The sequence below is a fragment of the Dasypus novemcinctus genome, chromosome 12 (assembly GCF_030445035.2).
Source record: "Dasypus novemcinctus isolate mDasNov1 chromosome 12, mDasNov1.1.hap2, whole genome shotgun sequence".
Taxonomy (NCBI): domain Eukaryota; kingdom Metazoa; phylum Chordata; class Mammalia; order Cingulata; family Dasypodidae; genus Dasypus; species Dasypus novemcinctus.
Genome location: NC_080684.1, coordinates 33,417,476 through 33,478,423, shown reverse-complemented (window position 1 = coordinate 33,478,423; position 60,948 = coordinate 33,417,476). Strand labels below are relative to the sequence as shown.

The 60,948-nt window shown below is 52.0% G+C and overlaps 2 protein-coding genes and 2 long non-coding RNA genes across 4 annotated transcripts; 2 read left to right on the top strand and 2 right to left on the bottom strand.

Moving 5' to 3' along the window:
• Positions 1 to 5,511: 5,511 nt before the first annotated feature.
• On the bottom strand, positions 5,512 to 12,419 carry LOC101446633 (keratin, type II cytoskeletal 8). Its single transcript, XM_004454709.5, has 9 exons — positions 11,988 to 12,419; positions 9,601 to 9,812; positions 8,911 to 8,971; positions 8,571 to 8,666; positions 7,905 to 8,069; positions 7,541 to 7,666; positions 6,916 to 7,136; positions 6,685 to 6,749; positions 5,512 to 5,814 (listed from the first exon to the last, which is right to left on the bottom strand). The coding sequence occupies exons 1-9, from the start codon at positions 12,327 to 12,329 to the stop codon at positions 5,645 to 5,647; spliced, it is 1,458 nt and encodes a 485-aa protein (XP_004454766.1). The 5' UTR covers positions 12,330 to 12,419; the 3' UTR covers positions 5,512 to 5,644.
• A 19,413-nt stretch (positions 12,420 to 31,832) lies between these two features.
• LOC139440119 (uncharacterized) lies at positions 31,833 to 33,509 on the bottom strand. The gene is made up of 2 exons (XR_011650174.1): positions 33,388 to 33,509; positions 31,833 to 32,974 (listed from the first exon to the last, which is right to left on the bottom strand). It is a non-coding gene; the product is annotated as an uncharacterized lncRNA (long non-coding RNA).
• Positions 33,510 to 37,011: 3,502 nt separating this feature from the next.
• Positions 37,012 to 39,823, top strand: LOC131280585 (uncharacterized). Its single transcript, XR_009188231.2, has 3 exons — positions 37,012 to 37,220; positions 37,738 to 37,877; positions 37,964 to 39,823. It is a non-coding gene; the product is annotated as an uncharacterized lncRNA (long non-coding RNA).
• Positions 39,824 to 56,428: 16,605 nt separating this feature from the next.
• KRT18 (keratin 18) lies at positions 56,429 to 60,376 on the top strand. The gene is given in 8 exon segments (XM_004454711.5): positions 56,429 to 56,860; positions 56,863 to 56,930; positions 57,654 to 57,736; positions 58,071 to 58,227; positions 58,958 to 59,122; positions 59,231 to 59,356; positions 59,638 to 59,861; positions 60,195 to 60,376. Coding segments are annotated over 8 exon segments (1,287 nt in total). The 5' UTR covers positions 56,429 to 56,517; the 3' UTR covers positions 60,316 to 60,376.
• Positions 60,377 to 60,948: the final 572 nt, after the last annotated feature.

The following is a 60,948-nucleotide window of genomic DNA, read 5'->3' as shown; positions in this document are numbered from 1 at the left end:
GAGTTCTAGGGTCCCAGATAGCTGGAAAATGGTCAACCCTGGAGTACAAGGGGACAAAGCCTCTGTCTGGGTGGACAAGCTCCCTTGGCCCCTTGGATTCCTCGCCCAGGATGGAAGGGCACAGCCAGAGCATAGTGGAGCAGAGTATGAAAACAAGGATGCTATGGCACAGCTCCCTGTCACCCAGGTCTAAGAGTGGCTTTTACTGCCCTTTTACAATGGAAGCAATTCTAGTTTGCCATAGTCCTCACCATTCCCTTTTACTGTCCCAAAAATGAAGCCAAGCATCAGGTGCCATTTATCATCATGCATATTTTATGCTTATATTATGAGAGATAAAAAAGAAAATTAAACCGTTCCTGCAGCCACATTTCAATCTATAGTGAAAGATCCTCATATTTCAAGAAAAAAAATAGAAGAAAACATATTCTTTGTGAACAAAAAGACTTACAATGTTTTTAACATGCAAACAAAACGTGTCTGTGTCTACCTTTCTTCCCCAAAACAAATTCACTCTTTCACCTAAGTGACTTCCACCCTGTGGCACTTGAATGTGAGATTCTCTGGTCCACAAGAGTTTCCAAAATGCCTTTCAGATCTACAGTCTCACTGTTCCGATGAGCCCCCAGTGTAGACCAGTAGCTGAAAGGAAATGTAGAGTCAGGAAAAACGTCTAGAAGCCTACGGGTTTGGCTGGCCACTCCCCACGGTGGCCACGAGGGGGCACCTGAAGTCTGGACAAAGTGGCCATGGGCACAAGGTGACAAATTGTACAGCTCCCCCAGCCACGTCGTGCCCACGAGCTCAGGCCTCTCCTTGGTCCTCTGCTCCAATCACCCAAATCTGCCCTTGGTTAGAAGGCACTGGGCAGGGAAGGCAATCTCGAAGGAGCTCCAAGCTCCGCCAACCAAGAGCTGGGCAACCCCAAGCAAGTACGGAGGGTCGCCTACAAAATGGTGATTAAACCTGCTTCACAGAGGATCAAACGCGGCCAGACCTCCTGTAAACAGTGAAACCCAATACAGACGTGAGGAAGAAAAAGGCCAAAAGGGGCAAGGAGGGGGACGGAGGGCAGGCAGGGCCTCCTAGGGCCCCCTCTGCCTTCTTTCCAGCCCCATCCTGCTTTCTGAGGCCCCCTGGCCCTCACGGGAGGAGGCAGGGGTGCACTGGGGTGGGCGAGAGACGCAGAGAGGAGTTACGCAGCACGGGCTCCGGAGGGGACGTCGCCATTTATACTGCACGACCTTCACCCACATTATTGCATTTAACCCCACACCACCCTACGGTGTCCGCTTGTCCCCACTTCACCGGCAGCAATCTGAAGTTCAGAGACAGGAAGCCAAGCCCGAAGTCACAGCTGCAGTGAGTGGCAGAGCCTGTGATGTCGGTACAAGTCTGAGGACCACTCACCCAGTGCTCTTTCCACAATGCTGCCTTCAGTCATGTGTCCCTATTGGAAAATGCCAGATTCATCTTCCTTGCCCCCTACCCTCAAAAAAAAAAAAAATCACATGGCATCTACAGCTGCCAAAATCAAGTACAAATTCCAAGCCCTGCCTCCATGACTCACCAAAACGTCCAGAGAATAAAGAAAGTGCCTGGGCCAGGCGATATCTTAGAAACCATGGAGTCCACAGCCCTTCTTTTTTCAAGCTGAGTGGCTGAGGCCAAGGAGGGGAAGAGTTCCCAAACACCTCAGAGCCAGTCAGGGGATGGGGGCTGGAAGCCAGTTTGCTTATCCACAGTCAGGGTTCCTCTGGTACAGCCACATCTCCGAGGCAGGCTAATATGCTCAGTGTATTAAGATTCAACTGGAAGTAATGGAGGAAAAAATTGCCAGTAGCTAATTCAGATAGAAGTTTATTTCTCTAGCAGTTTCCAGACATATGGAAATAATATGCCAAGGTTAATATGGCAGCACCATGGTAGTAGAGACTCAGGTCTCCTCTGTCTTGTTCCTCAGCCAAGGGTGCTTCCATTCCCCAAATCAGCTCACAGTCCAAAATGGCTGCTGAACTCTAACCATTACCAGCATATTCCTGACAACAGAAAGGAGAGATTCATGTTCACTGTCTTTAAGGACACTTCCCAGAAGCGGCACCCTCCACTTCCACTTACATCCCTTTGTCACATAGCCTCAGCTTGCAAAGAAGGCAGAAAAATGTGGTCTTTATTCCAGATAGCCATGTGCCCAACTATAAAGTGGGGGTTCTAATTACTGAGGACAAGGGAAGAATTGGTTTTTTGTTTGTTTTGTGGTATATTTGTTACAACTGATGAGCACATACTGAAACATTGCTACTAACCATGGACTGTAGTCCACATTATAGTTTACACTTTGCTCCCACAGTTTCATGTTTTGGCAAACTGTATAATGGCCTGTGTCCATCATTGCAATGTCATGCAGGACATTTCCAATGTCCCGATGCCCCCATATTACACCTATTCTTCCTTCTCCTTCCCCTCAGAACCTCCAGTGCCAGTGGCCACTGCCGTCACATTAATGATACAAGTTCTTCAATCGCTAGAATAATAATAGGGCTGTAATAGAATAATTGAATAATAATGAGTCTACTTTAGGGAACCAATGTGGTTGAAGTGACTGAGCACCTGCTTCCCACGTGGGAAGTCCTGGGTTCAATCCCTGGTGCTTCCTAAAAATACAAAAAAGCAGACAAACAAAAAAAACAACTAAGGGGAACCGATATGGCTCAGTGGCTGAGCGCCACCTTCCCACATATGAGGTGCCGGGTTCAATCACTGGTCCCGGTACCTAAAAAAAAAAAAGTCTCCTTTAGTCCATTGTTCATTCCCGATCTTGAGGACTTGGCTGGGGTCTTTGGGGTCTCTGTACTGACCTTCCCCACTCCCTCCCAGCCCCCTGCCAGTTGCTGGTTTGGGACTGGATGTGGTTCCGAATCTCTCTAAGGACGCTTGGCAGGGAGACCCTTTAAAAGATCAATACACCAGCTGTTTCTGAAACAGGTCTTCACAAAGGGCTATCGCCCCAAAAGGAGAGAAAGGATTAAACTGGCAGAAAAAAAAATAGGCAAAAAAACAGACGACCGTCAACATGGAAATGGTTCGTTCTTTCTTTTATTTAGTCATTTCATTGACCACCTACAGCGCCCAGCACTCTGCCAGGCGCTGCAGAAGCAGTGGAGGGCCAGGAGGACATGGTGTGGTCCTGCCCCACGCCCCTGCCGGTCTAGAGGCGAAGGCTGTCATTAATAAAACACCCTGCCGATGAATGAGGAACTGTGATCTGTGACCAACCAAGACAAGGTCTTAGAGAACTTACTCTGGAAATAGCCCGCCCAGCTGTGTCGTCTAGAAGCCTTTCCTGGAGAATTGCTCTTGGGCTGAGCACTCACGCGTGATCAGGGAACCCCCAGGCGCCTCTAGGAAAGGCAGAGGCAACTAACTGCATGTACAGTGACCCTACGCAAGAGGAAACATGATCGGATACATTTAACAAAACAAAATGTTAACAAAGAGGAAGCGTGATGTGGGCCAGGCAGGGAAACCCACCCTGAAGGGTCAGAGAGGGCTCTGGGATGAGGCCTGCTCACGCCCCCCACCCCGGGGCAGCACTTGTGGGCCCCGGGCAGGACCTGGGCCTCCCTCCTGGGTGTGGACACAAGGGTTTTAGTACAGGAGGTCACCAAATCAGAAGGTGGTTTTCAAAAGTGCCCTCTGGCAAGAGGCTCAAAGGAATCTGCGATGCAGGAAATGTTTTATGCAGGTAAAACTTCATCACGTTCTACATTTAACGTGGGCACTTGATGCACGTTATCGTGTGTCTGTCCTACTCCGAAAAGAGCAAGGGCGGCTCTGTGATTGTCCAAAGCTGCCTCGTGCCCACCCTCGCAGCCCCGACTGGTGCTGTGGCTGGCAGGCCCACCAGGATCGCGGGCCGGAACAGGAGAATAGTTCCTGAAAAGAAGTGGTGGGAGCGGTGGGGAGGTGTGTTCTCTGCCAGAATAAGAAGGCAGGCAGGCTGGGATGGACAGAGCAGCTGACGCCACCGCAGTACATGATGGGGCAGCCCAGCCGCTGATGCAGGAGCCCACCCACCCACGCTCACCCTCTTCCCTCCCTCCCCTTCCTCACACAGGAGATGTTACCTCCAGTCTTTCCCCATCTTTCCTCATCAGAATGAGAACTGGATTTTAGCCCTTAGTTTAAATACTGTTCCTACCTTCCCAAGAGCAAACATGCAGGGCGTGGCAACCACTGCAGACTGCAGTGGCCCCAGGCCTACCTCCTTGGGGCAGGGCCTGATAAGACAGGGAGCTGGCTTGAAGGAGAATAGGGATGGGAGAGGCACAATTGAAAATATTGACTCACAGTTCCAGGGGCAGTGGTGCGGGGGCCAGATGCCGCCCCCGCCCTGGGCTCTCGGCTCCCAGGACTAGGCCCCGCACACCGCACACCCGGGCGGGAGGGCAGAGGCAGGCACTGCTGTATGAGATGTTGATTGAGGGGTAAGATCAAAATGAACCCGCTGCTGTGAGCTGCCAGAACAGTTGGAAAGTCACTGCTCTAGGTAATCCGAGGGAAGTCCTTCATTATGAAGGCACCCAGAACCCTGGCCCTCTGCCCAGGCCTGGGTGGCAGCGGTGGGTGGGCAGGGAGGGAGCCAAAGGCCAGGAACAGGCGTCCCGCAGGGAGGTCCCACGCGGGGACTGTCCAGTTGGTCACGTTCAGGGACGGGAACCAGAGGGACTGCCGGGAGGTGTCAACCTGGAACTCACTTGGTGGTAGGAGCCGAGGACGCTCTGCTCCGCCCAGCAGTACCTAAAGCCCCCCTTCCGCCCTAAACCTTGGAGGAAGACGGGCAAACCCGTGTTCACCCCCTTCATGGGCTCCGTCCTCGCCCACCCCCCCAGCAGCACACACAGGAGTGCACAGGCCTTTCTACCCACGCAGGCCTGAACGGCGTGGGGAGGGGGCACCAACACACGCCCGGCCTGCCTGTGGGGATGGGGAGAAGCCAAATCCTCTACTAGACTGGCTTCTGGAGATCGTGGCTGTGCCTCACCAATTGCAGGGACTCCTTGGTCCCGTCCCGGGCTGGAAAAGTTACTTCTGGCCACAGGAAAAGGGCTGTGCCTAGCTGGGGACAGGCTTCGGGACTGAACCGGGCTTGAAGTCCAGCTCTGCCACTTCCTAGTGGGGCAAATTACTTGGTCCCCAAATGATCCCACTGTGACCTCCGCCGAGCAGACTGAAGTCTCTGCTGACAACAGTCTGTAACCGACTCTGCCTGCCTCACGGGTTTGTTGCACAGATCACGGACCCTGGGACGTATCATAAATGGACATCTCCGACGATGACCAAAATGTCACCAGATTCCAACAAAGCGATCTCCCTGGGAACAGCCTGCAGGAGACCGGCCTCCCCACCCCTGAGGCTCCCCCAGGCCTCCTCCCATTCCGCAGCCCCAGGAGAGGCCTCAGACCCCCTCCTTCTGCCATGCCACGGGTGAGAACTGCACACACAGCAAGGTGGGCTGGCGGAACCAAGGCAGCTTTATTTTGGAAGAGAGAAAAGTGGCTTCCAGTTGGGGACAAGAGCATCAAGGGGGTGGGCCAGGCATGGGGCGGGCAGGGCTGGAGCCAGGAGGGGCGGCGGTGGCAGTTCAGTTGCTCAGGACATCGGAGGACTCGGACACGAGCTTCCCGTCGCGGGTCTCGATCTTCTTCACCACCAGTGCCTTGTTGCGGATCACCAAGCCGGAGCCCCCAGGAGAGGCTAAGCCCTGGAAGGGGCTGGAGCCTAAGTTGAGGCCCACCACCGGGCTCAGTCCACCTGACGGAAGAGGCACGGGCACGTGAGCACAGGCCCCCCCACGGCCCCCGGGATGGGGAACCCCAGCCACAGGACTGTCAGGGCCAAGGGTTCAATATCAGCTATGTGACCCTGGGCAAGTCATTAATGGAGCCTCCCCGACCGGATAACAGGGGACTGCAGGGGCTGCATCAAAAGTAAATAAAACACGGAAGCACTGAGCACGGTGCCTGGCACCTGGCTACCGATTCTGGAGGTGCCGCTTTCTCTTAGGAAGTATGTTACTTGGGTCCTGGGTAGGTCACCCTTCACCCCAGAAGTGCCCCCAAGAGCAGGTGTCCTGGGAAGCAGATGTAGCTCAACGGACAGGGTGTCTGTCTACCATATGGGAGGGTCCAGGGTTCAAACCCAAGGCCTCCTGGCCCATGTGGTGAGCTGGCCCACGCGCAGTGCAGCTGCACGCCAAGGAGGGCAGTGCCACGAGGGGTGCCCCCTGCGAAGGGGTGCACTACGCACAAGGAGTGCGCCCCTCAAGGAAAACCGCCCCATGCGAAAAGCACAGGCTGCCCAGGAGTGGTGCCGCACACAGAGAGCGGACACAGCAAGATGATGCAACAAAAAAAGACAGATTCCCAAGTGCAGCCTAGAACGCAGTAGACACAGAAACACACACAAGACACAAGAGAGCAGACAATGGGGGAAGGGAGGATGGAAATAAATCTTAATCTTTTTTAAAAATGCCCCCGTTTCCTATTCCTTCCCTTTTGTACTCTCAGCTCAACTGCCAAGTGCTCGAGACAAGGTCACTCCACAAGCAAGTGGGCACCGTCCCCACCTGCGTCCACGGCCTCCCGCCGCCCTGCCCTGCCCGGCGGGGTCCAGGCCACGCACCTGAGTGGTAGCCGCTTGAGCTGGTCCTCGTGTGAATACTCATGTTCTGCATGCCAGCCTCCAGCCTGCACCAAGGGACATGGGGAACATGAGCACCAGCTTCTGGCCCTTCTTGTGCCAGGAGCACAGGACCCAAGTCCCAAGGGGACCACGGGCAGCACCGACTCCTCCCCAGCCCGGCCCCAGGGATCGGGGTACTGGGGTGCACATCAGAGACCCCCCCGCACGCACCTGCCCTCCTCGCCCTCCAGCAGCTTGCGGTAGGTGGCGATCTCGATGTCCAGGGCCAGCTTGACGTTCATCAGCTCCTGGTACTCGCGCAGCTGCCGCGCCATGTCCTGCTTGGCCTGCTGCAGCGCGGCCTCCAGCTGGGCCAGCTTGGCATTGGCGTCCTTGACCGCCAGCTCCCCACGCTGCTCGGCCTCAGTGATGGCCGCCTCCAGGGAGGCTCTCTGTGGGGGCAGGAGGCAGGTAAGCAGGTTGAGTCAGCCGGCCTCCTCCCTCGTGCCCACCTGCCTTTCCCCCTCCCCGACTCAGAAAGTGGGAATGCGGCGCCACAGCCCCCAGATGGCTTCCAGGCTCACAGAATTCTCACCTGTGACACTGGAAGTTGTTATCCCCCCACCCTAACTGGACCAGATCTCTGCTTTCTAAGCTTACAGCATCAGAACCCAATTTTACCCTGAAATATGAGACAGATAAAAAAAGCCCCGCAGCATCCTCCGCTGCCCAGGTCAGAAGCTGGGCCTTAGCTCTCACCTCCAGTCCCAGCCAGCAGGGGTCTAGGATTCCTGTGCTGAGCCCAGCCCCCTCGCTCCTTCCTAAGGCGCCTCCTCTCACCAGGGCCCGCCCCTACCTGGCCCTTCAGGCCCTCGATCTCAGCCTGGAGCCGGCTGATGCTCCGGTTCATCTCGGTGATCTCCGTCTTGGTGCGGCGGAGGTCATCGCCGTGCTTCCCGGCCAGCGTCTGCAGCTTCTCGTACTGCAGGGGCAAGAGGAGGAGCGAGTGAGGCACGAGAGGACCCCGGGGAAGCACCAGGTCATCCAACGAGCGCCCCCCACCACGGGCACACACACAGGGAAGCCCCCCTGCCGGGCCTCCAGGCAGGGCACGACAGGATGCCGTCCACTTGGGAGACCCGGTTCACAGCACAGTCCTGGTGGACTGGGGCACGGGCCCGGCCGGCGTGGGGGCGCTAGCCTGGGACCCCGCTCTTCACCTCGATCTGGTACATGCTCTCGGCCTCGGCCCGGCTGCGGTTGGCGATCTCCTCGTACTGGGCCTTGACCTCGGCGATGATGCCGTCCAGGTCCAGGGAGCGGCTGTTGTCCATGGACAGCACCACGGACGTGTCTGAGATCTGGGCCTGCAGCTCAGCCAGCTCCTGTGGGGGACGGGGCAGGTGGTCAGACTTTCCCTGACCACAGCAGCTCCCTTTTGCAGAAGGGACGTCCTTAGGGGCAGGAGGGGGACAACAGAGAGGAGCAGGTGGGGTGGGGGCACAAACGGCCTGAACATGGGACCCAAGGGGAGGCAGGGGAGAAAGGAAATCCGGCCTTGGCTTTCCTCCCACCCTCTCATCACCAAGGCTCAGCCCACAGAGGGCTCCGGCATGGTCCAAAGCTTAGGCCCTAAGGCCTTGGGGACAGAGTGAGCCTGGGTCACCACGTTCCCCATGACTTGGGCAGGTCCTTTCACGCCTGTGAAATAGGGTGATAAACCCTGCCTCGTGCAGGGGGACAGAAGAGGTAGGGTGTCCATAACGGGCCCGCCTTGGTAGCAGCCACTGTTCAGGCTTCGTTAGCCTGCTGGGGGCCAGGAGCCAGTGGCTGGGGACCAGGGAGGGGACACTCGCGCGACGGAGCCAGCGTTCCCAAGACCTTACCGCTTCATACAGGTGCCTGAGGAAGTTAATCTCCTCAGTCAGGCCTTCCAGGCGCGACTCCAGCTCTACCTTGTTCATGTAAGCTTCATCGACATCCTGGGGGGGGCGGCGGGGAGAGGGAGCCTGAGCCGAGGGTTGACACCCAAGCCCGATGGGCTCCCCAATGGCCCGGACTCCAGGACCTTCTAAGCCAAGTGCCAGCCCCACCCCCCACTCAAGTATCTACTCCCCCCGCCCAAGCTCCGCACCCCGCGACCTGCCTCCCCAGCCCACATGGCTCTACCTCCGATTCCTACAGCGCCCCCCTTTCCTGCCCCCGGGGAGAGGGGTCCTCCCTCACCTTCTTGATGAGGACAAATTCATTTTCCATGTCTGTTCGCTTGTTGATCTCCTCCTCATACCTGGTGAGGAAAAGGCTTAGAAATCAGAGGAGGAAGGCAGAGGCAGGGTTTTTCCCTTGGGTCCCTTGAGGGAGGCCTGGATATTCTAGAAAACTTAGCTAATGGAAGGTGCAGAATTGCACAGGATAGGGATTGGGGGGGTACTTCTAATCCGACCACGCCCACCCCATCCGCAGGGGGGGGATGGGAATGGGATGGGAAATGTCTCCAAATCCATGAGTACACAGGACAGTTAACTATTAGACCTCCAGCAAACCCCAGACCTCAGACTGGGCTTTCTGGGGTTTGCTGGAGGTCAGAGGTCAAGAATAAATAACAGCCAGGCAGGGAAATCTAACACTGAGTGAGGCCTCTCGGCTACCGGGGTCTTCCATCTCAAGATGTACCATGGTAAACATTACCATATAATTTATTATCCAAATCTCATAGTTCAGAGACTGACAGGGGGCACTATTAACAATTACGCTGGGACCAGAGGCATAAACCTAGTCTGCCCTGAGCAAATCTAGACCAAAAAGACTTATTATATAGGACTGCATTGCCCAGAAACAGGGAGCCATGGGGACTTTGGCCTCTGGTCCCAAGGGGCAGGCAAGATCATTTCAGGTGGGAGAAGGAGGGTGGCTCACTTATTCTTGAAATCCTCCACCAGCCCCTGCATGTTGCCAAGCTCTGCCTCCAGCTTCAGTTTCTCCTGGCCCAGCCCTTCCAGCTGCCTACGAAGGTTGCTGATGTAGCTCTCAAACAGGCTGTCCATGTCGCTCCGAGAAGTCTTCTGCTGCTGCTGCAGGAGGCGCCACTTAGTCTCCAGCATCTTGTTCTGCTGCTCTAGGAACCGTACCTGCAGGGGGGAGGAGGGAGCAAGGAGGCTCAGAGTCTGGGGGGGAAGCAAACACTTGGAAACCATCTGTTCTGACTCTTCCCCATTCCCCACCCCATGCAGGGAGAGCTCAGGAATCCAGGGACCTGCTCAGCTGCTTGGGGAGGATCCCCGTGGTCTGGGGAAGACAGCAGGGTAAGGGAGGTAGGAAGCTGTGCCCCTCCTCCAGCATGGGGCAAGCCCTGGTGGGGATGGCTGGAAGAGAGCAACCAGGGAACTTGAAGCTGTATTTGCAGAGCAAACAGACTTATTTATTTAGACTGTATATTACAGATCAATAAAAATAGGGATTATAGGGAAACTTTAGCCCTACCTCCGAAAGAGCACTGGACACAGGAGACTCAGGTTCTAGCCAAACTCTTCTAATAACCTGTGCTGCATAACCTTAAGTTGCTTCCCCTCTCTGAGGAGTCTCAACTCTGCCATGACCTAAAGGAACTCAGGCAGGCCCTGGGCCCCATTTCTGTGCAAAGTCACTTGTAGCCAGGGAAAAGGCAAGACACAAAAAAGGTCTGTCTGCAAACTGAAGACGACTCCAGCCTCCCCATGGCACTCCCGCTTTGAGAGTCTTCTGCATCTGTTAGAAATTGTCCAAAGAAAGAGGACCTCGGGTCTCCCCAACTCCCCACCCTCCTGCCCCAAACAGATCCTCAAATCCTTGGGCTCAAGGAAATCTGGGTCTTAGGACAAAGTAAGGGCATGACTGAGGGGAAGTTTTAAGAAGAACAGATGGTTCCAAAGAGAATGCAATTTTTTTTTTAATCAACCCAAAGTTGAAACTTTCTAAAAAGTGGGTTGACTTTTTTCCCCACACCCCGTCTCTGTAAATACTTCTCTTTCCCAAGTCACTCTGCCCCCAAATAATGAAAAGAACTATGATTCTAACAGTTAACCCTAAAGGGCTACTGAATGTGGGCCAAGAACGCTAAGCATTATGGATGAGCACATCAGACTGAACAAGGTTGCCCAGCCAGCAAGCAGCTGAGCCACTTGTGAACCAGGACTCCTCAGCCTGTGCACAGCTACTCAACGCCAGGACCCCACGGCCAACAAACGCATTGAAGAAGGCGCAGGTGCTTAGAGCCGGGGAGCCAACAAGCACCCCCACAGAGCAAGGCAATGTCGTTTCCTGCTGGGTTCCAAGTCCCAAAATCTAGAATCTGCCCCAGGATTTCCTTCCTCCCTTTCCCACAATGCTCCTTTGGACCCATTCAGCAGGGCGGGGCCCAATCCTCCTGCCCCTCAGGGCCTTGGCCTTGGGGCCCCTAAGGCTGCAAAACCCGGCCTGGCTCCTTCCCTGGGAAAGTGGAGCCGGCTGTTGGGGCGGAGGGAGAAAGTTAAAGGGACAAGGGCCGGGTGGGGAAAAGGGCGTTGGCAAACACTTATCTGAAGCCATAAAGCTGGGGGGGGAGGCTGTCCAACGTCCACCTCCTGAATCCTGGGAGGGGTTTTCCTGCAGCCAGCGGCAGGCACCTGCCCCAGCCCACCTCTGGCACACCCCCCCAGGGGCTGAGAACTCGCCAGGTAGGCGGAGTGTGGCCCGGGGGCCTCAGTCCCTCACCCCCCCTCACACCCCCTCCCCGTGGAGGGCGGGCCCTCGCCCCGCCCACACCTCAGGCTCCCAGTTATGACTCATCCTGGTGCCCCCCAACTCCCGGGGGGCCAAGGGCCACAATCAGTATTTGCTTATTTGAGTCAGGACACCCACTTCCTTCCTATCAAACCTCTATTCAAACTCCTATTTAAAGAGACAATTTTAAGCACCGGGGGCCTCAGGGCGGTGGCGGGGGTGGGGGGTGGGAGAGCAGTGCTGGAAGAGGTGAACCTGGAGGAAGGGGCTCCCTTCCGTGCCACAGCTCCACAGCTGGGACTAGTCCAGCATGCAAACCTCAGAGACAGGTCAGGGCTCAGGGTGGTGACAGTTGAAGAAGGAAGCCCCAGGCTTCAAGGTCCCAAGCCGTCCAGCCCCCCTCCCCATCTCTGCCCCAACCCCCCTTCCCCATCTCTGCCCCAGCTCAAACCAAAGTGCCCGCGAAAAGTCGGTGGATGGGGAGGAAGAGTTGCCAGGGAGGGTGGGGCCCAGCAGGAGACCTGTGGTGGTGCTGGAAGATGTGGCCACCGACGGGGGGACCTCACCTTGTCGATGAAGGAAGCAAACTTGTTGTTGAGGCTCTTGATCTGCTCCTTCTCCTGCATGCGCACGGCCTGGAGGTCGTTAGTGTCCATCAGCTTCACGGGGTTAAGCAGGCTCTGGTTCAAGGTGACGGCCGTGATGGTCCCTACACTGCCTGCCCCGCCGTAGCCCAGACCCAGACCCAAGCCGGCGCCCATGCTGCCTCGGAAGCCGCTGCTGCCCACCCGGGAGAGGGTGGAGAAGTTGATACGGGAGCTTGGCCCACTCGTGTACGAGCGGCTGCTGAAGGTCCGGGGGCCCGAGGTGGACACCTTGAAGGACTTCTGGGTCACCCTGGTGGACATGGTGGAGGCTGAGCTGGAGGGCGGGCGGGCCAAACTGAGAAGCGAACGCGAGCAGAGGTTGCTGCTGAGCTGAGGGTCAGCGCCCGGGGTGGCCTATTATAAAGGCGAGCCCAGCCCAAGGGGAGGGGGCATAGCCTCTCACCTGAGTGGCTAGGCCGGAAGGGGGCCGGGCCCAACCCGACTCCAGCCTCCAGACAGAACTCAGGTGGGGGCAGCAGAGAGCTGCTCCCACCCAGGGGCCCACTCCGAAACCTGGGGAAGAGCAATTCAGTGAATGTGAAACTGGAAGGAATCTTCCAGGCCTAGCAGGAGCTCCCTCAACAAAAAGGCACTTGCTCAGAGTCACCCAGCAGCTGGAACCCCGACTCTTGGCTCTCGGCCCTTCCCTCCTGTGGGAAATAAACTGGAGAATTGGGAAGCGTCGCAGAAAAGGGATCCCTGGCATCTGGGGTCGCCTCTGAGCAGCTGGCACCCCACAGACACCTCCTGGGTTCTTCTCCCCACTCGGGGGAATTATGGGGACCTGCCCAAGCTGGAAGACTGGGCACCTGGCCTCCAGAAACTTGAACCTGTCAACCATGTGCCTTCGTTCTCTGCTCAGCACCTGGTGCAGTGCCAGGTACCCCAGGGGGGCTGGGTAAATATTTCTGGAATGAATAAATGAACATGCACATACTCCCTGGCTGTCTTTCCTCTGTGTCTGTAGATGCAAGATAAAGTGAGAGCCAAGACAGCACTTTTCCTGGACACAACCCAGCGCAGTCCTCTCCTCCCAAGACCTCAGGATCCCTGAGGGGTGAGGCTGAACCCTGGAGGTCTTGCTGAAGGGAAGAGAGAATAATGAGCAGGGGCTAAAAGGACAGGGAGGGGTGGGGAAGGAGAGGGGAGCTGGGCCGGGGCCTCCATTGTTCTCACTCCTCCTTGGGGGAGTCACAGTCATTCCTCTTTCAGCGAGTGCATCACCCAAGTGAGAAAGGACAGTGTGGGGTAGGGTGGAGGAGGGTGGTGCCCCCTGGCCCCTCTTTCTCTTCCTAGGCCCCCCAAATGGCCAGAGGAATTGGAAGAAAGAGTCCCTGCACCTGTCTCCCTGAACCCATTATCGGCGTGAGTCAGGAGAGCAGGCTGGGGCACAGCACACACCTGTGGGAGGTCAGAGACTGGGGAACAAAACAAGGCACCCCAGGCTTGGGTGAGGCCGGGCGGGGCAGACCATCGGTGGAAGGCAGGCGGTTCAGGTCCCCAAGGCAGAGATTCCAGCTGCAGTCACCTGCTGGCTGGGGCTGAATTCTCTCAAAGATCCTGCAGGGCGTGAAGTGGGGGCTGGACGAATCTTAACTAGAGGCGTCAATAAATGATGGTATCCGGATCCCCTGGGGAGAAGGACAGGCAGCCCGTGCCCAGCCCAAGTAAGGGGGTATCCCCCTGCTAGGAGGGGAGCTGTTGATTCCTCCCCATCCTTCTCCAGGAGAGACACCCAGAGAACAGGCACACAGACCCCTACCCAGAGGGACAATCCATCTGCCACAGGGCCACAGAGCCCACAACCTCCCTCCCTAGGGGACAACCGTAAAGCCACAGAATGGCATACAGACAAGCTCTGCACACACGCACACAAAGGAACACACTCTGAAGTCCCTTCCAGAAAGATAAATCCAGAGACACCCACCCCCCAGGAAACCCGGGGGCCACATCCTCCCCCCCACTACCACCACCAGGCCCCCGCCTCCTGGCAGTGCTGAACCAGTTAGCGCCTGTTTACGCCAGCCCCTCTCACAGGCCCATGAAACAAAGCTTAATTTTCCGAAGAGTGATCTGAGCCCTGCCACCCCCTCTGCAAAACACCCACACCCGCCAGGACTGAGGCTTCTCCCAGCAACCACAGGGAGGTGAGGATGGGCCTTGTGCCAAGCCAGGGACTAGAAGGCGGAAGGAGGGAGGGAGGGGCTGGTCAGACAGGTATGGCAGCCCTGGAGAGGGGGACAGCCAGCTCCCCCTCTCCCTCCTCCACGCCTGGTGCGGGGGCCGTGTGGGTAGAGCTCAGAGGGGAGCGACCTCCTGAGCAGGCAGTCGGGGAGCCCAGGAGCCCCGAGGTGAGCCCCAGCCTGACATCCCCGCCCCTCTGCCCACCCACCCGGTTCCCTGGTTCCAGGAATGTTGTTGTTTTTTCCTAAGTTAAACATGAATTTTATTCCATCTTTAAAATATCACAGATAGGTCTGGCATCTTGTTTCCTCTGCTGCAAAACTCTTAGGAATGACTCTTGAGTCAGATGAGGCGGGGGGGGGGGGGGGGGGGGGGGGGGACGGGGGGGCTGCAGGCTGGAGGGCTGGCCCAGACCTCACCTGGGAAGAGCCCCTCTTTGCTGGCACACCCAGAACAACTCAGGGCCAGAAGTCTTTGGGCGGGTGTTTGCAGCTCATTGTCAGCCCCCTGGTGCCCAGGGACCCCAGCCAGCCCCAGCCCGCGATCCCCAAGCCCAGGCTCAGTGCAGGAGAGGAGGGCAGAGGTGCCCTCCCTGAGGCCTTCCACCTGGGACTCTGGGGGAAGGGGGAAGGGGAACTAGGGCCAAGTGGTAAGGGAAGAGAGACCCGGAGGACACTGCCCCAAACAGCCTTTCCTGGAGAGCGGCAGAGGGAAGGAGGAGACAGGCTGCCACCTCCTGTCGCTGAGCTGAGAGTGGACACCCACCCCAGGAGGTCCCGAAGCCCTGGGCAGCTGCGTCAAGGCGCTGGGGGGTGGGGGTGGGCAGCGTAGCTGCAATTACAGCGCGTGGTCATCCTGAGAAAGGTGGTCAGGACCCGTTCTCAGGGCTGGGGACCATGACACAGAGACACCACACTGTAGGGGCCTTGTTCAGAAGAGCCGAGAAGTGGAAGCATCTCGAAGGTCCACCAGTGGATGATGGAGGAACAAAATGTGGTAGATCCACGCCTGGGATAGTAGCCGCAGTTAAAAGGAATGACAGACTGATACCTGCTACAACAGAACCTTGGCAAACGCCAGGAATAAGGAAGCCAGCCACACAAGGCTGCATAGTTTATAGTTCAGGTCATGCGAGATGTCCAAACTAGGCATAACCCTAGAGACAGAAAGGAGATTAGTGGGAAGAGGACTTGGCTCAACTGATAGAGCGTCCCCTACACATGGGAGGTCCGCGGTTCAAACCCAGGGCCTCCTGACCCATGTGGAGCTGACCCATGTGCAGTGCTGATGCGCGCAAGGAGTGCCGTGCCACACAGGGGTGTCCCCCACATAGGGGAGCCCCACATGCAAGCAGTGCACCCTGTAAAGAGAGCCACCCAGTGTGAAAAAAGCGCAGCCCGCCCAGGAATGGCGCCACGCACACGGAAAGCTGACACAGCAAGATGATGCAACAAAACGAGACACAGATTCCTGGTGGCGCTGACAAGAATGCAAGCAGACACAGAAGAACACACAGCGAATGGACACAGAGAGCAGACAATGGGGGGTTAGGGGGGTGGGGAGATGGGGAAGGGGAGAGAAATAATAAATAAATAAATCTTTAAAAAAAAAGAAAGGAGATTAGTAATTGCCTAGGGCTGGGGAGAATACGGGTAATGGGGGTGATTGCTAAAGGGTATACAGGGATTTCTTTGGGGGATGATGAAAATGATCTAAAATTGATTGTGGTGATTGTTGTATAACTCTGCAAATATACTAAAAATCATGAATTGGACGCTCTACGTGGTTGAATTGTACAGTATGTGAATTATAGCTCAGTAAGAGTGCATTGGTTTTTTTTAAAGGACACCGCAAAAGCATAAATTAACATACATAAAGCAGGACTTTGTAGGCCAGCATAGGGGGTGAGGATAGGCAGGAAGAGTTTGTTAGATGCTGAAGGTAAGGGGTTCCCTGCCTCTAGGTTAGTGAGGGCCTTGCACCCAGAGCACTGAACTCACTTTAAAAAACGAGGCAACTTAAAATGCTATTGTCAGGAAGCGGGGCTGGCCCTATGGATAGGGGGTCCGTCTACCACAAGGGAGGTCCGCGGTTCAAACCCCGGGCCTCCTTGACCTGTGTGCAGCTGGCCCATGCGCGGCGCTGATGTGCACAGGGAGTGCCCTGCCACACAGGAGTGTCCCCCGAGTAGGGGAGCCCCATGCACAAGGAGTGTGCCCCGTAAGGAGAGCCACCCAGCACAAAAAAAAAAAAGTGCAGCCTGCCCAGGAATGGCACCACACACACAGAGAGCTGACACAAGATGATGCAACAAAAAGAGACACAGATTCCTGGTGCCACTGACTAGAATACAAGCAGACACAGAGGAACACACAGCAAATAGAGAGAGCAGACAACTACGGGGGGGAGGGGGCGGAAGGCTGGGAAGGGGAGAGAAATAAATAAAAAGTAAATCTTTAAAAAAAAGTGCTATTGTGGGGAAGCGGATGTGGCTCAAATGGTTGAGCACCTGCTTCCCCTGTACAAGGTCCTGGGTTCAGTCTCAGGTACCTCCTTTCAAAAAATGCTATTGTTGCAAGAACAATTCCTTTAAAAAGAAAGCCACAGATGGTGAGTACACCCAAGGTAAGCCCCATCATGAATAACAAAGTAAGTTTGAGTGCTGGTTTTGTGCCTCGAGGCCAAAATGGTTCCTAGTGAACAATTCAGTGAATGCTGGCGGTTTTCTCCATGATGAATGCCATCCCGGGTGGGAACACAGCAGGCTCCAGTTCCTGGACATTCCCACAACCAGGCTTACTTACCAGGCATCCACTGGTCCGCTGTAGAATCTCCACATTAAGTAGGAGTTTGGGGTACAACTTCCCTCCACTAAGGACCTTTTATCCATGCCCCCCCACCATAGAGTTTTACACTCAGGAGGTAAGACATTCATGAATGTTCTCTGAATTGAAATGTTGATAGGGGATGTGATGAGACGTTTTTAGACCAAGCGTGGAAGGGAAGAAGGACCAGGTAAGGCTTACTGTGGAGGAAAAGAGAAATAAACCCAAGAGCCTGGGAATAATGAGGTACCCTCATCTCCCCTGGGACCAAATCAGAAGGGCCGTCCCTTGGAGGCCAGTCAAGCCTAGAAGAGGGGGATCCAGCGGTGCTTCAGTCCCTGGGTCCTTCCCCTTGGCTCAGGCTCTCTCTCTGGGAGCATGAGACGCAACACTGCTCGTGGAGACTCAAAAGGCAGAGGCCCAGCTGCCTGCATTTTGAACAGTTTCCTCCGCTGCAGTTTAGCTCTGGTCAGCCACCAAGACTTTCCGGAACACGCCCTCTCACCTCCCGGGAGGAAATGGGCCAGTCCCCAGGTCCAGAGCACTGCAGGGTCCCTGCCCCTCCAGGAGCAAAGGAGAGAGTGGCTCAGTGCCCGGACCTGGACACGCCCTGCAGGACCCCGGGGACTGCGAGGACCCGAAGGGCCCCACTCGTGCAGGGAGGACGGCAGTGCCTGGGAACCTGGCAACGGGAGGAGGGAGGCAGAGGGTACTGGGGAAGGCTTCCTAGGAAACTTCAGAAGCTGGCCTCGAGATCGGGCCGCAGGGAGGACCGTGAAGGGGTCCCTGGAGGGGCCTCAGGAAGGGGTCCCACGGGCCCCCCACAGCTCCACTGCAGCCACTGCGGCAGGCAAAACTGCTTCCCTAAAGGGGTGTTCAGGTGACCAGACAGAGGGCAGGAGGAGGAAGGAACAGGGAGGAGCTGGGGCTCAGTTCCCGCTGTTCCCGCCCCGCCCCACCCCCAGCCCTGAGAAGCACCGTGGGCCTGGGCTGCTATTGTCCAGGGGACTATTGTTCAGAAGTTCCTGCTGGGCACCTGAGGACCAAGGTGGGGAGTGGTGGGCAGGGCGAGGCCCTTTATTCCTTCCTGCTTTATTCATCCACTCAGTCATTCACCCACTCATTTGCTTATCAGGCACTAACTGGAAAGATTTGGGGACCTGAGCTTTTCCATTGCCCTCTGGCCATTCAGGTACAGGGGGAAGCCGCCTTTGGCCAAGACAACGTATATCCTGAAAGTCCCTGTTGAAAAGTGACCATCAGGAGACCTGAGTCATTAATTCAGGCATATGCTGGCTCCGTAAGGGGTGCACGCTGGGAAGGCTTTAAAGGAATTGGGTCCCTGTATGTCGGAGGGAGACAGACATATATAATGCCACTGATTCTACTACTGTAATAACATTTCTATGGTATGCAAAAATGCTTTGCACACATTAGTTCATTTAATCTTCATAAGAACCCTATAAAGTATGTGCTGAAGTCCCCATTTTGGGGATTTGGCTCAATGGGTAGAGGGTCCATCTACCACATGGGAGGTCCAGGGTTCACATGGACACAGAGAACAGACAACTGGGGCGGGGAACGGGAGAGAAATAAATAAAATAAATCTTTAAAAAAAATATATATATATATATATATATACACACATACATAAGAGGTTCCTGTATACCCCCCACCCCTCACCCCACTCCTCCCCCACCAACAACCTCCCCCATCATTGTGGCACACTCATCACCTTGGTGAACACATTTTGGAGCACTGCTGCACCACGTGGATAATAGTTTACCCTGGAGTTCACACTCTCCCCCAGTACATTGAGTGGGTTATGGCAGGATATATAAAGTCCAGCATCTGACCCTGCAATATCATGTAGGACAACTCCGAGTCCCCAAAATGCCACCACATCCCATCTCTTCTTCCTTCTCCCTGCCCTCAGCAACTTCTGTGGCCACTTTCCCCAGCCTCAGTACTACCTGAGCTAGTTTTATCATTTGCTTTGCTTGTTGTTTGTTTTTGTTTTTTTCAGGAGGCACCGGTAACTGAATCTGGGACCTCCCACGTGGGAAATGGGCACTCAACTGCCTGAGCCACATCTGCTCCCCAATCCCATTTTTTTTTTATCCCTTCCCCCCTTGCGGCTTTTTGCGTGCTGTATGCTCTCTGTGTCCATTTGCTGTGCGTTCTTCTGTGCCTGCACTTATTTTTATTGATTTCACGCCCCGCCTTGCAGCTTGCTTGCTGTCTACTCTCTGTGTCCGTTCGCTGCGCGCTCTTCTGCGTTTTTGCTTGTCTCCCTTTTGGTTGTGTCACCTCGCTGAGTTGGCTCTCTGCGGCGCTTGAGGGCCGGCGGCCCTCCACAGCATGCGGGCGAGCCTGCCTTCACAAGGAGGCCCGGGACGCGAACCCAGGGCCTCCCATATGGTAGACGGGAGCTCAACTCTTGAGCCACAGCCGCTTCCCTCCCCAGTCCCATTTTAAGGGGTCCTCCCCCTCTCCTGAAGTTCAATAGCATATGTTCAAATCATTCATATTGATATCAGTATTTTGTAGATAAGGTTCAGCAGGTAGACTTGGGCCAGGTAGTGTCTCTATTTATACATGGGCTCAGTGTGTACACCGATATCTTTATACCCCTGCAGCTCCCTGGGCTAACAAATCCTCATTTGTGTACCTTCGGGTTAAGCATATGCAGTGAACATCTGCTGTTTTGGCCGGTCCTGCATCTCTTCCCCCACTTTTGGTGAGTCACCTTTTTCTGCCCACCCCCTATTTAGTGTGGGTGGGGCTGACCACCCCTCCCCGGGGGCTGGGCACAGGATTGAGTATAATTAAAATTACAGGTTGATTCAGGGATTAGTGTGGGACGCAAATTGGTCTAATGAGAGTGGACCTTGGAACCTTAGCTGGGAGGATTAGGGAAGCGGCACTCCCTGTTTTCTGTAATCTGGAGTAGCTGGGGGCATCCTAGCCACCGCGGGACACAGTCTGTCTGAGGATGAAGCCAACACAGACGACAGCCGCAGTAGAGAGACGCAGGGTCCCGACCACATCACTGAGATGCCCCCCCGAACTTCCCAGTTATGTGAGGAAATAAACCATCTCTTGTGCGTAAACCAGCTGGAGTTGGGTCTGGTCACTGGTAACCAAGAGTCTTGGGCAAGAATGTGTCTCTGTGGGTTTGAGGTTTAGATGACAAGGTGTTTGTGCGCAAAGGGATAAGTGTGCGACATGCACAAGCAGACGTGTGTGGATGGGTGTGATGGGCTGGAGAGGCGGGGGCAGTCGTAGTCCTGTGTGTGTGTGTCACGGAGCTGTGCACATACTTGAGAGGGGGTTGGGCAGATGTAGCCGTGAGGGTGTGCAAGCCGCTAGGTGTGAGTGTGACCGTGATGAGAGTGGGTGTGTGGTGTAGGCTGAGGTTGTGTGTATACGCAGAGCAGGTGCTCAAAAACACTTTATCGGCTTATCATCAGCAACCTCTACCTTCCTGGGAAAGAAGACGGCTCTCACTGTTTTCAGGCCCAGGATGACAAATTCTTTACAATCTTGCAGTGATATACAGCATCATAAACCATTGTTGTTGGCTCTCTGGACATATCAGAGGCAGGTTAAGCCAAACTCCTTAATCAGAGGAGGAAATGAGACCCTAATTAGTCGGGAGCAGGTGTTAGGGCTGGCCGTGGGAAGGCTCTTGAGGGCACCGCCTTGGTGCCCCCTGCCCGTGGGCTGTGGCTGCTTTTACGGTGCATCATTAGCCTCAGGCCGTGTTTATGGCTGCCAGCTCTGGTGGTGCCCTTGATCCCTGAGCCTTCTCCAGAGCAGGCTGGGCTAAAGCCATTTGCTTCTCCCTCAGCACCTCACTTCCTTCACAAAACTCTCTCCCTAAGCCAGAAGGTCCCAGCCAGGGTGCCTGATCCCTCCGGCTGTGCTGAGTGTCTGAGAGGCCCTTGGTGGCCACAGGTCCCAAGCAGACCCTTCCCTTTACCCAATTCACCGAGCCTGACATGCATAGATCATTTTCATGTGGGCTATGACTATGGTAGGGGTAAATCCAAAGTCAAAAAAAAAAGAATTACTTTTCCCTGGTGCAAAAAAAAAGGACTTCCTTCCTCCTTCCTTTTCATTTCTGCATTTACTTTAGGAAATTTGCTATCATTTAAGAAGGTTACCCCTCCCAGTTCCGGGGAGGAGTTGAGCATACCTTCAGGTAGCCCTGGGCTCCAAACTGCAAACCTGCTACGGGTCATAGGATATCTTTTTATTTTATTTTATTTTTTTAATGTACTTTTTAAATTCCCCCCTCCTTGGGCTTGCTTGCTGTCTGCTCTCTGTGTCCCTTCGCTGTGCACTCTTCTGTGTGTCTGTATTTATTTTTTATTTATCCCCCCTCCCTTCTTGCAGCTTGCTTGTTATCTCTTCTCTGTGTCCACGCACTGTGTGCTCTTCTGCATTTTTTACTTGTCTCCTTTTTGTTGTGCCACCTTGCTGAGTCGGCTCTCCACGACGCTTGCAGGCCCATGGCTCTCTGTGGCATGTAGGCGAGCCTGCCTTCACAAGGAGGTCCTGGGACGCGAACCCAGGGCCTCCCATACAGTAGACGGGAGCCCAATCGATTGAGCCACAGCGGCTTTCTAGGCTATCTTTTTCTACTTAATTTTTGTTTATTTTTATTTTTTTACTTAAAACTACATAAATTATCTTACAGTTCTTATGGTCAGAAGTGTAACACGGTACTCACTGGGTTAAAACCAAGTTATTGTCAGGGTTGCATTCCTTTCTGGAACCCCAGGGAGGAGCTTTGCCTTGCCTTTTCCAGTTTCTTGAGGCCACCCACATTCTTTAGCTCATGACCCCTTCCTCCAACCTCAAAGCTACATCACCTCTCTCTTCTGTTCTCGCCGCTCTTCCTCTGACCACAGCTGGGAAAGAGGCTCCACTTTTAAGGTCTCGTGTGATTAGATTGGGTCCCCCTGGAAAATCCAGGCTACTCTCCCCATCTCAGGTTCCTTAATTTAATCACATCCGCAAAGTCCCTTTGCCACGGAAGGTACATATTCATAGATTCTGGGAGGTAGGATGTGGGCATCCTTGCGGGGAGGAGAAGGCATTCTGCCCATTAGATAGGATCCCTGTTGCTGAGCGGGGAGGTCTCAGTCTCGCTCAGGCCCAAGAGTCGGGGGGGGGTCAGCTCCTACCGAACCGCCAGCGGGGGGTGCTCCAGGGAGAGAGCACCGGGGCTCTCCAGGCGTGGGGGACGCGCGGTTAGGAAAGAACCACGGAGACCGCCTGAGCGCAGGAACAGGTCTGCTTTATTGCGGAAGTACACTTGGTTATATAGGCAGGGAAGGGGGTGGAGTATGAAGGGGAGAGCAGGGCGGAGGGGTGGCTGCGGATTGGCTAAAACTGGGGGGGCAGACCTCTGGTAATACGCCGTAAGCAGTTACTGGGGAAGAGGGCAGATTGTAGGTTGGTAATATGGGCGGGACTGGCGGGAAGGGTGGTGGGGGGCTGGAAGGGGAGGAGGGGCGGAGAAAGGCGGCAACAGATCCCCAACTTTTCCTTAGGGAAGGTAAAATCTAGGTGTGTGTCAAACATTCAGAGTCTGATCTTTGAATTCTTCCAACTTATCCATATTGCATAATGGTGATTTCCTCAGTAACAGAAAACTCCATCCCAGCTGACAAACAGCCAGGGGTCCATCATCTCGCAAAGACCGCTGGTTGGGCCATTCCTGGGATGGTACATTTCATGGGGGAACTCCACATTCCAGCAACTTCGTTCCACCTTTCCATTCTGCCACCGTTTGGCCCATCGGCAGCTCCCCTAGGATATCTGGAGGACGTGTATGCCGTGGGCCGAGACCGCTTAGCTACCTAAGAAAAGCTAGCTTCCTTCCTGTCTTCGCAATTCTGGGGGGAACGTCCGGCGATGGTTCACCCTCTGGTTTAATGCTTATTCGATAATAGATTTCTTTTCCTCTTCCACCTTTGTGGAGAGGCTGTCTGGGTTGGGAGAAGATTTTTTTGTGTTTCATTATCTTTCACCACAGGCGGTGGAAAAGGTTGAGAACAGCTTAACCAGTGGCGGCATTGCTAGGCAAGGTGGAATGAAATATGCAGACTTGGGGAAACCCTCTCAGAGGACTACCCCCTCTGCGATGGGTTTTCACAGGCCCCTCGACACTGTGTGGCTCTTCTGTGCCTGGCGTGGAAGGGGCACAGCTTCTTGTGTATCAGGAGGGCGATATCTCCCCTGGGGCTGGCAGGGGTGCCTGGGCTGGTGTGTGCCCGGGGTGGGGCGCTAATCTGGACTCCCGGGCAAGTTGAGAAGGTTCTTGTCCAACCCCGGGAGTTCTGGGATCTTAGGGGCGGGCTGGAGGATGGTTTTCAGACCAGAAAGGGCTCTCCTTTACAAGCAGCCCTGGATTTCTCCAGGGGCCTGGGGCTGGGCGAAGGGGGCTGGAAGGGAGATGTGGAAGATTTCACCGTGGGATAAGACTGACTTCAGGTACCACCAAGGGAGAGAAAGCCCGTCTCAGCAGCCTTCCCCACTCCAGGGCTGTCTTCTCGCCTCTGTGGGAGACCTCTGGGCCCAGTGTTATGCCTCTGCTCCTCCTCCCATCAAAATATGCCTGTCCTCACTCCCCTTCTCTCCAGGCCCTGTCCCCTGCTGGGTGCCAGTTTGCTGATCTGAGGACAGTCTCTGGCCTGTCAAGCACCTTGCTTTTCCTTTCCCCTTCACTACTGGGCTGGAAGCTTAATACAGAATAGTGGCTAGGAGCATGGACAAAGAGCCACATTGCCGTGTGACGTCAGGCATGTTTCTTAACCTCTGTGCCTCAGGTTCCTGATCTGTAAAAATTTTATTTATTTATTTATTTTTAAAGATTTATTATTTGTTTATTTCTCTCCCCTTCTCCACCCCACCCCCCAGTTGTCTGCTCTCTGTGTCCATTCGCTGTGTGTTCTTTTTGTCCGCTTCTGTTGCTGTCAGCGGCACAGGAATCTGTGTTTCTTTTTGTTGCACCATCTTGCTGCGTCAGCTCTCCGTGTGTGCGGCGCCATTCCTGGGCAGGCTGCACTTTGTTTCGCACTGGGCAGCTCTCCTTACGGGGTGCACTCCTTGAGCGTGGGGCTGCCCTAACCAGGGGACACCCCTGTGTGGCACGGCACTCTTTGCACGCATCAGCACTGCGCATGGGTCAGCTCCACACAGGTCAAGGAGGCCTGGGGTTTGAACCACGGACCTCCCATGTGGGAGACGGACACCCTAACCACTGGGCCAAGTCCACTTCCCTCTTATATTTTTTAATGTAACATTTTTTTTGTGATGTACATATCTTCAAAAAAAAATACAATTTACAAAAATGATGGGGCGGAGGGGTGGGAAGTGGGGTATATGGGAACCTCTTATGTTTTTTATGTTTTTTAATATAACGTTCTTTGTGATCTATTAACACTAATTTTAAAAAGTGTAAAAAAATTAACTCAAGGACTAAAAAACTCTCTAACTTTGGAAAAAAAATAATAACTCAGAGAAGCCAATGTGGCTCAGCGGTTGAGTGCCGGCTTCCCACACACAAGGGTCAATCCTTGCCTCCAGTACCTCAAAAAAAAATTAATAGATAGGAAGATAGATAAATAAATAAAAATAACTATAAAATGGGATTGGGCTTGAGCAAGCTGAGCTTGGGAAAGCAATATAAGGATGGAAAGCTCTGCGAATGCGGTAAGCCATTGACCAGGAACAGAATTCCTACAGAACAGAGAAGAAAGGCCAGGGCACAGAGAGCTATTGAGGGTTTCAAAGACGGAAAAACTTGGCGTTTATTCAGGGGACACTGGAGGTGTGGGGGCAAGTGTGTGACATGGCTCAAGCAGTGCTTAGGATCATTAAGAAGATTGAGGAACGTACATTGCATGGTAGAGGCAAAGCCTGGAGGCAGGGGACTAGAAAGAGGCTTGTGCAGAACGCAGGCAAGAGGCAGGAATGTGCTAGAAGCATGGCCTGGAGAGACAGGGATGGAGTCAAGCTATGATAAGAAGGAAGAGCCAACAGGATGTGGCAACTGATTGCACAGGCTGGGTCCAAGGTGGAGGAAGGGAGAAGGTGACTCAGATGCCTTCCGGCAGCTCCCTGCTGAGCCGCAGCACCTTCTGTTCCAGCCCTAGCGGTGCTCTCGCTCGCCCGTTTCCCACCGCAGCTCCCGGTGGGCAGGGCAGGCTCTTCTCCGTGTCTGTGGGTTCCTATCTGTGTGCCAGCCTCCGCCTGGCAGCGCACTGGCCCAGAGCAAACGTGTGGGGACCCTCCCCTGAGCACACGGCTGACATCCGTGCCCCTCACAAAGGCACGATGAGGCCCCCGTGGTCCTCGGCAGCAGAAGCAAGTGTGGCAAGCCAGTTTCCTCCCCAGCTGATCACGCCACACCTGGAGAACTGTTTCCCCCTGGGCTGAGGCCAAGGGGACGAATGGGAGCCATGCAAGGGGTGCCTAGGACAGGCAGGCGAATGGAAACCACGTTCCCTCGACACAGCTGGGGCATGGAGTAGGGTATATGGGAATCCCATATATATATATATATACACATAAATATATATTTTTTAAAGATTTATTTTATTTATTTCTTCCCCCTCCCCCACCGTGTGCAGCACCACTCCTGGGCGGGCTGCACTTTTCTCATGCAGGGCATCTCTCCTTGGGGAGCATACTCCCTGCATGCGTGGCTCCCTTACACAAGGGGCACCCGTGCAAAGCACAGCACTCCTTGCACATGGCAGGACTGCGTGTGGGCCAGCTCACCACATGGCCAGGAGGCCCTGGGCATCGAACGCTGGACTCTCCATATGGTAGACGGATGCTCCATCAGTTGAGCCACATCCACTTGCTTCCCCTATATTTCTGATTCAGCATTTATGTAATCTAAAGCTTCTTTAAAAATGGTATGTGTGTGTGTATATATATATTTGTTTGTTTTTTTAAGACACAGCTGGGAGTGCCAGCCTGGAAAAGAGTGGAAGCAGAGGGCAGCCAGAAGGAAGGAGGATCACTCATCTGTGTGGGCCAAAGGATGCCGCTAGAAGCAGTGGGAAGGGGCCCTGGCCAAGAGGCATCTGCTCACTGTGAGCAAGGACGGCTCCAGAGTTCCAGCTTTGTGAAAATGGACACCGCGTCATGTGGGAAATTGTGGCTTCCTCTTCATGAAGACGGGTTCAGGCGGAAGATCAAGGTGACCAATCAAGGTGACCGGAGCATCAGGTTGGTTGGTGGAGCCTCAGCACCATGTCCTGAGGGCCTCCCAGGTACTCGGCACACCTCAGGTCATCTGAACTCATAAAAGCCCAGGTGGGGAGGGACTGAAAAGCATCCGACTTCGCAGGGCGGGCCGGGAAGGGAAGAAGTGGAATCAGATCTCCTTCTGTGCCCTCGCTGCTGGGGCCGACCCCAAGCTATTATGCATGCTCCACTGCACCATGGCCAATTGGGGCCAAAAGCCAAAGGCCAGCGGGTGCAACTGGAGAATTTTTAAGCCACTTCCTAACTGTGTGCAATTGGACAAACTACTTCACCTCTCTTAGAGATTCCTGTCCCTCAACTTAAAATATGGAAAACAACTACCTCAGAGGACAAGAATGAGCATCAGATAAAGGATGGGTCTGACCTTAGTCGGTTTTCTAGATATTTGTTAGCTTGACTCTCAGCACCCCGCCCTGCTGCCAGCTAGCCCGGGCCTTTCCGAAAGCCTCCCTCCAGGCAATGTTCGCCATCCCTTCATGGCCTTCCACACTGTCCCCCATGGAATGGAGGTTGCACCCACTTTGGCACCTCCATCTGGTGAGAATTCAAATCCTGGTGTTTCCCCACAGGAAATGACCTCCTTGCAGAACAGCCCTGCGTCTCCTGCACCTTTGTGTCCTCTGCAGTGCCTGCCCCAGCCCACAGTTGCTGCTGAGGAGGGAGAGTGCTGGCTAAGAGGGGCTGAGGGTAACCGGAAGGAGGCGGCAACTAGGGCTAAGAGGAGGGGTCTCTGGGAGCCATTTGAAGTAATGAAGGGGTCACATGCAAAAACCTGCCACCATGCAAAGCAGCAGCTTGCAAATCCAATGCTTAGGGAGCTACCCATGCAAACTGAGTCCTGCCTACTGACACCCACTCTTGTTCTTTTCTCCAACTCTCCACCCAGGGCCCCTTCCCAAGTCAATGATGATGATGATGGGGATGTTGGTGAGGGTGACGGTGACTCCCATTTATTGGATTCCTACTAAGTGTCTGAGCATCTGATTATTATTCATTGTAATCCTAAAATAGCCCGCGAGGAAGCTAACATTATCCCCATTTTACAGATGAGGAAACTAAGGTTCAAGGTCTTTCAGTTAGTCTGATGGATTCAGGATTTGAACCTAAGTCTGGAGTAATTCCAAAGCCTAAGCATGCACTCTTCAATGGTGCTGTGTTATAGAGTAAATCTCCAATTCTCTCCGTCAAGGGAAGCAGTAATGCGGGTAACCCAAAAGAAATGATCCAAAAACATAGTCCTTATATTGTCAATTCAAAAAATATGCATTATATTCATTCATTCAGCTAAAAAATTTTTAGCATCTAAATGACCTCTTATACCTTCTCTAAGTTCTGGTGGACTTGGGGGGCCTCTCATTACCAAAGTGTAAAGCTCCCTGAGGGCAGGGACCTTAACTATCTTACTATCTTGTTGACTGCTGTTATCTGGGGCATTAGAGGAGCGCCCAGCACTTCCCAATCCTTGCTGAATGAATTCACAAATGACTGTCTTAGCCACCCCATTGTGTGTGTCTGTGTGCATCTAAACAAGAAAAAATGAGAAGAGAAAGCAGCTCACCTAAAGGAAAGCCCACCTACCCCTCAATAACCAACCTACCTCTTGGATTCCTTGGTCTCTAAGGGATAAAGTAAACTCAAACAGGGGCACCCTGACCCATTTATCAGTCTTCCAGTAAATCTGCTGACCTGAATGTGGGAATGGGCTGGGCCTGGCCAGCTCAGGCCAGTTTAGCCTCAGGCATGTGTTAGGCAAGTTCCCACGGCAACACACCTCAGCGTGCGCTTCCGAGTTCCCAACAGAACTCCAGGCTGAGGCCATCTATTTCCCAAGGCACTGCACACCTCTTCCCGCCAGCCTTCCCCCTTCCTAGCCTGCCCATCTTCCCAGGTAACATCTAGAGTACCCCAAGGGAAGCTCAAGCAGGGGAAGCAGCTTCCAGAAGAGCAGGAGAGGCAGGAGGGGGACAGCTGCACCCAAGGAATGGGCCATTTCCTTCCCAGCCGGGTGCTTCCCGCTCAGAAGTGTGCAGCTGCAGAAATCAAACTCCCAGGGCTTGCACGTCTTCCTTGTTCGCGCCTCCTCCACCCACACACACACCCTCCACCCCGGCTCTTGAAAGGCCTGACCTGGCCCACTTGTCGGCCAGCTCCAACATACACTTTCTCTCCACCTATGCAGTACGAGGGCCCAGAGACCCTCCTCCTCTCTTTGTCCCTCCAGCAGGGATATACCCCAAGCACCTCTTTCAGGAAGCCCTCCCAGGCTTCTCCCTCTAGCCCTCTTGCCTGGACACTCCCATTGGGCATCCCCAGTAAAGGGTTGGGGATGGGTCCAGGCACCCCGATGGGTCTAGGAATTCCCTTAAGGTGGTACAGTCTCTAATCCTTACAGAAACTCTATGAAATAAGCATTATCCCCATTTTTGAACTGAGGAAACTGAGCCTGAGTTAATAACTAGCCTTCTGGACAGTCCTGGGACAGCCAGGCGTGACCTGTGTCGGCCTCTGTGCCGGCACTCCCCCACCTTAGGCGTCTACGAACTCTCTCTCTTTTTTTTTAATACACTCCCCCACCCCGCAAGATGGCTCCCTTTCAGTCTGCTCGTTGTCTGCTCATTTTCTTTATTCTTTAAAGATTTTTTTAAAATTTATTTCTCTCCCCTTCCCCACCCCCCAAGTTATCTGCTCTCTGTGTCCATTCGCTGTGTGTTCTGTGTCCATTCGCTGTGTGTTCTGTGTCCGCTTGTGTCAGCGGCACCCGGAATCTGTGTCTCTTTGTTGTTGTGTCATCTTGCTGTGTCAGCTCTCCGTGTGTGCGGCACCATTCCTGGGCAGGCTGCACTTTCTTTCCCGCTGGGCGGCTCTCCTTACGGGGCGCACTCCTTGCGCTTGGGGCTCCCCTAGGCGGGGGACACCCCTGCGTGGCAGGGCACTCCTTGCACACATCAGCACTGCATGTGGGCCAGCTCCACACGGTTCAAGGAGGCCCGGGGTTTGAACCTTGGACCTCCCATGTGGTAAGTGGACACCCTAACTGTTGGGCCAAATCTGCTTCCCTGCTCATCTTCTTTAGGAGGAACTTGAAACCAAACCTGGGACCTCCCATGGGGGAGGCGAGTGCCTAATTGCTTGGGCCACTTCCACTCCCTGCTGGTTGTATCTGCAGTTTGTGGCGCCTGCTGGTTCCGGCATCTTGCTGATCATGGCATCTCTGGTTGCTGCATCTTGATGGTTGCAGCATCTGCTTGTCTTTTTTAGGAGGCACAAGGAACCCAACCTGGGACCTCCTGTGTGAGAGGCAGGTGCCCAACCACTTGAGCCACATCTACTGCCTTATAAACTCACTTAATCCTCACAATTAAACCCTATGGGGAAGTGGACTTGGCCCAGTGGTTAGGGCGTCCATCTACCACATGGGAGGTCCGCGGTTCAAACCCCAGGCTTCCTTGACCCGTGTGGAGCTGGCCCATGAGCAGTGCTGATGTGCGCAAGGAGTGCCGTGCCACGCAGGGGTGTCCCCCGCATAGGGGATCCCCATGCACAAGGAGTGCACCCCGTAAGGAGAGCCGCCCAGTGCGAAAGAAAGTGCAGCCTGCCCAGGAATGGCTCCGCACACACGGAGAAATGACACAAGATGACGCAACAAAAAGAAACAGATTCCTGTGCCACTGACAACAACAGAAGCAGACAAAGAAGAACACGCAGCAAATAGACACAGAGAACAGTCAACCTGCAGGGGGGAGAGAGAAATAAATGAATAAATAAATCTTTAAAATAAATAAATAAATAAAATAAACCCTATGAGGGAATTACAATTATCTTCATTTTACAGATGAGGATAGTGAAGTTCAGGAATTTTAACTCCACACCTTAAGCTCACATAGCTTGGAAAGTACCAGGGTCAGAATCCAACCCCAGCTTTACTGGCTCCAAAACCCAAAGTGGGGTTTCCCATTTTAGCAAGAGACTGGCTGAGAGATGGAGACAGGAATGCAGATCCTCCGGCCCAGCACTCAACCCTTTCTCTGACCAGCCAGCATGGCTGATAAAGGCCGAGCAGGTCTGCAGACGCAGCTTGGCTGATCCCGGAAGCCGAGCCCAGGCCTCCCAGCTCTGCACCCTTCCCATCAGCCCGTGAGCAGGCACACCCTCAAGGCTTTCACTTTTTTTTTTTTAATGAAATATGGTTGTTAGAACATGCAGAGCATGTTACAAAGGTCCTTTCACTTCTGCAAATTCCTACCACCACCTCCAAAGTGCTCTAGGATTTGTGGTTAATATTAAATGAAATTAAAATCAATTTTTGTTTTCAGGGCTGCTTAAGCAATTCTTGGAGACAAAGAGGAGTAGCAGAAAACTTGTAAATTTGAGAACCAAATAACCCAAGTTCTTGCCTCAATTCCATCTCTAAATTGCTATGTGACATTGGACAAGTCACCTTCTCTCTGAGCTACAGTTGTCTCATCTGTCTAATGAGGGGATAAGACAATTTACCTCTACAAATACTTTGAAATTATTTTCATTATTAATTAAAATGAATTTGGTGTTCAGAATTTTCCACTTTCCAAAATTATTAGAGCATAGTGGGAAGAGCATTAAACTTGAAATCCTACTTCACTTAGGCAAATGCTAGCCTCTCTGGGCTTTTGTTTTCTCATATGCCAAATAAATGTGTAAGATTTCCTCTGACCCCGTAAAGCCCGTCAGAGGCCTGTGTGTGGAATCCCTGCTGGGAGGGCACTGCCACGCTGCTCCACCTGGGAGGCCCTGGCCCAGCCTCCAAGAATTCCCCCTTACCCTCCCCTCTCCTTCCCGTAAACGGCCCCTGTGGTGACGCACACCCACTCCTGGGCTCTGGAGTGTACCTTAGTTTCTCTCTGCTGCCCGCGAAAATTAGCTGGTCTGCTCCACTATTCACTCAGGCTCAGCCCTGGCCAGGCCTGCCCAAAGCCCCGGAACAAAGGCGATCGGGAGCGGCAGGGTTCAAAGAGCAAGAGGGAGGGAGGCCTGGACGGCGGAGAGATAACCTCTGGGGGAGGAAGTGCTGAGCAAGTTTGAGGAAAGGTGTTCCCGGGGAAGGCTGGGTGAGCCTGGACGGGGAGGAATGCCACCAGAGGTCTGCGAGGGAGCCTGCGCAGCGTCATAAACCTTATCTCCTGGCCTCCTAATAGCTGGGTTACTGGGATAGCGATCTCTGGGCTCCCAGGAACTCAGGCTGTGTCGGGGCTGGAGGCTGGGGGACACATACCTGACTTCTTCCAGAAGCTGGTCCAGAAATGAGAGGGGAACAAAGGTGGGGGTGGGGGCGGAATGGAGAGGGACCACGGGTCCCACAAAGGCTCAGGGCCTCCAGCTGCTCTGGGTCAGCTTGTCCAGAAAATTCCCTCCCGGGTCAGCTTGTCCAGAAAATTCCCTCCCGTGAAAATTAGGGCCCGGGGCTGGATGCTGCATTTCATCCCAATTACAGAAATTGGCGGTTAATGACTCTAGTCTCCCTGGGGCCTAAATGGGTCCTCGCTCTCTTTCACCGTCAAATACTTCTCAGTTTTAAAAACTGCAGTTGAGTCATCCTCTTCTTCGGAGACCCAAGGAGTTGTCAGATAAGAAAGGGGCGCTGGTCCTAGTTCCAGCAAAAAGTTGGGCAGGGTCGGGGCGGGGAAACAGGAGAAAGGAGGCAGTGTAGTCTGGTTCTCTGTGTTCCTGAGAAATTCTTCAGCGCCCCGTTACGTTCCTCCCTCTTTCTGGCAGGTGGGTGAGACCTGCCCTGGGAGACAGGCTGGTGTGAAGTTGGCCCCTTGGCAGAGGAGAGAGGGGAGGGGGTGCCTGCCTTCGGCTCGCAGACTGGGCCGCACTCTCCCTCGGGCCCAGCCCCTCTCCACCTCCCCCACTTACTGCACTGCGGCCTCTCCCAGGCCCAGCCCGGCTGATCTACAAACACTGCTTTGATCCTATCACTCCCCAGCTCCGAGATTCCGGCCGCCTTCAGCTTAAAGGTCGAACCGCTCACCTGGCGGCTAAGGCCGAGCTTTCCCGCCTGGCGCCAGCTGCCCCTCCCCACCCCCACCCACAGGGCTGTGCCCGGCGGCACCTCCACTCCCAGGCACCTGCACCTGCTGAAACCCAGCCTTCCCTCCAGGCTCCAGGGGAGCCCATTCATTCTGCAAACATTTACTAAATGACAAGCGCAGGCCAGGCTTGGAAGCCTGCCCCAGGTGCCTCTGCAGGAAGTGGCCACTCCCGCAGAGCCCCCAAGAACCGGTCTTTGTTAACCCTTTGGGCTGGGTTATCCTCGCCTGTGGGCGTGTCTGAGCCCCACTCCCTGATTGTCAACCTGATCCACAGTCATAAAACTTGCACTGAACAGTGACCTTCCGTACGTATGAGGATACACAGGCATCCTTCCACATACATCTCATTCCATCTTCACAGTGACCTTGGGGTTTGGATTGTTACCCTTATTTACAGATGAGGAATCCGAGATTTAGAGAAGAAACCTGTCCAGCAAGTGATAGGGCTCAAGCCGGGATCCCGGACTCCGTCCAGCCTCAAATACCAGCACCAAGGCACCTCCCCGGAAAGCGGCACAGGAACTTGCTTGATTCACTGAATGAATGAATAATTAATTAATTAATTAATGGATGGCTCCGTTCTTTCTGGATGGGTTCTCTTCTCCACTCATCCCTATCTCCTCTCCCCCACATGCCTTTTTTCCTGTCTTCTCGTCTCCTTCACCCAGGGCCCCAAGAATCCAGAAGCTAAGGGAGGAAAGAAACCGCGATTGGATCGTTCTCTTTGATATCAGGTATAGAAGCTGAGGACGGCCTTTACAGACTCCACACAGCTGGAAGGAAACAAGCCGGGAAGGAAGGCTTCTCCAACCCTGACTGCCACAGTTTGACAGACCCCGTGAGGGCCCTTACCTCCATCCCTCCACAACTCCAGATGGGGGAGGAGGGAGCAGCTGGACAAGCCAGAAAACGGGGAGGGGGTGGAGGCGGCCTCATTCAGTGACTCACCGTCCTTGAGCCACCCCTGGGGGGAGGGCTAGGGAGTCTGTCGCTTGAAATTCCAGCCCATCCTGGAGGAGACACTTGGTGACAGTAAACTGGACATGGGAGGGAAGAGCTCTGTTTATCCCAAACTAAAGGACAGCCATGGCAACAGGGGGCCAGAGCCTTCCAGGCAGGGAGCAAAGGTCCCAGCCTGTGAGGGCCAGACCCTGAGCTCTGCTGCCAACTGGGCCGGCTGCCCAGGCTGTGCAGCCAGGACTTCCCTGGCCAAGCACCCCCTTGTGGGCACAGCTGGTCCTGAAAGCTGGGGGGGGGGGGGAGGAACTGGGGAGAGCCCTGAGGGAGAAGCTGCCCATTTTACAGATGCATGGGAGTTCCCACCCCCTCCCCACCTCCTTCCGTGTGCCTTTTCTCCTGCGAGCAGGGACGGACAGACAATTGCTGAACCAGAGGGAGCCCTTGGCCTCTGTGCTGGCGGCAGGAAGGGATGGGGAGCTGAGCCAGCTGCTGGGAAGGGCGTGGTGGAGGTGTCAGGCAGGGAAGGCTTCCTGGAGGAGGGCAAGGCAAACAATAAGGAGGATGTCCAGGCTACGGACAAGACAGCGAAGGCTTCAGAGCAAAAGAGGATGTCGGGTATGAGAGGCCAGAGAGTCGACAGCCATCCCACCCTGAACGCATACGATCTCGTCTGGTCTCCCAAGCTAACCAGGGTCGGACCTGGTTAGTGCTTGGATGGGCAAGGCCAAAGAAATTGGGGTGGAGGCATAGAAGACCCCACCATCACCCCTTCTCCTCTATTAGTCACCAGAATCATAAACTCTCAGTGCCCACAGGAGCCCCCAGTGCTTCCACCACCACAGGTAAGGCCCACCCCCCACCCCGGCTATCCATGTCCATTTCCACCCTTCACCCCTTCCTGGGGATGGAAGAGGCTCTCCCTCTGCTCAGGACCAGTCCCTCTACCTGCACTCAACTTCCCCCACTCAGAACCTTGTTCCACAAGTAGTCTCTCTCTGGTCACTCTCCTCACCTCTACCTGTACCCGTGCTCAAGTCCCTTCTCAAGGAAAGAAGGGGAGGGCAAGACAGTCACGCTGCCCGCACGGGGCCCCTGTCACTACAGCTCTCTCACCCGGCCTCGGCAGCCTGGTTCCTCAAGGGCGCCACACTCACTCTCCCCTCATCCTGCCTGCCCCCACCACCCTCGGCAGAAATGACCCAAATCGCCAACGGTCAACGAATCGCTGAATTCCATGGGCTCTTTTCAAATCTGCCTCGACCTCTTTTTTTTCTGGTCTATCCCCGCCACTCCCAGGGAGGGTGGCTTCCGGATCAACATCACCGGAGCTCTCCGGAGCTGCAGACCCGTTCCCACCCACTCAGTTGGTTCCAAATTGAATCATCATCAAACCCCACCCCCCAGGCATCACTCCCCCTCATCATGCCTACTTGTGGATGGCATCACCCCTCCAAAGCAAGAAATCTGGGGGCATCCTGAAGTCCTCGGGATGATACTATATCCTAATTGGAGGGAAAGATAGTAATCAAATAATCATACTAATAACATAAAAATACAAAATACTATAAATTATTTTAATCAGAGAAACACAATCCTATGAAAGTATATTACAAAAGAACTTGGCCTAAATTTGATGGAGTGGAGGGAAATTTCCTGAAGTAGTAGTATTTGAAGTGAGATCTGAAGGATGAGTTCATTTATTAGAAAAGCCTGCAGTGAGGAGAAGAGGATGATTCAGATACATGGGGCTGCGTGTGCAAAGGAGCTGAGTGAGCAGGAGTATGGCATGTTCCAGAAACAGAAAGAAGTTCAGGGTAACTGAGTCAAGATCACAGAAGGTACAGGATACTGGAGATGGAGGTAGGGCCACCTTAAGATTTGGCGTGCTCCCGTGGCCCACTGGGTGGACTGGGGGAGAGTGTAAACTGTAATGTGGACCACTGACCATGTGGTGCATCAGTGCTCAGAGATGTATTCACCAAGTGCAATGAATGTCCCATGATGATGGCGGAGGTTGTTGTTATGGGAGGAGTGGGGTGAGGGGGGTGGGGGGACATATGGGGACCTCATATTTTTTAATGTAACATTTAAAAAAATAAAGACAAAAAAATGACCAAAAAAAGGGGGGGTCATCCAGTTATTAAAAAAAAAAAGATTTGGCATCTTTACGCTAAAAATAATAGAACATAATTAGGCCTTTTTAGATTTAAGGGTCACCTAGTTTTTTAAAAACCTTTCTGATTGCAGTATGTAGAAGTGCTTAAGTCAGCATGAATCTAAGGAGACCACTTAATGAACTAATAGATTAGGCTAAGCAGGAGATAATATGATAGTAACTTGGACTAGGGTGATGACAGTGGAGATGGAGAAGAGTGGAAAGATTCAAAAGTCATTCAGGAGGTAAAACAGACAAGACTCAATGATGGGTGGATATAGTGGTGAGGGGTAGGAAGTGTCAAGGACCCAGCTTTTGCCCTAGACACCTTTTGGATAGTGACACCATTCCCTGAATGAAAGAAAATTAAAGAAAGCCAGATGAATATCAGGCAAAATGAACTTCAAAACAGGGTCTATTATCTGGAATAAAAGGGACATTGCATAATAATCAAGGGGTCACTTCACAATCTTAAATGTGTCTGTACCCAACAACATAGCTTTAAGAACATAAAACAGAAATGAATAAGGGAGCAGATGTGGCTCAGACAGTTGAGTGCCTACTTCTCACATGGGAGATCCCAGATTCAGTCCCCAGTGCCTCCTAAAAACAAAAACAAACAACAAGCAAACAATGAAACACCAACTCAGGCGAGCTAAAGCGGCTGAGTGGTTGAGTGCCGGCTTCCCACATACAACGTCCTGGGTTCAATCCCTGGCCCCAGTACCTTAAAAAAAACAGAGATGGATAGAATTGAAAGAAGAAATAAACAAATCCAAAATTTATATTTGGATATTCCTATACCCCTCTCCCCTCTCTCAGTAACTAATAAGATAAAGTGACAGAAAATCAATAAGGATTTGAAGACCTGAGTGAAACTATCAACCAGTGTGATCATATTGACATGTATAGAATGTTACCTGACAGCAGCAGAATATATGTTCTTCTCAAACACACATGGTTAAAGCATACAGAGTCAAAAACAAACCTCAACAAATATACAAGAAATGAAATCATGCAGTGTATGCTCTCTCACCATAAGAGACTTAAGTTAGAACTCAATAACAGTATATCTGTGAAAACTCCAAGTACTTAGTACATTTACTGTGATAAATGTATTGTAACCAGAGCCTTCATATATTACTGGTAGGAATGCAAAATGGCACAGCGACATTGGGAAACAATTTGGCAGTTTAGTTTCTTATAAAATTGAACATGCTGTGGCAGACTGAGATGATTTCTGAATTCCAAAAAGAGAGATTATGTTTGTAAACTGGTCTGTTCCTCTGGGCATGATACCCTTTGTTGTATTAGACTCCGCTGAGATACCTTTGATCAAATCATGTTATGGTTGTTCAACTGTGTCATTACGGTGACTCAGTTTTAGTCTCCACCCCCTTTGTGGGCTATATAAATGGACACTCACCCAAGGAAACACGCAGAAATAGATACACAGAAAAAGATACACACCTGAAGAGAGAGCTCCACAGACATGGAAGAGGAAAGGACTTTGATTCTGTGGCTCCAGAAAAGAGATGAGTATATGCCAGCCTACAGCTGAGATCTGAAGAAGCTGGACCCATGGAGCCTTAAGAGGGAAGAGGAAGCCTGAACCCTGGCAGATGTCTCCGCCGTCTTGCTTCTCAACACATGGCAATAGACTTGGGTGAGGAAATACTGCTTATGGTAACTTGTGTTGGACACTTTAGGGCCTTATAACTATAAGCTTCTACCCCCAAAGAAATACCCTTTATAAAAGCCAACAGATTTCTGGTACTTTACATCAGCACTGTTTTTGGCTAACTAATACAGAATTTGGTACTGAGAAGTGGGGTGATGCTTTTGCAATTACCAAAAATGCTGAAATGGTTTTATGAATGGCTAAGGGATATTTTTTGGAAGGATCGTGAAATGTTTGATAGAAAGGCCTAGATTGCTTTGAAAAGATTGTTGGTAGAAATATGAGTGATTAAAGACTTTTGATGAGGACTTAGAAGGAAATGATGAAACTATTATTGGAAACCAGAGAAAGAGTGATCTGTGTTTTAAGGTTGCAGGGAACTTAGAAAGATTGACTCCTAATGTTGTATGAAAGGCAGAATTTGAAAACTGTGAGCTTGGACATTAAGCCAAGGATATTTCCAAACTAAATGTGGAAAATGCAGCCTTGTTTCTCCTTGCAGCTTAGAGTAAACAGATAAGCTGATAACTGAATTGCTGGGCACACAGAAAGCAGAAACTGATTCCAGAAATGCCAGGCCTCTGGAAATCAAGCCCCCAGACAAAAGTACCCCATTGGAGGAATTAACTAAACAAGGAACTTGTAAGTCAAGATTGAAAATGGAGTTATCTAGGAAATACTTGTGGAAAGTCTTAATAGCTGATGGCTTGGACCCTTGTTTCCTATAGGCTAAACGAAAGATCTTTCTGTGAGAGCTGTATGAACAAAACCACTATCAGCCTGGACTAAAAGGGACATGGAAGGGAGATATGGAAGAGAAAACAGCTTTAAGAAGAAAACCATGGACGGTGAAGTCTGGAATTAAGACATCTCCTTAGGCCAAGAGAGGAGCCCCACCCATGTATATAGAGAGAGGGTGAGGTTGCCCCAGGAGTTGAAGAGGGTGGATGTTCCAGCCCAATGTTCAGGGAAAGTTTTGTCGCCTCAGGCTACAGGAGGGTGGAGCACATTCCGCAAGGGTTAGGGAGAGTGAGGTCAACACCGCACAGGTCTGAGAGGGGTGGGCCTGTCTCCCATGGATTAGGGAAGGCCAGGTCAACAACATGTTGCTCTCAGAGGGTTGGGCCTGTATGCCAAGGGATAAGGAGAATGTTGCTTCCACCTCACTGCACTAAGGGGATTGAGACTCTACTCCAGAGACTGGGTGACATGTAGCTATCACCCCAGGATTTTTAGAGGGTGAGGTCTGGAACTCCATACCCAGATGCTTGATGAGGGTGGAACTGTAAGAAACGGAGATTAGTTTAGTTTTTCACATAAAGGAAGAAAATATTAATTAATGTAACCTGGCAGCCTACTGCCTCAATCTCCCACTCCCCGGTTAAACAGGAACAAAGGAAACCAGCTTAAGCCAGTCCTATAGCCAGTAAAAAGGATGCACAAGAAAGAGCTAAGTCAATACCAATTCAGCACTAAATTCCAGTCCTTATTTGATAAAGGGAGCAAGTAAAAGTTAAAATGGTTGGTGTGAAGGGGGAAGCAGTTAATCAAAAACTGGAAAACTTGGGAAGCGGATGTGGCTCAACTGATAGAGCATCCATCTACCATATGGAGGGTCCAGGGTTCAATCCCCAGGGCCTCCTGACCCATGTAGTGAGCTGGCCCACGTGCAGTGCTGCCGCATGCAAGGAGTGCTGTGCCATGCAGGGATGCCCCCATGTAGGGGTGCCCCACGTGCAAGGAGTGTGCCCTGCAAGGAGAGTCACCCCAAGTGAAGAAAGCACAGCCAGCCCAGGAGTGGCGCCACCCACATGGAGAGCTGACACAGAAAGGTGACATGACAAAAAGAGACACAGTTTCCCAGTGCTGCTGGATAATGCAAGTGGACATAGAAGAACACACAACGAATGGACACAGAGAGCAGACAATGGGGGAGGGGAGAGAGATAAATAAAATAAGTCTTAAAAAAAAACACAAAAACTGGGAAGCGGATTTGGCCCAATGGATAGGGTGTCTGCCTACCACATGGGACCTCCGCGGTTCAAACCCCGGGCCTCCCTGACCCGTGTGGAGCTGGCCTATGCTCAGTGCTGATGCGTGCAAGGAGTGCCCTGCCACATGGGGGTGCCCTGCATAGGGGAGCCCCACACGCAAGGAGTGCACCCCGTAAGGAGAGCCGCCCAGCACGAAAGAAAGTGCAGCCTGCTCAAGAATGGTGCTGCACACACCGAGAGCTGACACAAGATGACGCAACAAAAAGAAACACAGATTATGGGTGCTGCTGATAAGGATAGAAGCAGTCACAAAACAACATACAGCGAATGGACACAGAGAGCAGTCAATTGGGGGGGAGGAAGGGGAAGGTAATAAAATTTTTTTTTTTTTAACTGGAAAACTTGTGCAGGAAAGTTAGACTTCTCGGATAGGCTGTAACCTCTGAAGTATCCAATCTATGGAGAAACAGAGGAAGGGCTTGCATGTTAGGCTTAGGGGTATAAATTGTGTCATTTTTCTTTGTTTGGGGCTCCAGTCATGTTTTCTGGTTGTGCACCCCTTCTTGCAAAATTGAGAATAAATTCTTTTCTTTTCCACAATCGGGTCAGCCTTATTTTTTTCCAAAATCTTTCTTTCTTACAACTTTGGGGGCTCGCCCGGGATTCTGAAGCTTCAGAGAGCAAACCCCTGGTGTGGATGACGAGGAGGTGCATCCTGCTGTTTAAGTGGTCTTGGACTCCACTGGTGGGGCCTCGTCTCTGGCAGTGAAGATACCCAGGAACAGATGCTTAGATCTGCTTATTGTGAATGAGAATAAGGGAAGGGAAAATCTGCCTCTTGTTGACCAGATGATTCCATGCATGCATCAAGGTAAGAACAAAGGCTATTAAGTATTACCTTGGTGGTCAGAAATCCTGATTAGTCTGAGGTTGATTGTGTGTACATGAGACGCCTGACGTACTGTGAAAAGTGAGAGTGGACTCCCAATTCGCGATTCCCTTCTCCTGCAAGGGAAAGGGCCGGAAACGGATGAAGTGAAAGATTCAAGAAAAAGAGACCCAGACAAGATTCAGAATGGGAAATAGAGGCGCCAGTCAACTAGGAAAAAGGGGAAGGGGGTATCTATAGGATCCCCCAGAGATATTCCTCCAGATAGTCCATTAGGGAGCATATTATGGCATTGGAATGATAGTGAGTGGACCAGGTGAAAAAACAAGAAAATGATTAAATGCTGCTGTTGTATCTGGACCAAGGGAAATATTTTACCTCCTGCCGTATTCTGGCCAAAACACGGGGCAGGGAGGATTGGCTTTGTGCCGACCTTGTACTGTTGTTAATAGAAAAACACCTTCACCAAAGAAGAGTCCGCCTATGCCATATGCTGGTTAAAGGGAAAGGGGGCCACTCTCCATCCTATGAAAGCTGAAAATCTAGACCCCGAGACTAAGCTTGTAGAAACTAAGGCTGCAGAAAGAAAAGCTGCAGAAACTAAACCCTAGGACTCCCATTGAATCTCCCTCTCCTTATGTGCCCCCTCCCCTCCTGGGAGAAGGGCCATCAGACTTGGAGGGCCCAAGAGAACCCATTCTAAACCCTGGGGAGCTGGAGAATCAAGCAGGGCCAACAGCCCCACCAGTTACAACCCACCAACAGCTGAGGAAGGAACTGGAACAGTGTAAGAAAGACAGACAAAATTTTCCATTCCCCAGAGCACCTGAGAAGAGAGTGAAAGAGCAAAACTCCATTGAGCCTTTGTATCCACTGAAAGAAGTAGCAATGGGGCCAGGGGAGATTGGCTATGTAAATGCCCCTCTGATGAGTACTGAAGTAAGGAACTTCAAAAAGGAGATGAAATCACTAATGGAGGGGAGCAGACTTGGCCCAGTGGATAGGGCGTCCACCTACCACACGGGAGGTCCAAGGTTCAAACTTCCAGCCTCCTTGACCTGTGTGGAGCTGGCCCATGTGCAGTGCTGATGCACGCAAGGAGTGCCTTGCCACGTAGGGGGTGCCCCCGCGCAAGGAAACCCCATGCACAAGGAGTGCACCTCACACGCAAGGAGAGCCGCCCGACGCGAAAGTGCAGCCTGCCCAGGAATGGCACCACATACATGGAGAGCTGACACAACAAGATGACGCAGCAAAAAAGAAACGCAGATTCTCGGTTCCACTGATAAGGATGGAAGTGGTCACGGAAGAACACACAGCAAGTGGACACAGAGAGCAGACAACTGGGGGGAGGGGGGAGGAGAGAGAAATAAAAAAAATAATAAAAAGTAAAAAAAAGAAAAAGAAATCACTAATGGAAGATCCAGAGGGTCAGGCTGAACAAGTAGACCAATTCCTAGGTCCTAGTTTATATACCTGGCCCAAACTTATGTCCATACTGAATATCTTTATAGGAGAAGAAAGAGGAATGGTGCAGAGAGCAGCTATGAAAGAGTGGGACAGGCAGCATCTGCCTGGACAGGGGGTGATGGCAGCAGAACAGAAGTTCCCAAACACAGACCCTAATTGGGATAATAATGACCTGGGGACAGAGCACAAATGAAAGATCTTAGAGACCTCATTATACAGGGGATCAAAGTGGCCAGCCCAAATCTCAAAACTTGAATAAGGCCTTTGAAGTAGCCCAGGAGAAGGAAGAGACTCCCTCTGCTTACCTGCAACGATTGAGGGACCAAGTGAGGAAATATTCAGGGATCGACCCTGATGATCCTGTGGCTCAGAGAATGGTAAAAGTCAGCTATGCGAAGGGGTCTTGGCTGATATTTAGGAGAAGATTCAGAAAATAGAAGGATGGATGGATAAGCCCTTGGAAGAGTTATTGAGAGAGTCCCAGAAAGTGTTTGTAAGGAGAGAGGAGGGAAAGCAGAAACAGAAAGCAAAGGTTACGATAAGCACAGCTGATCAAATGGTTAAGAAAAGATTTGGAGAGGAGGCAGGGAGGGAACGGGCAGAGGCAAGATAAAGATGCAAAATGGGCTTATTTAGATAAGGGGGCAAGGAGAATGCAAGGCTCTGCAGGGTGCTATCACTGTGGCTAGCCTGGTCTTTTCAAAAGGGAATGCCTGAGTTTAAAGAAAAGAAAGAGAGTCGGGTAATCCCCCTCATGAATTTTGAGGATTAGAGGGGTCTGAGGCTCCTCCCTTCTAAAGCCCACTGGGGGGTCTTTAGCAAATCTAAGGGTAGGCCCACATCAGGAAGAAATTACATTTTTAGTGGCTAGTGGGGCAGCCGAATCTTCTGTGACATGTCTTCCCAAAGGGACCAAACTCTCTGGCAGTACTCTTATAGTCTCAGATGTCAAAGGAGAAGGATTTGAAGTCCCCATTCTTTCTCTCACTAATATTTGTTGAGAGGACAATCAAATTGTAAGCCCTTTGTTGTACATCACGGAAACCAGTAGTCATTTCTTGGGAAAGGACTTAATAATATTCATGGGTCTGGATTTGGAAGTAAGGGATGGGAAGATAGTAGTCTTAGCCATGCTCACTAAAGAAGATGAAAAAGATATCAGAGAAGAAGTGTGGGTGATAGAGGGGAATAGAGGGAGTTTGCAGGTACCCTCTATTAAAATCAAATTGAAAAAGGAAGGGAAAATTTGTCAAAGACAATATCCCATTCCCCTTAAGGGGAGGCAGGGACTTCAACCCATCATCGGAGGCCTCCTTTAGGATAGACTCTTGGAGCCGTGCATGCCCCCTTCAATTCTCCTATCCTGCCCATTCAGAAATCAGATGATAGTTGGAGGATGGTACAGGATCTAAGGGCCATTAATCAAATTGTTCAGGGTCAACATCCAGTAGTCCCAAACCCGCACACTCTCCTTAGTAAGATCCCCTGCCATCATAAATGGTTTAGTGTAATAGATCTAAAGGATGCCTTTTGGGCCTGTCCCCTTGATCCAGAGAGTAGAGACTTGTTTGCCTTTGAGTGGGAGGATCCCTCTACAGGAAGAAAACAGTAATATAGGTGGACAGTTTTACCCCAAGGCTTCACAGGATCCCCCAGACTCCTTGGGCAGGAGCTGGAAAAAGTATTGGAGAAATTTGCAGTCCCATTTGAAATTTCCTTTTTTACAAAATGCAGATAATATGCCAATATCAGGTGAAGAAAGGCAAATAGTGGCCCCAACTACAAAGAGCTTATTGAAATTTCCTGGGAGAGCAAAGGCTAAGAGTGTCAAAAAGTAAGCTACAATTTGTAGAAAAGGAAGTCAAATACCTGGGTCATCTCATTAGTGAGAGAAGGAAGAAGGTAAATCCAGAAAGAATTCAGGCCATTACTGAATTACCTCTTCCCCAGATAAAAAGAGGACTAAGAAGATTTTGGGGATTGGTGGGATATTGTAGATTATGAATAGATTCTTATGCATCCCAAATCAAAAGGCTATACCAAAAACTGTTGGAGGAGGAACCTGACAAATTATAGTGGAAGGAGGGGAAGTAAAGACCTTAGAGGGGCTCAAACAGGCCTTGGTGCAAGCCCCTGTTCTAGCCCTCCCCTCCCTCGAGAAACCTTTCCATCTGTTTGTGACAGTAGATAAGGGGACAGCCTTGGGAGTCCTAGCCCAGATCTGGGGAGGCCAAAGGAAGCCCATGCATGGCCTTCCTTTCCAAAATCCTGGACCCTGTCTCCAGGGGATGGCCAGGGTGTGTTCAGGCCATGGCAGCAACTGCTCTCTTAGTAAAAGAAAGCAGAAAACTGACCTTTGGTGGGGCCTTAGTTCTTAGCACCCCTCAGCAGGTCAGGACTGTTTTGTCTCAAAAAGCAGGAAGGTGGTTAATAGATTCCCAAATTCTGAAATATGAGGTGATTCTAATGGAAAAAGACAATATAACACTGACAGCTGATCATATTCTAAACCCAGCCTCTTTCCTTTGGAAAGGGTCCAATCAGGTAGAAACTTCTGAACAATCATTTAGATTTAATTGAATACCAAACTCAAGTCTGTCCTGATCTAGGGGACCTTCCCTTACATTTGAGGGAAAATTTGTTCATAGATGGGTCTTCTAGGGTCCTGGAAGGAAAAAGGCATAATGGCTATGCTGTTGTTAATGGGCTAACTTGTGAGGTGAAAGAAGCTGGCCGACTGCCCAGTGATTGGTCAGCTCAAACTTGTGAGCTGTATGCATTAAATCAAGCCCTTAAATTGTTAGAGGAAAAAAATAGTACAGTCCACACAGATTCTAAATATGCCTTTGGTGTGATTCAGATCTTTGGGAAAATGTGGGAAGAAAGGGGATTGATCAGTAGCAGAGGGAAGGAATTAGTCCATGTGGAACTGGTAAAACAAGTGTTAGCCAGTCTGCTCTTACCAAGAGAAATATCCATGGTATGTATAAATGGGCATCAGAAATGTCACACTTTTAAAACAAAAGGCAACAGATTGGCTGATGAAAAGGCCAAAGAGGCTCCCCTCTCTTCCCCTCTGGAACTGATGGTCCTGATACCCTCCATCCCCAAAGAAACTGGAATCCTTGTAGTCTCCGAAAAGGAGGCAAAAGAACTAGAACAATTGGGGGCGAGACCTTAGATAGCCAAGGGAAGTGGATCCTCCCAGCAGATGTTGAGTAAGCAAATAATGAGGGAAGTACTAGCAGTTTTGCACCAAGGGAGTCATTGGGGAGTACAGCCATGTGTGACCAGGTCCTCAAGCATTTCGGGTGTGTGGGCCTCTATACTATAGCCAAACAAATAAGTGAATGTACATAATCTGTCAGAGAGTTAATAAGAAAGTTTTAAGAAAGCAAGTGCGGGAGCGGGGGTGGGGAGCCTGGCCTCAGACCATTCCAGAGCTTTCAGGTTCATTTTACTGAAATGCCCCCTGTAGGCCAACTAAAGTATGTTCTGGTTATTGCGGGTCACCTGACAGGGTGGGTAGAAGCATACCCTCTTGCTTCAGCTACAGCATCAGGGACTTCAAAAATTATCCTTGAACAAATCATTCCCCAATATGGGTTAGTAGAAAATATAGATTGAGACAATGGTAGTCACTTTACACCCAGAGTGTTGCAAAATGTTATGCAGGGTCTAGGTGTCACATGGAATTTCCATACACCCTGGCACCCGCCATCCTCAGGGGAAGTGGAAAGAATGAACCAAACCTTAAAAAAAAAAAATATCTCTAAGTTGGTCTTAGGAACCAAATTACCATGGGTTAAATGTTTACCTAAAGCTCTGTTAAGACTCCAAATTGTCCCTAGGAGGAATTGGGAATTTCTCCTTATGAAATGCGTTTTGGTTTGCCCTTCCCTGGGAAGTCTAGAGAACTCCCCTCCTTTGAGTCGAAGGATCTCTTTCTTCAAAATTATACACTGGCGTTGTCTTCTACTTTGTCATCCTTCAGACATTGGGGTTTGCTGGCTCAGATTCTGCCTCTTGAATTTGCAGTCCACTAACACCGACCTGGCAGCTGGGTCCTAGCCAAGTTGTGGAAAGAACCCAAATCCAACCGACCTGGGAAGGACCTTATCAAGTCTTGCTGACAACTGAAACAGCAGTCCAAACAGCAGAAAAAGGCTGGACTCACTACACTTGAGTAAAAGGACCAGTACCTGAACCGGACAATACGTATCCAACAAGTTCGTCCGAGTTTTGGAAAATAATTTCAGCCCCAAATCCCGTAAAGATCACACTGAAAAGACAATAATTGGGAGGGGGGGAGGGATGTTGAGATGTGTATCATCCTAGTCAACAATGGCCCTAGTCCTATCAGAATACCAAAGAAGAAATTCAGACCTTAAGTTACAGGTGAAAATAATCTTACTAGCCATTATGTTTCAAACCCGAGAAGTGGCTAGCCCCATCAAATTAGTTATAAACGATACTGAAGGTCTGGAGTCCCAAACAGTGCAGTTTGACACCTGCTAAGTAACAGAGTATGGGAATTTAGAGCACCAGCGATAGCTAAGTGGGGAAAATACCTATACCCAGAGCCAGTGGGGAATGGTTACAGTCAAGCCCCATCTTGTCCCTCCTAGGATGATGTATGGTGGACTACCCAGTATAAGGGATGGGATGGATCTCACCAAGTTCAAGGTCATTAAAGGGTAAGATAACCTTTTATCTTACTGCAAAAGTCTTCAGTGCAATCCAGTAGTAATAACTATTAAGAAGGCAGACAAATTAGAAACTGGGAGCAGCACTAGGGACCAAGTAGTCAACAGAGTATATGGAATGAGAGCAGACGTTACAGGTAAAGATCTTCTGGGGATGTTCTAAATCCAAGTCCTTCCTCCCCCTGTAAATATGACATTGACAATGCCCTCTCCAGCTAACCCTTCAGAAATACCACAGAAAACCAACCAAAAGCGTGTTCCCAAATTCAAAATGATCCCAAAGCAGTCAGGATACTTTAGGCAGAAGATTTAAAGCAAACCATAGAAATAGAAACAGGATATGAGGACACAAATGCCTGGGTAAAATGGATCAAATATACAGTCCAGAGTCTGAACAAAAGCAACTGTTACGCTTGTGCAACCGGCCAACCCACAGCTCATAGGGTACCCTTTCTGCTAGGTATGGAAAAGCATGAAAGGGAGTTTAAGTGCATGATATTCTTCTTCCAGAATGCTGTTCCAGGTGAAAATGGTAGTACGTTGTCCTCTCTCTTCCCACCAGTAAAAAACATCAAGACCATACCCACCTCCCCTCTAGGCCCAGGGAATCACTCTGCTTATCTCTCTAGACAGGGGGACGGATTCCGGGGCTTTGGAACCATGGCCTCGTGTACACAAGTGTGGAATGTGAGCAGTGATAGTACTGACAATTTCTCCAGTTTGGTCATACCTCAAGCAGACCTGTGGTGGTACTGTGGAAAGGGTGTTCTCCGACCAGTACTGCCTGAGAGGTGGGGCTAAACCTTGCCCTGGTCCAGTTGGCTCTCCCATTCACCCTGGCATTTGGAAAAAAAAAACAAAAATAACATCCCAGAGAGGGAGAGAGAGGAGAAGCCTACTTGGTTCCTTTGATGAGCAGATCTCTCTAGACAATATAGGAGTTCCCTGAGGAGTCCCAGATGAATTTAAGGCTAGAAATCAGGTAGCAACTGAGTTTGAGTCATTCTTGTTCTGGTGGGTCACCATCAATATAAATGTAGATTAGATTAATTACATTTATTATAATCAACAGACATTTATTAATTACACCAGGAATACAGTTAAAGAAATTGGAAAACAATTAGATGCTACTAGCAAAATGGCATGGAAAAATAGAATGGCCTTAGATATGATGCTAGCTGAGAAAGGGGGTATCTGTGTTATGATTGGAGGTAGTTGCTATACATTCATTCCCAATAATAATTCTGCCCCTGATGGAACTATCACTAAAGCTTTACAAGGCCTAACAGCCCTATCTGAGGAATTAGCAGAGAATTCTGGCATTAGCAGTTCACTCACAGGATGACTTAAAAATCCATTTGGAAAATGGAAAGGGGTTGCACTGTCCATCTTAACTTCCCTCATTATCTCAGCTGGGGCGCTTACCACAGTCATGTGTTGAATCATTCCATGTGCCCAAGGGCTGGTTCAAAGACTCATTGAAACCGCCCTAACCAAACAAATGCCCATACAGTATAGGCAAAACAATCTGTACTCCATGAAGAAGGAGATCCCTATGATGAAGAGTGTGAGATAGCTCTTAGAACATTTGAAGAATGGAAATGTGAAAACTAAAAGCATTTAAAAGAAAGAGAGGCAATTGTAAGAAATGGAGATTAGTTTAGTTTTCACATAAAGGAAGAAAATATTAATTAATGTAACCTGGCAGCCTACTGCCTCAATCTCCCACTCCCGGGTTAAACAGGAACAAAGGAAACCAGCTTAAGCCAGTCCTATAGTCAGTAAAAAGTATGCACAAGAAAGAGCTAAATCAATACCAATTCAGCACCAAATTCCAGTCCTTATTTGGCAAAAGGTGCAGGTAAAAGCTAAAATGGTTGGAATGTGATGGGGGAAGCAGTTAATCAAAAACTGGAAAACTTGTGCGGGGAAAATTAGACTTCTCGGATAGGCTGAAGTATCCAATCTATGGAGAAACAGAGGAAAGGATTGTGTGCTAGGCTTAGGGGTATAAATTGTGTCATTTTTCTTCGTTCACGACACCAGCCACATTTTCTGGTTGTTAGACCCTTCTTGCAAAATTGAGAATAAATTCTTTTCTTCTCCACAATCGGGTGAGTCTTATTTTCTTCCAAAAAAAGATGTATTTCTTACAGAAACAAGAAAATGGCCATTGGGCAAGCCTGTGGAAAGGGTGGGCCCCTTCAGGAACACCTGCTATGCTCCCGGCTCCTTTAGGTACACTGAATCCCTACAACAACAGATAAGGAACCTGAAGTTCAGAGAAGCTTACTAACTTGACCAAGGCAAGCAAAGAGCAGAGCTAGGCTGGAAACTAGCCTGACTGAATTCAATCTACACTCTTTTCCCTACCTTCTCTTTTCCCTGAGATCCTAAACTCAATAATTTTCAGCACCTCTGCCACACTTAAATGACACCAAACTCTGACAGTCCCTCTCACTGACATCTGGCCTCTCATACTCCCTTGCTTTCTGGAATCTGCTGTCAACCATCACATCAACCCTCCAGTGTCTGGACTCCTCCTTTTCCTCCAGTCTTTGGTTGCCCTTGCTTTCCCACCCAACCCACCAAAGAGTCAGCCATCTCAGCAATGCCTAGCCTTCTTTGCCCCTGAGTTTCTATCATTCTTGTCTTCTCATCCTTCAATGAAGCCCACTATTTTCCTCTCCTGCCTCCGTGATACAGATTGTCTTCTATGTGCTTGGTCTCCTCAGCAGTCCAAGGATGGTTAAAATCTTCACCCATCCTTTTACGCATTGTGGGTAGAGACCATCTATCCTACCAGGATGCTGCAGTGCCACGTCTTTCCTGGTCTCCTGCTGCCTCTGTCTCACAGTCCTCATTGGGAGAGATTGCATATGGCAAATCCAGCCCTGCCACCTACTAGCAGTATCACTTTTCAGGTTTCAGCTTAAATGTCACTTCCCCCAGGATATTGGGCGAGGCTCATTGTTCCTGCTACGGGCTTCCATGTTCCCTGAGCTTGCCCTAGCATAACATCAACCACACTTTGTTGTTATCGCTTGTTTAATTGTTGACCTCCCTCACTAAAGCGTACCATCCTCAGAAAATTTTCCGTCAACTCTGCTACCTACATCAGAATAGTGTTCCATTTTCTCCTTTCCTTAGCTGTCAAACTTCTTAAAGGAGAAATCCACACTGTCCCCACTTTGTCACTAACCACTCACTCCTTAACCCTTCACCGTCTAGCTTCAGTCTCCCTCACTCAGCTGGCTGGAAGTGCTCTTCTGGCCCTCCACCTCTTGATCTCTCTCTGTGCATCTCACCCTGTGGACCACCCCTCCTTAAAATTTTTTCTCCCTGGCTTTCATTTTCATTTCCTTGGCTGCTCAAGCAAATACCAAGCAATGGGTTGCTTAAACAATGGGTATTTAATCTAGCTTATGGCTTTGAGGCCAAGAAAAAGTCCAAGTCAAATCCAAATCAAGGCAACGCTTTCTTCTCAAAGACCGGCCCATTCTGGGGCGGGCTGCCGGTCATCCAGTCATCCGTGGTCTTGACTTTTCTGTCACATGGCGGCCTCCCCTGGTCTCTCCCTTCTCTTCCAGGTTCTATTAATGTTCAGCTTTTTGCTTCCTGTGGCTTTCTCTCTGAGTTTCATTCTGCTTACTAAGGGCTCCAGTAAGAGAATTGAGACCCACCCTGGGCCAAGCCTTAACTGAAGCAGCCTCATCAAAAGGTCCTACTTAAAATGGATCCACACCCTCAGGAATGGGTCAAGTCTAAGGACATGTTTTTGTGGGGTAAACATAGCTCCACAGCACCACAACTTTCACTTTCACAGCATCTCCCTCCCCGGTCTCTTCCTGGGAGCTGCTAGCAGGAGTCTGGACCTCCTCCTCTTTCTCCTTTCTTCTTAGTCCCTTCCTACTCCTCTTGCCACCTGTCCCTCTCTGTAAACTGCCCACTTCTTTTCTCTGATCCTTTCCCTCAGGCCATCTCACCCAACCAAGTTTTCACCCAAATCCTCTATATGGTGGCTCACTAGTGGGCCATCCCATATGGTTGTACAGGCTATAGGGTGCACAAGAGCCAAAGGCACAAGTGGAGCTGCCACTTCTCAAACCACAAAGGCACTGTGGCGGGTTAAGATGGGGCTCTCCAGAAAGATACGTCCGCCTGGAACCTCAGAGTGCCACCTTATTTGGAAAAAGGGTCTTAGCACACGTAATTCAGGTAAGAATCTTGAGATGAGGTCATCCTGGATTAGGGAGGGCTGTAAATCCAATGAGGAGTGTCCTTAGAAGACAGAGAAAAGCAGAAGACAGGCAGACACACAAAGATAAAGGCCAGGTGAAAGTGGAGGCAGAACTTGGAGCTATGCAGTCACATGTCGAGGAATGCCGAGAATGGAGAGCAGCCACCAGAAGCCAGGAGAGAGGCAGGGGACAGGCTGTCCCTAGTGCCTCTGGAAGGAACCTACTCTGCTGACACCTTGATTTTGGATTTCTAGCCCCCAGCCTCGTGAGAAAATGAAATATTCCATCTTTTAAGGCACCAAAGCTGGCATTTGTTAAGGCAGACCCAGGGAACTTGTGCCCAAGGGGAGACCCAGCACACCAGGGCCAGAGGGGAGGCGGGGAGAACAGGTGAGGCCTTTCCTGGTGGGGAGAGCTGGCGTTATCCTAGGAGGCTGCCGCAGGGACCAGGTGGCCAAGGAAGCTCCTAGAAGGGTCAGGGGTCAGATCCTCCGGACTCCCTCTGAGCTCCAGCACTGGAAATTCCTAAACCCTCCCATTTGCTTTAGCCAGGGAGGGTAAGTTCCTCGCAACAAACCCAAAGGAAGCAAAGATACTACAAAGGTCAGAACATCCTCTGAGCCTCCCCAAGCCTGGGGGCCCTGGGAGCTTAGAAACCTGCCCCTAGGCTTAGAAACCCCTTTCCCTCTCCGCACCCGACAGCCAGCATGGGGGGGGCGCGGGGTTGGTGTTGGTGGATGTCCTGGGGCCAGGTGGTTCCAAGAGAAATTCTCAAATTCTCAGGATTCTGCACCCAGCCAGCCGCAGCCGCTTTGGAAGCCTGCCCTCTGTCCCCCTACTTACCCTGCCTCTCAGTTTACCAACCGCATTTCTTGCTTCCTCAACCTCCTCTATCACCTCCTTTTCATTGATTCTTTAAATAAAACAATATTTGCTGAAAATGTTGACTCATCTGTTAGCAATTTTGCCTGTGATACTTTCATGTGAATCATTTTCCCAGTGTTTACTTCTTAAAATGGATCACCATGATCTCTAAATAAAACACTAATCACGTAGAAAATACTCAGGTTGCAGTCTTCCAGCGAAGGGCACTATTGCTGGGCAGTCCAGTTCTCACAGCACCATCACAGGCACTTCCCAGGCCGCTGAGGCACAGCGGGCCCCTCGAGCGCAGGTGCGGTGGTGGCCGGGAGTCCCTCACTCGGGGAGCGCCTGGTTCCCAGGTGCACGAGTTTAGCAGTTTCACAGTTACCATAGAATAGAGCTTCTAGCTAGGGTCCTTATAAGCCACCCCCCTCCCCATTTTACAAAGTAATGTTCAGACAAGCTGAAAGCCAGGGCGACCCTTTTCTTCCCAAGTGATGCTGGACAAAATGATGCTTTCCTTTTATTTCTGGGGGGTGGAAGAGATAGGGAAAAGGAGAGAAAGAACTGGAATGATAGGGTCCTGGGAAAAAATTGAAAAACACTACTTTAGGATAGGAGTTTAGAAAAAGCACCAAAGAGTTCAGCCTATACTTTTTTTTGGCACGAGTTTCTAGCCATTGTCTTTTTGTTTTTTAGTTTCTTCCTAGCCATCTTTTATTGGCAAAAAAACAAATTCGTAATTATGTCTAAAGAGCTTTACCAGAGATGTTTGTTGGTTTGGGTTTTGTTTTGTTTTGTTTTGGTCTGCTTATTGATTTGCAAATTTTAGATCATCCATTTTACAAAAAAAGAGGCTGTAAATTGATCAAATCTACAGTATTTGACTTATTCCCCCCAGTGCAATAACTTGCACAGTTAATGGTGTTTAAAAGGGGGAGATTCACTCAGCTAAGATGGAGTTGAAGAATGTCAACCACCACACCATGGAGCCTAGAGTGCCTACAACTGAAAGCAGGAGGACTGCATCCAGCATCCATGTGGAATCTAAGCCCCCTCTTGATATAGATGTGCAATGGACACAACCAAGCCAAGGTCCACAGGAAGGAGGAATACAGTAAGGATTAGAGTGGACTTAATGATATTCTATTCATGAACTATTGTGGTTAATAATCAAGAAAATGTGGCATTGGTGTGGAAAAAGTAGCCATGGTGGCTGCTGGGTGCAGGGAATGGGAGGAAGAGATGGATGTGGAGGCATTTTCGGGACTTGGAGATGTTCTGAGTGGTGCTGCAGGGACAATTGCCGGACATTGTATGTCCTCCCATGGCCCACTGGATGGAATGTGGGAGAGTGTGGGTTATGGTGTGGACCACAGGCCATGGGATGCAGCGATGCCCAGAGATGTACTCACCAGATGCAATGGATGTGTCATGATGATAAGGGAGAGTGTTACTGTGGGGGGAGTGGTGGGGTGGGGGCGGTGGGGGTGAATGGGGATCTCATTTTTTGAATGTAATATTTTAAAAAAAATGAGTAAATAAAATAAGATTAAAAAAAATAAAAGGGGAGATTATGATATAAGAATATTTTCCATTTTATCTGTTTTTTTACCACTGTGACTCCAACTAAAGAAAGGAAAAAAAAGAAACCAGAGCTGCAATTCGGTTCTCGGCACTAGCCTGTAGCACAGTGGCCTCAGGCTTCCTTTATAAATGTAAAAATGTTGTACAAGACAGTTTTGCATTACTAGGCTTGTATTTGTTTGGAAGAGTATTACTAAACATAACAAACAGTTACTGTTTTATATAGTTTTAGCTCATTCAAAGCTATATGCTTGCACATGTGCCCATCTTTAGAATGACAAATAATAAATGACAGGGAAAAAGAATGATTTGCTGAGCTGCCCCTACACGCCAGACCAGGATTCAGCGGGAGATTCCCAGTCTGTCCCAGCCTCCTGTCCCCTACTCTGGGGGTCCCTAGCCCACTCTCGGTCCCCACCCGGCCCTCCCTCAGTCTTCTCTCTTCCTCAACAACTTTGGTCCCAAGTCAGTAGCCCCTGGGGTTCCTGCTGTGGGAGGGGTCCACTGGCATTCAGGCTGGGACCCCCTGAGGGGGGAGCCGCCTGGCCCGCCCTCTCACTCACCCAGCTGCCCCCAGCCCACCCCACCTGAGGGACTTCCCTCTTTCTCTGCACACACTCACGTGGCTCGGAGGCCTCCCGATACCCCCACCTCGGAGTTGGGTAAAAACTTTCCAGCCTAAGTGGTAAAGTGAAGCCTGAAGGACATCAGGCGTTCCCTAATCCCCGCTATCTAGTTTCTTCCCCAGAACTGCAAGTTTCTGGGGGCGGTGTGGGAGAGCTGACCAACCCTTATCGAAGTCATCTCTGAGTTGACTCAGGAGTTAAGCCTGCTGCTCCAGTTCCGCAGCCCCTCAGCGGGACACCGGAATGCAGGGCCAGGTGGGGGACGGGAGCCTTTCTCTTTCTTCCCACTCCTCTGGGGAGTCCTTTACTTGCCTATGATCCTGACGCCCCTTCCCAGAAGCCCTCCCCCCCCCCCCCCCCCCCCCCCCCCGCCCCTTCACCTCCTCCCAGGACCAGCCAAACAATCACCCCATTTCCCCTTCCACAGGGCCGCACCCCAATCCCAGAGCCTGGGATTCAGGGCGTGGGAATGCCTCCCCTGTGCCTCGCCCCCATCCCACCCAGCCCCCCAGTCTCCTGGAGACTCTTAGCGGGAAAAGGTCCTGAACCACAGAGGAATCCAGAAGTGATGGAAAAGGGCACGCCTGGGGAGCGGAGAGGGGGGCTGGTGCTGGAAGCTGGACATCGGTATTTGTCCCGGTGCTGCAAGAGGTCAGGAATGTAGCCGTGGACCTCAGCTGCGGGAGACAAGGCCGAGCTGGCAGCCAGGCGGGAGCAATGGGCTGCCGCAGGGATCAGAGGGGGATCTTGGACAGACTTGGGTGAGAACCCTGGGATTTGAGCGGATCACTGGTGGAACGCAAAGGTCCCCCGGGGGCATTAAGTGATTTAGAGGGGAACCTAAACTCCGTGAGCTGTCTTTACAATTAAATTGACACCACCCCCACCCCCACCCCCGCCTCTGCCCACCTGGATGTGGTGGAGCCTTACTAGGCAGGAAATAAGGAGTGTTTGTTCAGTGAAAAAAGGAGTAATAATTAACATTCTTATCCATGGAGATAGAACCGGTCTTATTCTTCTTTTACAAGTGAAAAAACGGAAGCTCAGAAGTAAGTGACTTGCCCAAGGTCACATAGATAGCAAAAAAAAAAAAAAAAAGCCGAATTCAAGCTTCACAAAAATGGTGAAAGGCAATACAGTGCCGGTTTATTCCACATATTTGCTGGGTGGTTCTGCACAACGTGACAACTCTAGGACCCAATGCTAGAAGATGGAGGTGAAAGCAGGGCTGGGTGGCCCAGGCCCAGGAATCTTCCATGCAAAATGAGTGGCCGTTCATTTGCAGACTGCTTTGCCTGGCATTTGCCTCCTGGCCTCCAGCAGGCCCTGGCCCTCTTCTGGCCAGCTCCCACCCTTACCTGCACCCATCCAGCTCCTAGAGAGTACCTTGGGGCTCTCCCCACCTGAGGGTGGTGGGCCAAACTCCGCATCCGAGCTGTGCCTGTCGCCTGGCTAATCCCCTGGCCAGCCTACTCCTAGGGCCGCTTCCCCCTCCCAGGCCTACCCTCCTGCCTGCCCCCACCTCCTCAGTCCAACTGGCAGCTCGATAATAATCGATGGGTCCACTCCAGAGCAAAGAGCACAGTCAAGGGCATAACCCCAGGTCCCGCTCTGGACAAATGAACTGGTGACAGGGAGAGAGTTAAAGGCCCCAAAGCTCCAGGTTCCCACTGTTAAATCAGCAGGGGCTGGTTGTTCGGTTTAGGGTTTTTTTTTCGGGGGCAGGTAGGGAAGATGGGGGGAGCTTCCTTACCCCCATCCTTCTCACTTATATTCTAAGGGAGCTTCCTGGAGGAGGCAGCCCTGTGGGGACGGGTTTGGGGTCCAAGAGCCTTCTGAGGAGGGGCAGGAAAAGCAGAGGGCCTGGAGAAAAGCCCTAGTAAGGAGGGAGAGGCAGACTGGCCACCAAGGCTAAGCCTCAGCTGGAAAGTTTCTAGACCTGCTGGCCTGCCCTCTTAGGCCCCCGCGTCATGTGAGACACCTTAAATCTCCAGGAGGGATTTTTGTCTGGGTCACTGCTGTCTCCCCAGGGCCTGGTACAGAGCAGGTACCCAGTAAATCCTTCTTGAAACACAAGTGCTCAGGAAGCATGTGTGGGTAAGGCTGATGGGTGTGTGTGCAACAGTGGGGAGGTGGTCCCGTCTACACCACAAAACGCTCCCCTCGGGCCAGCCTCAGCACGAGGAAGTGGGGGCGTGAGCGGGAGGGTGGGGAGAGAGCGTGCTTTCCCGTGCTTTCGTGAGTGAACACGTGTGTGTGTCTGAGGCTACACATCTACAGAAAGCGGGTGTAAGTAGGAGCAGGGAGCAGGTGCAGGCGGGAGTGTTTAGGCAGCCGGGGGGTGGGGGCGCCGGGGTATAAACCAACGGACTTGAGGCTCAGGACTGCGTGCCTCTTGCTCTTCTCCTCTCCAACTTTTCTTCCCCAGGATTCCACGGGCTCTCTGATCACTTCCTCTCCCCACAGGTATGATTCTGGGGAACCTGGGCCGGAGGTAGAGGACAGCTGCCAAGACTCACAACCCACCCCACTCCGCCTCCCTGGACTCGCCCAGCACCTCCTCCGACTGCGGGGAGAGGGCGATGCGAACGTCATTTCCTGCCCTGAAACTCGAGAGCCCCACCACCGGGGGTCCTGGTCCATCCCGAGTCACCCTCTTTCTTGGGGGCTGGGGTGGGGTGAGGGGGGGGAGCCGCCCTGGAAGGGCTGCGCTGGGCGGGGGCTTGCAGGGGGCGGGCCTGGGGTGGGCAGGACTGGGAAGTCCCTGCCGCCGTCCACCTGCGGCCCCCGGGGCGGGGCGTGACCCTCCAGGTCCCCACCCCTTCCCTCCGCAATAAAACCGGAGCCGCGGACCCCCGCGCCGGGTAACCCTGAGGCCTGGCCCCTGTCGCCGTGCGCAGACAGCATGAGCTTCACCACCCGCTCCACCACCTACTCCACCAACTACCGGTCGCTGGGCTCCGTGCAGGCCCCCAGCCAGCGGGTCCGGCCGGCCAGCAGCGCGGCCAGCGTCTACGCCGGCGCGGGAGGCTGGGGCTCGCGCATCTCCGTGTCCCGCTCCTCCAGCTCCCGGGGCGGCTGGGCGCCCGCTGGCCTGGCCGCCGGGATGGCCGGGGGCCTGGCGGGTCTAGGGGGCATCCAGGGCGAGAAGGAGACCATGCAAGAACTGAACGACCGCCTGGCCTCCTACCTGGAGAGAGTGAGGAACCTGGAGACTGAGAACAGGAGACTGGAGGGCAAAATTCGGGAACAAAGAAGGGACCCCAGATCAGAGACTGGGGGCACTACTTCAAGACCATCGAGGAACTGAAGGCTCAGGTAAGAGGACATGGGGAGAGAGGACCCCCAACTCCCAGCCTGGCCTGACTCTTTAGTTTACCCACTCCCTGATATCCCCTCCCGGAGCGGGCTAGGAGTTTAGGGTGGAATGCATTAACTCCTTATCCCCTGGCCATCTCCACCCTGACTTCATCTCCACTAGAAATGCACTCGATTTCTATTCGCCCCTGGACACTGGGCCCCCCCAAGGGTGGCGGCTGTGCACCCCTTCCCAGCCAATAGTGGGAAGTGGGGTGAGGGGAGCTTTAAAGAAGAAGCGGACAGTGCCGAGAGAGGTGAAACAAGGCTCATAAAGAAGGAGAACCCGGCTCCAGCTCCTGGGACAGTTGGAGGGTTAAGCGGATGTAGTTAAGGTTGAGTCATCTAAGAGAAAACAGAGGGCCTACCTGTGGGAGGGGCCAATCCAGGGGATGAGGGGCCCAGAGCGGGAGCAGGAGCAGGTGCATCAGGGAGAAATGCCAGGAGAGGGCCAGGGATAGGACTTGTTAGTGGCTGCTCACTTCTGGGCAGGCCAGCCAGCTGAGGCCCCACAGGAGGGGCAGGAGGAGCACTGGTGGGAGCATTAAGATTTGGGACTCCAGGGAGTGGGGGAGCAATGGGGGACACAGGTGGAAAGGGGTAGGTGTAGAGGGAGAGAGCCTGTACACAGTAAACCCCAGCATTGGTTCCCTATTAAAGAACAGTCTCTCTGCGCTCCCGCAGATCTTTGGAAGTTCGGTGGGCAATGCCCGCATCGTTCTGCAGATCGACAATGCCAGGCTGGCTGCTGATGACTTCAGAGTCAAGTAAGGTTGGGGGCTGGGGAACGGGGCGGCTTGGGGGGGTAGTTTAAAGCAAAACCAGGCTGCTCTTCCAGCAGGGCCTGGTCTGGGTTCACAGGGGAATCTGATTCGTTCAGGTGTGGGTGGAGCTAGGCGGATGAGAGATTTAGGGTCTGGTTTAACTAACCCGGTTTAGGAACACTGCCCCCCAGGCACAGTGCTCAGGGCTTCCCACCTGATTCCTAATCGTTGGTTTGGCCCGGATGTGGGGCTGCTCTTAGGAAGTGGCATGGGCTGAGAACTCAGATTCTGGATGAGAGAGATGGGTGCTCCTCTCTGGTCACCTCCACTCCCACAGGTATGAGACTGAGCTGGCCATGCGCCAGTCTGTGGAGAACGACATCCATGGGCTCCGCAAGGTCATCGATGACACCAACGTCACTCGGCTGCAGCTGGAGACCGAGATCGAGGCGCTCAAGGAGGAGCTGCTCTTCATGAAGAAGAACCATGAGGAGGCAAGCAGGGCCACCTGCCAGCCCGGGCAGCGGCGGGGAGGGAGCAAGACGAGTCTGGGTGGGGGCACAGACAGGGGAGGCCAGGGCAGATAGACTCTGAGGAGTTTTGTTTGTTTTTATAAATTTTTAAATTTGAAATAGTTCCCAACTTACAGGACATATGCAAAAATAATACGAAACCCGTACCATAACTCCAACCTAACTTCACCCAGATTCTCAGATGAACTTGTAACGTTGTGCCATATTTGCCATTTCATTCTATCTACCTATTCATTCAACTATCCACTTTTAAATATTTGAGGGTAGGGTTACATACATCATGCTCTTAATCAGACTGTTCCATACCCAGTGGGTCTCACGAGCTCTGCAGCTCACCTGAAGTGCAGTGTGATGAGGTTGAGAGGGCATGGGGGAGAGAATGAGGTGAGGGAGGACGGAAGGAAGCTGCTCGGGAGGGGGTGGCAGAGGAGTGAGAACAGGCTTGGGGGGAGCTGGCAGGGCTTTCTGGAAGAAGGTACTGAGCAGGTTTGAGTGGAAGGAAGGTGATTTCTGCCTGTGAATGACAGGCGTGGGCAGGGTGTGGATAGAAAACCCAGAACTGACGTCGCCCATTGACCAGTGTACAAAACTAAGTTTCCTCTGGTCTGTTCTCCAGCTGATCCTGCACCTCCGGGAAGAGGCAAGCACAGATCAAGGGCCTTATTCTCCCTTGTGTCCTTCTCTCCTTTAGGAAGTCAAGGGCCTACAAGCCCAGATTGCCAGCTGTGGGCTGACCGTGGAAGTGGACGCCCCCAAATCTCAGGACCTCGGCAAGATCATGGCAGACATCCGGGCCCAATATGAAGAGTTGGCCCAGAAGAACCGAGAGGAGCTGGACAAGTACTGGACTCAGCAGGTGCATGAGGGGAAGGGGTGGATGCCAGGCTAGACGCCGAGGCCCAGGGGTCTTGGAGGGAGGCAGGCAGCGAGGGAGGGGGCCTAATGGGCCACACTCATCCTGCAGATTGAAGAGAGCACCACCGTGGTCACCTCTCAGTCCGCTGAGGTAGGAGCTGCTGAGACAACACTCAAGGAGCTGAGAAGAATGGTCCAGTCCTTGGACGACGACCTGGTCTCCATGAGAAATGTGGTAAGTCTCCCATCACACCCCACCCCCCAACTCCTGCACCCCTGAGCTCCTGTTATAACCCAAATCTATCCCTCCCAGTAGAAGGAGTAGTATCTCCTTGCCTTTTCCACAGCAACTATACCCTCTTGGTATTGGGCACCCAGTAGGTGCTCAAAAAAACTGTTTCAAAGAGCGAAAGAAAGAGCAGGCCTGGGACTCGGGACTGCTCTGCTGAGGGCTGCAGAGACCCTGCCCCACTCTATCCGAGGCTCATCCCAGCTGCCCTCTCTGTGCCCCCGCAGAAGGCCAGCTTGGAGAACAACCTGCGGGACGTGGAAGCCCACTACGCCCTGCAGATGGAGCAGCTGAATGGGGTCCTGCTGCACCTGGAGTCGGAGCTGGCACAGACCCGGGCAGAGGGGCAGCGCCAAGCCCAGGAGTACGAGGCCCTGCTGAACATCAAGGTCAAGCTGGAGGCTGAGATTGCCACCTACCGCCGCCTGCTGGAAGACGGGGAGGACTTCAAGTGAGTAGGGTCTCCCACCCCCACAAGCCAGGGTCAAATGGCATTCCTTCCTCCCCCGCAAAGCCTGAGCTTTTATAAGCCTCCCTTGTGCCTGTTCAGTGTTCCCTACTGGGCGCTGGAGTAGTGCTCTCAGCCTGCCCCTCTGCCTTCAGGAAAGTACCAGGGGTTGCCTCCTAGGAGAAGAGAGAATGGCTTTGGGTTTCCCATTTATGGGAAAGTGACTACGGGGAACTGAGAGGCAACAGTCAGGGGTCAGGAGTCTTTCCCCCTGCACCTTCCTTGTCTTCTGCTCTGCGGAGCAGTGCGCGACTGGGGCTCGGCCTTCTCCTGCAGGCTTTCTGATGCCCTGGGCAGCAGCAACTCCATGCAGACCATCCAGAAGACCACCACCCGCAGGATCGTGGACGGCAAAGTGGTATCTGAGGTCAGCGACACCCAAGTCCTCAGGCGTTGAGGCAGCCCGAAGCAGGGTACCCTTGGGGGAATGGGTGGCCAATAAAAACGTTTGCACCTTCCTTGGCTGTTTTCATACTTGTGTGCAAGTGCCTGAGCCAGCTGGCACATCTGTGGTCAGAAATCACCTTGGTGGAAGATGGCAAAGGAGGTGTCCAGGTCCTCATTTATTTTTCAATAAAATAAACTTTTTATAGAGGTTTTAGAGTACAGAGAAGTTGTACCAAAAATATAAGGGATCTTCATATACCCCATTCTCCCCATCACCCGTCTTCCCATTATAGCATCTTACAATGTGTCTGTACATTTGTCACTTGATGACTAAATACTGAAGCATTGGGAAACGGACTTTGGCCCAGTAGTTAGGGCGTCCGTCTACCATATGGGAGGTCCGCGGTTCAAACCCTGGGCCTCCTTGACCCGTGTGGAGCTGGCCATGCGCAGTGCTGATGCGCGCAAGGAGTGCCGTGCCACGCAAGGGTGTCCCCCGCGTGGGAGCCCCACGCGCAAGGAGTGCGCCCGTGAGGAAAGCCGCCCAGCGTGAAAAAGAGCAGCCTGCCCAGGAATGGCGCCGCCCACACTTCCCGTGCCGCTGACGACAACAGAAGTGCCACTGACGACAACAGAAGCGGAC

Coding starts and splice junctions, on each gene's coding strand:
- LOC101446633 (XM_004454709.5), bottom strand. CDS start 12,329: ATGTCCACCAGGGTGACCCAGAAGTCCTTCAAGGTGTCCACCTCGGGC. Junction 8,070..8,570: donor TCAGGCACCTGTATGAAGCG/GTAAGGTCTTGG, acceptor CGTCCCCCACAG/GAGCTGGCTGAGCTGCAGGC. Junction 6,750..6,915: donor CTGGAGGGCGAGGAGGGCAG/GTGCGTGCGGGG, acceptor CCCTTGGTGCAG/GCTGGAGGCTGGCATGCAGA.